This window comes from Megalobrama amblycephala, linkage group LG17 (genome assembly GCF_018812025.1).
Source record: "Megalobrama amblycephala isolate DHTTF-2021 linkage group LG17, ASM1881202v1, whole genome shotgun sequence".
Taxonomy (NCBI): Eukaryota; Metazoa; Chordata; class Actinopteri; order Cypriniformes; family Xenocyprididae; genus Megalobrama; species Megalobrama amblycephala.
Genome location: NC_063060.1, coordinates 20465708 through 20537796, shown reverse-complemented (window position 1 = coordinate 20537796; position 72089 = coordinate 20465708). Strand labels below are relative to the sequence as shown.

The 72089-nt window shown below is 37.9% G+C and overlaps 1 protein-coding gene across 1 annotated transcript; it reads left to right on the top strand.

Moving 5' to 3' along the window:
* The first annotated feature begins 26484 nt into the window (after nucleotides 1-26484).
* On the top strand, nucleotides 26485-28214 carry nanos1 (nanos homolog 1). The gene has a single exon (XM_048164259.1). It carries the CDS (start codon nucleotides 26664-26666, stop codon nucleotides 27363-27365), a length of 702 nt encoding a protein of 233 aa, XP_048020216.1. The 5' UTR covers nucleotides 26485-26663; the 3' UTR covers nucleotides 27366-28214.
* The last annotated feature ends 43875 nt before the right edge of the window (nucleotides 28215-72089 follow it).

Sequence of the window (72089 nt, the reverse complement as noted above, 5' to 3'; positions counted from 1 at the left end):
TCTGCGTCCAGGTTGAGTTGTTCTTTCATTTCCTTGTAATTTCCTTTGTATGCAGTGAAACAGCCATATTTTGATGTTTATTTTGCAATCTTATTAATTTTCTTTGTGTTGGCCTTCTTGTACACTGGCACATTGAGATATAAATAACTACTAATAAATCTTGACTAGCACTGCATCTGCCAGAGAGAATCCAGAATACCAGTCAGTCACTCATCTCAGAATTCATCTGCGATGCCATAAGAAGACAGATCTGGATTTAACTCAACACTTTTGCAGGCAGAACCAGAGCAGGACATTAACCAGCCTAAGGCTGAGACAACAGTTAAGATTAGCAAACCACCTGGTCCTGGAGAACCCCCAGCACTGCAGATTTTAGATGTCTCGCTAATCAAACACACCTGATTCAACTCATCAGCTCATTGGTAGAGACTCCAAGATCTCAAATAAATGTGTCAGATAAGAGAGACATCAAAAATGTGCAGTGTGGGTCTCCAGGACTGGGAAACACTGGGTTAGGGTTAGGGTTAGTAGAATAATTTGACATGTACTTGAAAAGTTACTTATAGTCAGTAGAATGTCTGTTGGGGGACCACCAAAATATATAGAAATACTGTAGATAAAAACAGCAGATATTAAGCAGACAGTCCACTAATACTCTAATGAATGGTAGTTGGCATGTAGTTAATGTTCGGGGCTCAGACTCGCTCACCCAGTTTAAATCTTGATTAAAGACGCATCTCTTTAGCCAAGCATTCACATAATGTATCTCATATCAGATCAATTGCACACAACTATCTTTGCTTAATGTTATGAACAGCAGCTACGCTAATTATTCTCCATTTGCTTTTCTGCTTTACCTCGGGACGCCCGGTGACTAGAGAGGACATCAGCTTCAGTTTGGATCCAGCCTCTTAAGAAGACCTCAGATGACCAACACCTTTGAAGAGATGGCGCCAACTCCTGCGAGGACTTCAGATGATGCAATATCTGGATCAATATGCACATTCCCAAATTTCAATATATCCTAATTATTGTTAATATGTAATTCATTATTTCCAGGAGCTCATTGCTTCTACCTTCAATTAAACTGCTAACAGTGATTGTAAATTAAATTGCCTAAATTATTACATTATTAGCTAACTGCATTCTCTAAATTGTAGTGTTGACATGCATTCTCTGTAAAGCTAATTTGAAATATGTATCATGAAAACCGCTATACAAATAAATGAATTGAATAGTTGCAAAGTAACAAATTCAGCTCACCCTGTTATTGTAAAGTGGTATCAAAAAATTATGAATTATGTCATAAATCCTCCTTTTAGAACCTTTATTTCAGAGGGGCTATTCACACAATGGCCCCCTTTTTGTGGTTGCAGAAAAAAATGCAAGACAGGTCAGTGGAATGACCTGAGATGTGTTTTTTAAAAGTTAAACTTATTTTAACATGAGCGCTGTGTTTTTATAACTTGCGTCATGCGCGAGATGCTGCAAAAGACACAAGACACACGAAGCAAGCACAAATTGCCAAATGTGTTCGTCTAGCGTATTGGTCTCAAACTCAGTTCCTGGAGGGCCACAGCTCTCCACAGTTTTGCTCCAACCCTAATCAAGCACACCTGATCCAGCTAATCAACGTCTTCAGGATTACTAGAAACTTCCAAGCAGGTGTGAGTTAGAGCTAAACTGTGCAGAGCTGTGGCCCTCCAGGAATTGAGTTTGAGACCACTGGTCTAGTGCATGTTTACATAGAAAAACTATGGAAAAGTAGCGCAGTGGAATGGAAAAACGTGTTCTGAGAGTGTTTGAAAAAGAACGCTTACAGATGTAGTTGTGATGACTTGATTTCCCACAGCTACAGTACTTGTATTTGCTCATTAAACTCCAGTAACTAGCTGGGTTTCCATCCAAACATTAAGCGAATCTTTTCAAAGTTCGCAAAAAAAAAAAAAAAAAAAAAGAAAAAAAAAAATGCGAATTAGGTGTGTTTCCATCAAGTTGTTTGAGCGGATGACAGTGGTATTGGTAACCTAGTAACCAACAGTAAATAAAGCACCATCAGCGGAAATAGCCGATTAGTTACATGGGTTTAAAGGTGCCCTAGAATTAAAAATTGAATTTACCGTGGCATAGTTAAATAACAAGAGTTCAGTACATGGAAAAGACATACAGTGAGTCTCAAACTCCATTGTTTCCTCCTTCTTATATAAATCTAATTTCTTTAAAAGACCTCCGAAAAACAGGCGAATCTCAACATAACACCGACTGTTACGTAACAGTCGGAATCATTAATATGTATGACCCCAATATTTGCATATGCCAGCTCATGTTCAAAGGCATTACACAAGGGCAGCCAGTATTAACGTCTGGATCTGTGCACAGCTGAATCATCAGACTAGGTAAGCAAGCAAGAACAATAGCGAAAAATGGCAGATGGAGCAATAATAACTGACATGATCTATGATAACATGATACTTTTAGTGATATTTGTATACTGTCTTTCTAAATGTTTCGTTAGCATGTTGCTAATGTACTGTTAAATGTGGTTAAAGTTACCATCGTTTATTACTGTATTCACGGAGACAAGAGAGCCGTCGTTATTTTCATTATTAAACACTTGCAGTCTGTATAATTCATAAACACAACTTCATTCTTTATAAATCTCTCCAACAGTGTAGCATTAGCCGTTAGCCACGGAGCACTATCAAACTCATTCAGAATCAAATGTAAACATCCAAATAAATACAATACTCAGATAATCCAATGTATGCATGCAGCATGCATGACGAATACTTTGTAAAGATCCATTTTGAGGGTTATATTAGCTGTGTGAACTTTGTTTATGCAATGATAGAGTCGAGAGCTCGGGAGGAGGGCGGAGAGCGCGAGCAATTAAAGGGGCCGCAGCCTGAATCGGCGCATTTCTAATTATGCCCCAAAATAGGCAGTTAAAAAAATTTATTAAAAAAATCTATGGGGTATTTTGAGCGGAAACTTCACAGACACATTCAAGGGACACCTTAGACTTATACTACATCTTGTAAAAAAAATGTTCGATGGCACCTTTAATGTTTGCTAACTCCAAATTTATTCAGCAAATGCATTTCCATCTCCCATTATTCTCATTAACTTTTTCGCACAAGTCAAAAACCACCTCAAGCGAGCGTAAAAACTTTTTTGCAAACTGTTTTTTTGTTTTGTTTTGGGTTTTTTTTTTTTTTTTAAATTTAGCATTTCCATCACTCATTTCTGATGCAATACTTCAAAATGCACATAAAAACAGGGTGATGGAAACATAGCTACCGTCACTACAATGGGCAGAGACATCAGAACAGTATTTTTAGAACTATACAGCTGCTTAAAATGGTCTCAAAACAAACTGCTAAATATGTGGATTTCCTAACCTTTGACATTTGACCAATACAATCTCTATTACAGGGCCATTACGGTGGCATTGATTGAAATTTTCTTAACAAGTTTGTCCACACTGCTCGCTTTAATGTGGCTTATGCTAAGGTGATTGGACGTGACACGAACACTGCGGTGGACTTTCAGGTTGACAGCTTTGGTTGCGGAGCGGACAGGTGGCTCCAGCCTCCCAGCGGGAGCAGAGCGCTTTGAAAAACCTTCATCTGGAAACAGCTGCTGTTTCCCACGACAACAACAACCTGTCCTTGAGAATCTCCGGTGGCCGAACGGATCGAGTTCTCCTCACAACAGCAACGGACCAAACCCGATACCCAGCGCTTTGTCCGCAGCCGTTCCGAGCTTTTAGCGCATGAGGTCGAAGGGTAAATTAGCTTTAGTCAAATGCTAAACTGAGGGGAGCTTTCTTTCACTCCCTGGGAACAACAACTTGTACGAAGGTGCGCAAGGAGTCAAATGTTACCTCGCCACTTAGGTGGTTACGCCGTCAGCCAACTGTGGCAAAAAAAAAACAGCAGCAAATAAAGCTATTCAGCCCAGCTGAAGCGAGGAGAAAGGGAGGATGTTTATGGAAACGTCAGCCGATTGAAATGGAGCGGAACAGGTGATGGACAGCAGTGGGATTCAGGTGGTGGGGGATGGACACCAAAACAGAGGAGACAGAGAAAGAGAACAGACAGAAAGACGCATCCTGCAAAAATTTTCACCACACTCTCTAATAAGACTGTAATCAATTACCATACAACAACGGAAGTCTTAGACTAAACCACTTCACCATGAAGATTTCACATATTGGATGTTGGATATTTATATTCACACTTACTGAGTGTAAAGGATGATTTTTCACTGAAATAAAATAATTTTACTGTGAAATATTCATGTTGTTCAAACAGTAAAGCATGACACTAGCAATGCCAAGGTCATGGGTTTGCACGATCTAAAAATGCATAGCTTGAATAAAAAGTTGCTTTGGATAAAAGCATCTGTCAAATGCATACATGTAAATATTTAAGATAGACCACCATCCTACCAAGATTAAAAATTCACCCTGTGAGAAAGCAACGTTTTTTTTTCTGGCCCACATGAGTCAAGAAACTCATAGAAAAAGGGAAATGTACTGTTGCAAACAAAGAAACAGACAAAATGGGACTGAGGCTGCTGAAATTGGTCCTGCGTTTGCCATGAAAAATGTTGGTACTAAAATGTGATGTCAATGAGATTACAGGCTAGGGAATAAAAAATTATTCCATCCATCCATCCATCCAAATGGATTCAACTTTACAGCAAGTTCAAAATATGCCTTGACAAACTTTGCTGTATTAGTTAATGCAAAGATTATGTATAATTATATGTATTGGTTTGTATTTCAGTTTATTTTAATTCTACTTCCTTACATTCAAATTTGAATTGCAAATCTGCATCCTGTTTGCTATTTCAATTGAACTGGACTTTAAAAGACACTGTCAATTTGGTTCTGAATGTTATGAGTATGTGCAAATTTGTAAGTATAGGCCATACATGTGCATATACTCATGTTTTGAAAAGTGGGTCTTGCTGTAAGGAATTGAAGAGGAAGATTGAAGGAATCGGGCAGTTGTGTGATTAAACTGGCAGAGCCCTGGAGAGGTTTCAGTCGGCCTCGATTGGCAGGGCGAGAGGTAGAATGGGTTATGACAGGAACAGCAGCGGTAGCAGGGCTTTCATCTGGAAAAGGTCCTCATTAGAGAGGGAGACGAGTATGAGAGCGCAGCTGTGGTCTACCTCCACACACACACACACAAACTATACTCAACTCCACTGCACACACTCAAACTCAATAAAACCCTTTCCAAAAGATGCAGATTCCAAAAGAAACTGGCATAGAGGACTTCATCACTCCTTAAACACACACACACACACAGGTAAATAGATTTCCTCTGGGGATAGAAATGGGGTGGTCAGAACACTAATGATGGTGAGATGGTGAAAGGTGAGCGGTCAGGTTTCTCTCCGCTAGATTAGACAAGTCATTAGGAAAACATTCAGTCACACACAACAACAACAATCGTGTGTGTGTGTGTGTGTACCTACTTAACCATATTTCGGGGACAAAATTTCACCAGAAGTGAGCTAAACCTGACAAAACCTACCAAAACTATTTTTTTTTTTTTTTTGCGGATGTTCTCATTGGAAAAAATTGGCATAACAAAAAAGTAAATACAGTTCTGTCATGACAACTCTCGGGTATGACAATGTTGTATGTTTGGTGCAGAGTAAGTATGGTACTTGCTACTGCCAATACATACACAACACACTGCTGTGAGCAAGTAAGACATGCTGCTGCAGTACAATATGGCATACATGAATTACTAGTAGCAGATCTATACAGGTGGAGCTGGGGAAGGTGGAGGGTTTCTGAATGTGTGCTGCACTGCTGAGGCAAATGCTGCATATAAAAACAAGTTTATGCAATGTCCCTATTTAGATAGCTAAGTAAAGACACGTGTTTGTTTGTGTGTGTGTCCCCATGAGGAAGCAGCTTATAAATCACAATAAATTATGTTTTGTTTTTTGTGAAAATGTAAAAATGCAGAACGTTTTCTGTGAGGGTTGTGTGTAGGGGACAGAATGTACAGATTTCTTCCATTCATTTTCGAACATTATTGCTCTGTTATTGTTACAAAACCTAGTGAATCTTCACAGGTAAGGTATCCTGCATGCTAGGAAATGTAAAGAAACCCACAGTGGCAAGATACAAGCAGACCAAATGAGAATGTGGCTGTGAAAATTTGTGCTGTATTCAGGGTGAATAGTTTTGGTGATGTAGTGAGTCTTTCTAGGCAATATTTTAAGGCAGCATATGCATGATTCTGACATGAAGGCAAACCAAAAGCCAACATGATTATGATGCTTAATAAAATTCCTTATTATCAACGTTGAAAACAGTTGCTTATAATATTTTTGTGGAAACTGTGAAAAAATTTTTTTTCAGGATTCTTCTATGAATATAAAGTATAAAGGGCATTTGTTTGAAACAGAAATCTTGTGTTATAAACATAAATGTTTTAACTGCCACCTTTTTTAGTGCATTGAGTGTACTTGTATGCTTGTTCAAATATCACATCATCAGCTTTGCAAAATGCAATAATAATCAGTTGTGAGTAAACTCTCCTGTGCATTTTATGTGAATAGTGCTAGTTGTACAACGCAGGATTTGGCATTCCAGATCAATCACTTTTGAGGTTCCATTTCAGTTAGGATGCTGCCTATAGAGCAGCAGTTCAGCTCATTAGGTTTTTGAACACAGCTTACGTCATTGTCCCAGAGAATGGCTGCATGTTAACATTTTATAATTCGCTTCATGACATTTTAGAATGATAAAATTTTAACAAGCCGACATTCCCTGAGACATCCATTTTAAAAGTGTTCGTGATCCAGTTGTGTGCTGCCTGGACTGAGTTATCTTTCCCCCTCTCTGAAGAAAGACTCATTGGATCGCCAGGCTCTGAGCTCAGGTGGTTCTGGGAGGGAGATGAAAGGATTGAGGGGGAAAGGTTAGCTGCCTTCCCTGTCTAATGCAAGGTAACAAAAGCACCATTGTGAGGGTGTCAGGTGCATTGTGGCAGCCCTGCGAGGCTTTAAGTGAAGCAAATTCAAACAATGCATTAAAGGACAGGAGAGCGAGAAGAAGGCAAGAGGGGAAAAAAACAGCAGGGGCCATTTTAAACAGGCTCAACAACAGAGCATTAGATGGGGAAAATGCAGCAAGCTTCGAAGGATGTTAGATTACCTGGAGGAATGCCATCACTGGAATTAAACGACTTCCAGGATTTACATGCATATGAAATTTTCCATTGAACCTCTTGGTGTATGTGCAATTTCATGAACTGACAGCAATGCACATGCACATATATATGAATGCATCTGCACATATAATTCGATTTCTCTGAAGAAAATATGAGCGGTGCTTGCCTGTGCAAAAGTGCTGGTGATTATCAGGGACTGAGTGCTGTCAGGCACATCCGAAAGTGAGTTTTGATTGAGTAACTTGTAGATCTGTGCTGACTCGAGCCACAAACTGTTTCAGACGGTTCAGTCTGTTTTGGTGAACTGGTTCATCCAGTTCACTAAAAAGAACCGGTTCAAAAGAATGATTTGTTTGCAAACTGGACATCACTAGTTAACTGCAAGAAATGTCAGTTAAAGTTTAATTTTAAGTATTTCAGATTTTGGATTTATAGGTAATTTAGAGGGTTAGTTCATCCAAAAATGAAAATTCTGTCATGAATTACTCATCCTAAATGTCGTTCCAAACCCATAAGACTTTCGTTCATCTTCGAAACACAAATGAAGATCTTTTTAATGAAATTTGAGAGCTTTCTCTTCCTCACAACTACCACTACTTTCAAGCACCAGAAAGGTAGTAAAGACATCATTAAAGTAATCCATGTGACTCCAGTGGTTTAACTTCATTTTTATGAAGAGGTGTGAGTGCTATGTTTGCGCAAAAAAACAAACAAACATAATTTACCACTTTATTTACAAAATATTAATCTCCAAACTGCGTTCACGAGAGCACCATGACGAATGCGTGTTGTGTTGAAGCAAGAGCATGATGTTATTGCGTGAACATGCATCGGAGATTAAAGGGTAAGTTCACCCAAAAATGAAAATTATGTCATTTATTACTCACCCTCATGTCGTTCCACACCCGTAAGACCTTCTTTAATCTTCAGAACACAAATTAAGATATTTTGATAAAATCCGATGGCTCAGTGAGGCCTCCATTGACAGCATAGATAATTAACACTTTCAATGCCCAGAAAGCTACTGAAGACATATTAAAACAGTTCATGTGACTACAGTGGTTCAACCTTAATGCTATGAAGCAACGAGAATACTTTTTGTGCACCAAAAAAACAAACAAACAAAAAAATAACGACTTTTCAACAATATCTAGTGATGGCCGATTTCAAAACACTGCTTCATGAAGCTTTACGAATCTTTTGTTTCGAATCAGTGGTTCGGATCTTGTATCAAACTGTATCGAACACGTGAACTATTGAAATTTCGAAACACTTATGACGTAACGAAGCCTCATTTACTGAAATCATGTGACTTTGGTGCTCCGAACCACTGATTCGAAACAATGTTCGAAACAAAAGATTCGTAAAGCTTTGAAGCAGTGTTTTGAATCACCCATCACTAGATATTGTTGAAAAGGTTTTTTTTTTTTTTTTTTTTGGCACACAAAAAGTATTCTCGTCACTTTATAATATTAAGGTTGATCCACTGTAGTCATATGAACTGTACTAAATTTGTCTTTAGTAGCTTTCTGGGCATCTAAAAGTATTAATTATCTTGCTGGCAACAGAGGACTCACTGAGAGATTTCATAAATAAAATATCTTAATTTGTGTTCTGAAGATGAACGAAGTTCTTACGGGTGTAGAACGACATGAGGGTGAGTAATAAGTGACAGAATTTTCATTTTTGGGTGAACTAACCCTTTAATATTATGTTACAGAGCCCTGCACATGCAGGAAAAAATAGTAGGCTAAATCATGCGCACGATTTACTAATTCGTTCCCTCAATTTGCTAAATCATGCGCACGATTTATAAATCTAGGGAACAAAATAGTAAATCATGCGCACGATTTATAAATCGAGGGAACGAAAAAAAGTAAAGCATGATCACGATTTATAAATCGTAGGAACAAAATAGTACATCATGCGCACAATGATTTTTTTCCTGCATGTCATGTGCAGGGCTCCGTATTAAGTTGCTTCATAAAATTGAGGTTAAACCACTGGAGTCACATGGATTACTTTAATGATGTCTTTACTACCTTTCTGGAGCTTGAAAGTGGTAGTAGTGTAGGATGTCAATGGAGGGACAGAAAGTTCTCAGATTTCATTAAAAAGATCTTCATTTTGGTTCCGAAGATGAATGAATATCTTATGGATTTGGAATAACATGAGGGCGAGCAATTAATGACAGAATTTTCATTTTTGGGTGAACTAACCATTTAATTTTAAAGGTGCCCTAGAATTAAAAATTGAATAATAACAAGACAAGAGTTCAGTACATGGAAATGACATACAGTGAGTCTCAAACACCATTGTTTCCTCCTTCTTATATAAATCTCATTTGTTTAAAAGACCTCCAAAGAACAGGCGAATCTCAACATAACACCAACATACGGGATCATTAATTATGTACGCCCCCAATATTTGCATATACCAGCTCATGTTCAAGGCATTACACAAGGGCAAAATGTCTGGATGTGCACAGCTGAATCATCAGACTAGGTAAGCAAGCAAGGACAATAGCAAAAAATGGCAGATGGAGCAATAATAACTGACATGATCCATGATATCATGATATTTTTAGTGATATTTGTGAATTGTCTTTCTAAATGTTTCGTTAGCATGTTGCTAATGTACTGTTAAATGTGGTTAAAGTTACCATCGTTTATTACTATAGAGGGTATGCATCGACGTCACTTTCCCGCCGAAAGCGCGCTCCCTCAGCTGGACTGAGTGGCAAAAGAAGCTGCTGCGTGACTGGATTTAATAGGGAAACTGCGAAAACGCGAGTAAAACTGACGAATTACACTAAAGGTTGGAATTGAATGTGTTCCTTACAACTTGTCAAATAAACCTAATCCATGGATATTGCATGCAGCCAGGAATCGTGTTTCCTGACATTTATATGTGCCTGATTTCGACGGCGGGGAGACACATAAAGCAAATCTGCCTGTGAATATTTTATATAACTACAATATAGGTAGGTTTAAATCCACGTAATCACTTATGTCAATTTTATATCGTCATATTGTCCAGCCTTAAAACATTTATAGGTTTATAGTATAGTTTTTGTCAGTGTTGTTTTTTTAAAAACACCCAATTATGCAGAATATAAGATGGAAAATATTTAATTGATGAGTTGTCAACATAATATATAACAATACAATATATACGGTATGATTTTACCTCAAAATCCAACAATTTGACACAAAATGATTACTGCAAAATCCATGTTTATCTGCTGAAGTCAAGTTGTTTCTGTGAATTACAGTGATCCATTTGCTTCTTTTTTCTGTAGCTTTCGGCGGTCTTTAAATATATACCTCAGGGTTTGTGTCAAAGCTATTTGTACAGTCAGTCACAAAGCTCTTTCCCGTTTTGGATGTGTTTTGTGTGTTTTTCGGGACATTCACGCTGAAAACCAATGCTGCCGCTCAGTCTTTTGCCACTCAGTGGACGTGACCGCAGTCGTAACGGTCGACGGTGACGTCACGTGCATACCCTCTATATTCACGGAGACAAGAGCTGTCGTTATTTTAATTTTTTAAACACTTGCAGTCTGTATAATTCATAAACACAACTTCATTCTTTATAAATCTCTCCAACAGTGTGTAATGTTAGCTTTAGCCACGGAGCACTATCAAACACATTCAGAATCAATTGTAAACATCCAAATAAATACCATACTTACGCGATTAGACATGCTGCATGACGAACACTTTGTAAAGATCCATTTTGAGGGTTATATTAGCTGTGTGAACTTTGTTTATGCTGGTTAAGGCAAGCGCGAGCTCCGGGGGCGGTGGAACACGAGATTTAAAGGGGCCGTGCAGCCTGAATCGGCGCATATTTAATGATGCCCCAAAATAGGCAATTAAAAAAATTAATTAAAAAAATCTATGGGGTATTTTGAGCTGAATCTTCACAGACACATTCAGGGGACACCTTAGACTTATATTACATCTTTTAAAAAGACGTTCTACGGCACCTTTAAGAAATATTCTCTTTTTGTGAGACACAAATCATTTTAATTTTAAAAATCAATATTTATAAGTACTGTGAAACAAATGGTTTGGGTTTTACAGAGTGGCATGGGCAAACAATTATAAGTCTCTCCACTTACTCAACATGCTGCATGATTTGATGCATCATTCATGTCTGTAGCACAAACAGTCCAGGATGAGTTACACAATGAAGTTCAACAGGTTAAATATTTGCTCAAATAACCGAAATACAAGTATGAGCTATAATAGTGATCCTTTCCTTATTAAGCACTGCATAAAACCAGCTCACTTCACAGAGACACAACTGGGCCAATTAGGAGTTATTTTCAGGTGAAGTGTGCAAACAGGTCTGAGCACAGCAGGAAGGATTATGCTTCATTTTCCCTCACCGCTCAAAGAGGAACTTAAGTGACTTGTGCTTTCTGACATGTGAGGAATTCTTTGTGCTGGCTTTGAGGTGCTAAAGAAATTCATCACGCTCGCTTGTGTAATTGCATATATGTGCCAGACAACACACACACACAAGCACTCACAGGCATAACGGAGCAAAAATGAGGATGAATGAACACGCCGCTGTTATTCTGCACTTCTCTTCCCTCCACTGATCCCGGGTCTGTGATACCAAACGCCCTGCCATATTGGAATATTAATAGCCTTCATTACATGAAATCTGATTTAATTGTGGTGCTGCAAAAGCTCGTAACATTTTAATTAACTTATCGAACATATGGCCTGGCTCTCTGAGATGCAGCATTGCAGGTATTACAGACTCTCTGCTGCTCCTTTAAGAGACAAATAAACCGATTCAAAGGGTGAATATCAACAGAGCCCATGTTCAAGATGTGAGAGTTTTTTTATAGTACATCTGCAGCATAAACACGTCTACAACAGCAGGCATGAGAGTCGTTAGGAATTTATACATGAGTGGAGGAGAACTAAACCAAAATGCCCTGTGCATCTCTGAAAAAAAAAAAAAAGCTCTGCATTTAAAACAATCACACACATCATCATCAGGTTTGAATTAGAAACAAACACAGCAGAATAAATCAACTCATTCATGCGGGAACGGCAGCTCATTTTCTCCGTTTTGTGAAATAATGCAGCCGATCTGTGCAGTTCAGTGCAGCGTGCGATAATGAAAGGGTGTGTGTTTATGTGTGTGTGTTATCGACCCACTTGCTTTATTGGCTTCATTCAACACACACCCGGACAGTTATGATCATTCAGTCAGGACCTTGGATATGCACCAAACGAATGCATGCTATTATAAAGGGCTATCTGTGAGCTAATATGCTATTTATGTGGCAAATTATTTTGGATATGAGCACAAGGAACATCAGGGTTCTGCCATTACATATCCTTTATTTATTTTCATTGTATTCAGAACAAAATCTACGGAAACAGATTCTCTGCATGTAACTAGCTTACTGGCAATGTAAAGGAGAAATGAATTCAAATGTAAAAATGCTTTTTCGAATATTACCTTTCATGTTGTGTGTAATACAGCTGTTTGTGAATGTAAATGGTCTGCAAAGTTTCAAAGATCAAAGTGCTTGATAAATAGAGTTATTGTTTCGCAAAAGAAAGAACTGATTCTGAACTGCCTGAAACGAGTTGTTAGTAATTCCAGTCTTACTTCCCGCACAAACCTACATAGGTTTGTAACAAATTTGCATAATGCCAGCCTATTTTCTTCAATGGCTGCCCATGAACAACGTCTACTTTGCCCCTCAAACACTGTAGTTGTAGCTGAGGCCTGGAAGAGTTTGGTTCATGTTGTCGACACTTTTGGAGCTGTGAAAGCAAATCCAATTTGCTACACTTCCAAAGGATGAGGGCGCGCACAAGAATTGATACAATAAAACCGTAAAAACCGACACTGTTCGTATCACTTTGCATCAAGCGCTGAGGAAGAGTTTAGTTTCCGACACACGCTGTAAGCAGCTGACCAATCAAAACACACTGGGCCATCTGACCAATCAGAGCAGAGCAGGCTCTCGGATTGGAGTGGTTTAAAGAGACCGAATCCTTAATCGAACTGTTTCAGACACTGTGAGAAAAGAGGTGATGCTGCAATGTATATTTTATATTAAAATTAAAGTGTTTTTTGACCATGCATGGATGTAAACCTATTGAAGGAAACCTCCAGAACCAAATTAGGAACCTTTAAACTAGTATAATAAGGGCAATTTAAGGCATTATTCAAAGCAAAAATCTATGTTCTCATGAACAAACATCTTTAAAAATCTAATCTGCCACCATATTTGATTTCAGGAAGCTTTTCAGTGAATAACAAATAATATTAATGTTTTTTACACAGAAAAAAAAATGACAGCAAATGGGTTTGGAAAGATATGAGGTAAAGTAAATAATGATTGCATTTTCATTTTCTTTAAACTGCTGCCTTAGGAAAATTGAATTATGGATTTGCAAACACGCAGCCCTTTGTTTTCTTTTGTGTACTCTAAGAGCCACCTTTTGTATGCTCTAAATTCTTTCTTCTGGTGTGGTTTGGGTTATTGTTTAGTGTTTACTTTGAGATGATAGCGAGACTCAGCAGGAACGCGCTGAAGCACACAAAAGAGATGCTGAGATGTGCCTGCTGAAACGGTTCTTTGGTTTCCAGGAACCAGACTGGAGATTGTCTGTGAGATGCATGCTAAATAACACATGTAGTTTGATAAATTAACCACCCCATGAATATCACACTTCGGAAAATGTTTGAGCAAAGGTGGTCTCAAATGGTGGTCTGTTACTAAAGCAAGATGGTTCAGCTTATTGTTGCAAATGAACAAGTTTAGCAATGTAGCTTAGCTATTGTTATTCACCAAGGACATGCTTTGTTTGCTAAATAAATAACATTTTTATGTTTGTTTGTTTTCCCCACAAAGGATGCAAATGTCAGTGTGAAAATGCCATTATGGAGCCACTCACATAAATGTCACAGGATAGTCTTGGCCGGAGTCTTTAGCATCTTGTATGTGCTGATTTCCACAGACATTCCTGCATGTCTGAAAAAAAATGAAGCTGGCAGAGCCTGAACGGTTTGTCCTAAGCTCAATATGTTACAGAGAAGCCACAGGACGACATTATGGAGAACGAGTTTAGCTTCCTGATTAGATTAGCACATATGCCACAGTGTTGGAAGTGAAGGCTATTTGTGTCATCAACACAGTGGTGAACTGGACAGATAGTGGAGGAGACGGCCCAAAGACATAGTAAGTGGTGAAAAATGACTTTTTCCCCCTCAAATTGAGCCCATAATCATCCTTATGTTGGTAATCGATAATGTAACCAGCAGGGATTAGACTTAATCTGTACCGTCACACAGATCAATACAAGAACAAGAAGCTTGTCTTGAGAGCGCTAGGAGAAAGAGAAAGGATAGGAAAAAAGTAATGGAGAGAGGAAGAAACGAGGGATAGAAATGCTACAGCCACTTAAATGTAGGGTAGGTATTTTTATATATATATATATATATATATATATATATATATATATATATATATATATATATATATAAACACTTTTTGTTATACTGGCTAAAACTCTCTTTACATCCTGATAGCAATCAATAATAGAAGTGGTCTAAATATTGAAGAATGTACATATATCTTCTGTGGAAGTCTCAGGGCCAAAAAATATTATCGTTAAATATTAAAAAAAATTTAACAACAGTGTAAATAAAGGTGTAAACAAGGGTACAGAATCTTTTGTGATCCAATCAAACCACATGAGACCACACTGCATTTGTAATGTAAATGCTAATCTGTCCTTGATGTGTCTTGGACAGCAGTGAAGCACCGCCTACTTATCTGTCAATTAAGCACTGTGCTAAAACATGGGTTTTCAAAAATAACCATCTGCTCTAAAACGTTTGAAAAACCTCACAAAAACTATATCTCACAAAACTTCTCCAGCTTGCCTGACATCAACATGCAGTGAAACATATCACGTGAAACGTGAAGTTCAGCAAATATAGGCAAGACTAAAATAACAATGAGCATTCTGCTTGAAATGGCATGTTTGCAGTGAGATTTAAATATGGAAGTGTGTTTGGAAGCAACAGTATGTCAGCCATTGTGAAATTAGACACTGTGTGCTTTGTCAGTATGCAGTAACCAGTGTTGTTATTGTAAAATTAAACTATTAAAGGGTTAGTTCACCTAAAAATGAAATTTCTGTCATTAAGTACTGACGGTATCATGTCGTTTCAAACCCGTAAGACCTTCGTTCATCTTCGGAACACAAATTAAGGGTTTTTGAAACACAATAATAAGAATGAGTCGGCGTTCTGACATAGAACCCGGAAGCACAGCACTGTGTTTAAAACATAAACAAATAATAATAATAATAATAATAAAAAAATAATGTCATTATTTTTGTTGTTGTTGTTTTTTTAAGCACAAAAAGTATTATCACCGCTTCATAACATTAAGGTTGAACCATTGTAGTTCCATGGACTATTTTAACGATGTCTTTACTATCTGTCTGTGCCTTGAAAGGTGCAATGACATTGCTGCCTATTCAGAAACCCTCGGATTTCATCAAAAATGTCTTAATTTGTTTTCCGAAGATGAACGAAGTTCTTATTGATGGAATGACATGAGGGTGAGTAAATAATGACTGAAATTTCATTTTTGGGTGAACTAACCCTTTAAAATCTGTTCCCTTCCGAAGTGGAACTCTGCATCATCAGTCGATGCTATGGGAACGCTCCTCGTGAGCTTAATTTTTAGCTTAAATAACTTTTTTAGAACTTATCTTTTTAAAGTGTAACTTTTTTAGCTTAACTGTCATGAAATGGAACGCACAGGATTGTGGGATGTCAAAGGCAACAAAGGATACATCTATGCTGCCTTCAAAAATCGATTAGATGAAGGTTTCTCAGGAGACAGGAAGTCAAGCTAACATTGGTTTCGGACATGCCTTGATGCCTCCCTACCTTACAATGCATCCTCAGAAGGCAGCATTTTTAAGATTTCGGACACAGACATTGCCTGAAGGAAGACGTGCTGGCATGCCCGAAGTATGGCAAAGTGACGCAGTGTCTCGTTCCCCTTCTCAGGGAACCAGGGTTACATACGTAACATAGACATTTTGTTAATTGAAATAAAGCTAGAATAAACTAAAATTAATATTAGACAAAAAAAACTTAAATTAAAAATACTGCCTTATCAACTAACTAAAATAACATAAGGTTAATTTGAAGTTAAAAGCTAAAACTGAATCAAAAATAAAGCTATATAGAAATATAAAAAAAACCCTGAAATAATAAAAATGACAAGAGCACAACATAGCAAAAAAAAATTGCATTGAAAACTGAAAATATTAAATAAAAGCCAAATTTAAATATTAATAAATAAATACTAGGGCTGGGACAATACATTGATTCTCGATCAATACAATGAATCTGGAACGTTCTGGATATTTTCTCTCTCTAATCGATTCTGAGCTTAGTTTTAACATCAGATGGCTCTCTACGCTAGTTTGTAACCACACACTCTCAAACGGGCACGAAGAAGACTGCTGGACAGCGCTCGTGAGTTCGGCTGAGTCATGTAAGTGGTTAAATATACTTGCACCTCAGCTCGGAATGCTTTTATGATGCGAGATTTGTAATTCGCTTCAAACTTTTCGAACTTTACAAATGATTATTTTATGTTTAAGTGCTGTTTAAAAACTAAGCTAAGAATCGATTCGAAAGAGAATCGCGATACATCGGAAAATTTCAGAATCGCTCCAGATTCTTCATATCGTGAATCGAGATTCAATGTATTATCCCAGACCTAATAAATACTATAATAGTACATAAATAATTCTAAAACAACACTGGCAGTAACACACGGTTCACAATAAGTGATGCAGCTAGAGACTTCCATTAAACGTCACCACCGGCAATCTGTCTCTCCTGACCACTTGTGATCGGATCTCACACGACGGATGGTGCCAAGTGTAAACAGGGCCTACATGGCACTCTTAAGCACAGCGCATAAGCGTTACCTCAGTAAACCCTGTTCAATATACAAGCTAAATGTGATGATTAAACTCACATAAAGATAGCACCAATTGCAAATGCACAAAACTAGTATTTATAAAGTGCTTTAAATCCCATTTGTCAGCTTCTGTTGACTGGGCTGCAATTAGAACCAGACCTGCATATGGAAGTCAGGTTATGCATCAAGCTAATGCGAGCATTACACTCCGAGTGATGGGCGCAACAATATATCTCATTAAAAGTAAATGTTTCCCTTGGTCAGCAACTGCTTGTGCACTCATCGGTTTGTCAGCTCAAACCACTAAATCAGTTTGCAGCAACAGACGCCATACCGGTGCCATAGATCATTCACAGCCTAATGTGATTCCCTGTTTGGCGCGAGCAGGCTTTCTCCAGACAGGGGCTGAATTAGCGCCGTTTAATGGATGGATATTAATTCCTTTGAGTCACAACAAAATTAAGTAATAATGTGACCATTAATATTTCAGTCAGAGAAAAAGAAGCTCCCCCAAGATCTTCAATCATTTGTAATATTAGACATACTGTAGCTGGAGGGGAAGGAGAGAGATGCTAGGAACATATTACCCAACTCTGCAACACTTTAAACGATTCTGTCAACTCAAGGGTAACAGCGTAAAGGCAGAAACTCTGACGGAGCAGAAACCATCCCGATAGAGAGTCTTCCCGCTCTGTCCTGCTATGTACTGCATCATTTGGTGCTATAGAGAGCAGTGCCCCGTGGAGACTCCCGGTTGGATATACCGCTGCATAATTGATGATGCCGATAAATCAGACAGTCATAGCGAGGGAGAAACTGAGCCTGTTCTAATTTCTCATCCTGTCTTATGATGTAATGTTGCAGCATTATGAATGTAGCGCGGTAATGACGCTGGTTCATTTCTGATGCATGGATAAGCTCCTAAGAATCACTCCACAGAGGACATTTCTGACTTCAATATCTGCTGCTAATTTGTAAAATGACCTTCTGATACACTTGCAGTATAGGATCCAAATTGAGATATTTTTTAGTGATTGCGTAGCCAGACCTTCAGACTGACAGCAGAAGGTCTGTACTCCATAGCAGCTTTCATTGGCCATGTGACTGACATGTAAAGCAAACAATCACAGTTAGTTTTGTTCCACGTCATGTTTAGGGCCGTGAAAATGTTACGTCGATGTCCTTACAATAACAGACAGGTGTGTAAAACTCTTGGACGCATTTTAAATGGCCTATGCCGCGAACTTTACATACTTCACATAGTTTTGAAAATCCAGCATTTAGTTGATCCTGAGTAGGTTTGGCGACATGGAATCTCTGTTTTCAGGCGGACCGTTAAAGAATGCGACACACATTCTTTAGAATGTATAATTAAACTAATCAGATGACGATCAACCTATCAAAATCCTGAAGTGTTTCCAGTTAAGTGTGCCATATGCATCAGACGTTCAGCCAGCTGTCTGTGGGCATGAGACGAGGCTGAAACTATTGATTGTGAGGAAAACTACTTCTGACTTTTAATTAGCAGTGCTTATTAAGGCAAAATCACTTTTGCTCACAGCAAACCATTAATGCTGCTTAAGTAAGGAATAATTGACGATGAGACGTTGTTGAATTATTCGAAAATAATGCACACCCGAGGTGGTAATGTGGTACACTTCAGGTGTGCATTATTTTCTTTTAAGTTTCTGCCTTCTTATTGGGTTTATCCATATTCGACCCAAACATAGGCTGAAACGACCCAGCATTTTTTAGAGTGTATGCTTTCCACACCTCAAGATATTGTTCATATGTTATATTTCAAGACATTTGTCAGGTTTTTGCCCTTAAAACACTCTTGAGTGTAGGACTCAATATCCAATGCCTTCGTGTTATTTTAGGCCGTGTTTTTTTACCACATTTAACGTATTTTTCCAATTGTTTTCAATGGGAGCGTCTCATTTTTAAAACACCAGGAGCGTAACGAGGCGCCAAGTGTCTATTTCATGCTTTTTTACCGGTTGCCGAGAGCTGAGGAATGTTCAACCTTGGGTAAAACACAGCGCTCATCACCATCACTTTGTGCCCAGCCATCCAATCACAGTGGAGGAGGGGCGGGACAAATACAACATCGACCATCTCCCCACATTCTGCTTGTATAATGTCAACAGATAACATCAAAGCAAATACTTTATATTGTATCGACATTTTTCTATAGAATCAGCACAGAAACAAACTATCTGTGAAATTAGATAGTAACACTTCCGCAGATATTCCCTATAATAGCAAGCGAAGCATCTCAACTGAAAAAAAAAAAAAAAAAAAAAAAAAAAACGTTGCGCTGACAAAGTGCTCTCAAGAGCCTACAGCTAGCCGTTTTCAACTGGCTAAAATGCTTTGGGTGGACACACAGCCTTAGAGCTGGTAACGGAGGCTTGAGTCATTAAAAGACTAATGCAGTTAATAATGCAGATATTAGAGAGAGAGAGAGAGAGAGAGAGAGAGAGAGTATGAATTACCTGAATCTGCGCGTCTCTCAACAGTGTTCGGCAGCAGTGTCTCTACTAATAGCGAAAATGTAAGTTTATCTGCTTCAAGAACAGCACCGTTATTACCCCGCTAGTAAGAAATGTCATGTAGCTTCTAAGTTGCTAAACTATTTTACTGATAAATTCGTCAGAACAGCGCTAACAACACGTTTCTGAGCGCGTGCTGTATGAGTGTGCGTTTAAGTGGGAGAGAGAGTGGGATAAAGAGAATATGAGCTTTGCGTACATAATAAAAAGTAATTCTGTGGCAGAAAACATTGAAATTATTAGTCATTTTTATCCTGTTGTTTAATATGTTTATTTGCTTGTTCAGTGTCATTGTGGATTTTGGTTGTTTTGCTGTTGTAGGCTGTAAGGGCCTTTGAAATAAATTAAGTCATTTGGCGAAGTGATATGGACATGTAATGCGGTCAAGACCTGCCTGGAACTACTTTAGCCGTGGTTTCCCTAAAAATAATTGCACACTTTAGAACGTTCTTCAACCAAACAGATTCAAGCATTCAACAGCACTGTAGTATAATAAACTTTCAACTTCATCAAACTTCATACTTTTCTAAGCAATCAGACTTACAATTTTACAGTCATACAATAAAACATGTGGGGAAAAATCCCTAGAAAGTGAAACCATCTAGCAATGTCATATGAGGACATTCTTAAAAAAAAAAAAAAAAAAAAAATGAGTTGACTTTATTTTTATCTCATACTCATAAATGTATACTTTCTACTTTCTGCATAATAATAACAAAAAGCAAACAAAGCATCACAGATTATATAACGCCTCTCAGAGTGTTTGTTTTAACTGGCGCTGAGATCTCTTCACATATCTGAAGTCAGCAAGTTTGTCATCAGTGTGCAAACACCTAAAGGGTCTTTTTGAAACAAACGTCCGCACCTGTTGCCCTCTACATGCGACACAGCCCAAAATCTCAACCAGTACCAAAGGGGTCAAAAGTCCAGACAATGCAGTGCTCAATAAGAAAGAAAAGCCACTAAGCCGAGTGCAAATTTACACAAAGCACATCTTCTTCACCACTTTCCGCTCGGATAAGCAGCAAGGTACGGCATTCTATTGAATTCCCTCTTTAAATAGACTTAATCCTCCGCGCTGGCAGAGGTTCACAGAGCTCTCCTCCACTTTTAATTAGACGTACAGTGGCTGGTGATGGTAGCTGTGCTGGAGGAGCCCAGTGTCCACATTCCTGAAGGAATATAATTAATCAGAATAGAGGAAGGCCTTTTGTACTACATCATGGTTGAGTGTGGCCTCTGCCCACGCTGTGGCAGGAAACATCGCTATCGATAGAAATCTTACTCTTATGCTCCTCCCCGCAGGGAATACTAATGGTCTTTGTCATTACATAGATTCTTACTTCATTACTTAGAGTTTTTATTTATTTCTTTATTTCTATAATGTTTATTCTCTAAAAACTTCAATTTTATGAGTCATCAAACAAATACTACAGCAACCTAAAATGCAGTTAGGTGGGTGATGAGTCACCGCAGAAAATGAGTGTTGTCATTTAACAATCATGGTTAAGAGTGGTAATTATGCTTTTAAATCATAAATGGGTCATTTCTGTTATGCAGTACTATTTGAACTCTTTTAACCTTTAAATAATGCTTGCGTAATTTAAAGGGGATTTATGTAAGAATTTGTATGTATTATTTGCTTTTTTAATTGCTAATGTGTGAACAGCTTGTAACAAAACTTAAAAAAACGAGACCTTCCTTGACTTCCTAGGTTGTCTATGAAAGCGGGACGTTTTTGCCAGGAAAATCAAAAGGATGTGACGTTTACCCGCACTCCCGAGAGCCTCTCTTAAGTTCAAAGACACATGAAATGAATAGAGGGTATGCACGTGACGTCACCGTCGATCGTTATGACTGCGGTTACGCCCAATGAGTGGCACAAACACTGAGCGGCAGCATTGGTTTTCAGCGAAAAACACACAAAACACTTCCAAAACGCAAAAGAGCTTTGTGATTGACTCTACAGATAGCTTTGACACAAAACCTGAAGTGTGTATTTAAAGACTGCTGAAAAAATAAGCAAATGGATTGCTGAAATTCACAGAAACAACTCGACTCCAGGCAGAGAAACATGGATTTGCAGTTATCATTTTGTGTCAAATTGTTGGATTTTGAGGTAAAATCATACCGTATATATTGTATTGTTATATATTATGTTGACAAATCATCAATTAAATATTTTCCATCTTATATTCTGCATAATTGTGTGTTTTAAAATAAACACTGACAAAAACTATACTTTAAAACTATACAAGTTTTAGGGCTGGACAATATGACGATATAACATTGATATAAGTGATTACGCGGATTTAAACCTACCTATATTGTAGTTATATAAAATATTCACAGGCAGATTTGCTTTTTGTATTTCCCCGGCGTCGAAATCAGGCACATATAAATGTCAGGAAACACGACTCCTGGCTGCATGTCAATATCCATGGATTAGGTTTATTTGACAAGTTGCAAGAAACACTTTCGAGCCCAACATTTAGTGTAATTCGTTAGTTTTACTCGCATTTTCCCTATTAAATCCAGTCACGCAGCAGGTCCTTTTGCCACTCAGTCCAGCTGAGGGAGCGCGCTTTCGGCGGGAAAGTGACGTCGATGCATACCCTCTATACAGTGTTCAGGATGATGCAGAAAGAGCCATTTTGTCAATATAATGTCAAATAAAGTCAATATGTGAAGCATATTAATTAAAAATATATATTAATTTAAACTAGTCTCACATTGTAAGATTTAGTCTCAAATATACTTTATAATCAAACTATCATAACAGTGTAGTTTTAATTACCTCATCAGTCCACATGATTTCCGTTGAAGTGCAGAGCTTGATCAGATGCTTTCTCTGTTTTGTCAACATTTACAGTGTATCGCTGCAAAAGTATTTTCAATTTCTTTTTACTTCTAAGCGAAGAACAAAAAGGAAAGAACTTCGACGTGTGTGGGGCCTTGAATCACGTTTAGTGGGTCTCTTCTACGTTACGTGTGCACGACTGCGAGCACGAGCAATGGGTTGCTTGCTGTAGTTCACATAACGGCCACCGGTGTCGCTAATAACAAGGGTTTCTTAAATAAACTCAGGCATAAAATATTCCAAACATGATTAAATATTTATATGTGAGACTAACCAATTAATACCATAAACATCACAAAATGTATCAAATTTATTTATTATACTTATATTGATCTTTGTGCTGTTTACTAAGCAAAAAGGAGAATGACGTAATGAACTGGCTTTGCTTTTAAATTAATGTTACACAAGGGGTGAAAATCGATATTGAGGGCACAAGTAAAACATAATTTTAAAAAATAAATAATTAAATAAACAAAAATCCCACAATCAGTTTATTGATGAAAGAATGAAAGGAAGACATTTCTTAAATGCACTGCCAGTTTTTCATGATAGAAGCTGCCACACATGGGGACTATAAAATAGCTTTCTTCCTAGTTGCCTAATAAACCTGGCGTTGTATGTTATGAATATTGTTGATTCTTTAAAGAATTGCTAATTCATCTCGGATAAAAGTGTCTGCTAAATGCATAAATGTAGGCCTAATGTAAATGTAAAAGTAGTACACTAATAACAAAGATGAGGACGTGCATGAAAACATACTGCATTGAAGGAATGACCTGGATATTGTCCTCAATGAATATTGTAATACACAGCTGTGCCCTGTGCTCTATTTCTGGCAGGGCCACAGCGAGTGGAAGACTGTTTACTGTATTGTTCTTAGATCTTGTTATACAAGCTGCTGCACCCCAGAATACTCAATGACGTCATGCCAATTAGCCGCTCCTCTGAGCTCACACAGACCCCCGGTGGTCGAACTGAGGTACTGCATGTTTCAGGTGTCTTGCCTTAAAATAAGTTTATACCTAATTGCACGAGCACGTGAGTGATGAACATAATTTCCCGTCTCTTGCAGGCAAGCTCTGAATCAATCATTTAATATAACCACAGTTAATTTATTACAGCGATGTTCTGTGACAGACACACTAGGCTATTATTTATGTGTGGGGTGCAAAATCAGCTGCTGTGCACCTGTGTCCCCAAATCATGGGGTGTTGAGCAAAACACAAAAATGCAAATTAGCCTTTTGTTTACCCAAAGATGAGTTAATTTGGCGAGACGCTCATTACATGTCTTTCTGGCCAGTGTGGGCTTTGGAGCGAGCCGGATCCAGGACAGCTCGGTGCGTCTGCCTCCGAGCCAAGAGCCTGTCGAATAATGACCCTCAACCATTGCAGCTTTTCACACAGAGTCAAGGCCACAGCAGGAGGAGCATAAAAGATCTGCAGGCTCCGAGCAAATTTACTGACATCTGAGCTGGAGCCTTTTAGTTCACACAAGATACACAATCCTGAGTCTCATTCTAGTTGCATTGGATGTACTGCAGGTCTTTATATCTAAACCACTGGTGCAGTTTTTGTCTCCAAATCAGCCTACTTATTTTGTTTTACATCATAATATTCATGACCCAGCACAATCAGAGGGGAATGCACCATATTTTCTACTTCTACTAACCCCTGTCCCTTAAAAAAAACATACTTAACAGTAAAGTATCAGGTTAATAATTCATGCTCAAATCTTATCAAAGAAGTTCAATTAATAACATTAAAGCGGACATATTATGCCCCGTTTCACAAGATGTATTATAAGTCTCTGGTGTCCCCAGAATGTGTCTGTGAAGTTTCAGCTCAAAATACCCCACAGATCATTTATTATAGCTTGTGAAATTTGCCCCTATTTGGGTGTGAGCAAAAACACATCGTTTTTGTGTGTGTCCCTTTAAATGCAAATGAGCTGCTGCTCCCGGCCCCCTTTCCAGTAGAGGGCGGAGCTTTAACAGCTCGTGCTTCGGTTGCTCAACAACAACAAAGCTGGAGAATCTCACGCAGCCAAAATGAGGATTGTCAGTAACAGTGTTCAGCCTTACATGGTTCAAACCGGAGTCGACACTGATGGAGAGACTCAGGAAGAAGTTACAACTTTTAGAATGAAACTGGAAGTTTCTGAATGGTTAGTGGATAAATTTATGTAGTTGCTGTAAGTTGATTCAACTCATCGACTAGCATGTGCCGTCATGTTAATCTTTTGTCCAAATCCAGCGTTGAATTGATCCTCGTTTGTGAAGCAGTCCGGCGTAAAATGACGGCATGGTAACAACACTCTACTACAACAACTCTTCCTCTTCTCTAAAGCAGCCCAACATGGCCTCACCACCTTTGTTGTGTGTTCTCGGGAGTGGGGTTTATGTAAATTTTAGGATTAGTGATGTCACCAACCCGGGAAGAGTGTCGTAACTTTGCAGATGTTGTTTATTCTCAAACAGCAACATTACAAACTAACTAAAGATAAAAAAGTAAAATCATAATCAATGACCCCTTTAACTAAAAAAGATTCAATAGTGTTTATTTTTATATAATAACCGGCAATAATAAATACTGCAACAAATGCATTGCTCATTGTGCAATAACTAACATTAATTGTAAACCTCAGTTACTAGTATTCCTTAAAGTCAATCTTAATATCATTGAAAATGAAAAAAGAACATGCCAATCAAAAGTAAAATCGACTCCTCAGTCTCTCTGGCCCGCAGGTGCGCGCACGGCATGCTCTCAAAGAACAAAGAGCCCATGTGCACCCACGACCCTCTGTTTCTAATGACACACGTGTAATCTGATCACGTCACGTAATCCTGAACGCATACAAACTGCAGCTCTCCTCGCTGCACTGTAAAGCCTCGGCAGTGCACACAAAGCCCGGTATCTCACACTAAAGAAAGAAGCTACTGTGACTGTGAGATGTCACTGAGGCGAGAGAGGAAATCCCATGGAATAATGTATCATCTGTGAATAGACTGCAGTGGTCATTTTCCCTTCATATTTTGCCAGAGGAGCATTTGATATAGTTGAACCAGAGCTGAATCTAACGAGACCTTAAATTATGCAACTATGCATCATTTTTTAGATCGTATTCTGTTAAGGAGCCTAATTCAAAAAACATAGAAAGACAGATTATATTCTTTACATATCTTTTTTTAATTTCCAAATTAAAACTCCTTTTGGATGGTGTAACTGCCTGAAGACTAAAAAGTCGATTTTTTTTTTTTTTTTTTTTTTTTTGTATACTCTATTATAATTTATTTCAAAACTTAGCAGTGAAGTGAGTTTCTTTTTAAATATTATTAATATTTTAAAATATTATGTGTGCCAAATCAAAGTCAGTGTGGCATAATCAGTATACAGGAAGCCATTTTGTTGTCATGTGACAAGAAAACCATAAAACAGAGAGGACCCCTTTAGACCCCGGCCCCACCACTCTGTCAATAAGAATTTTATTGCAATGAAAGTATTTAGTACTTTTTTTTTACACATTTTTATAGCCATTAAATCAAAATGTATGAAACCAGCATGAATACAAAGATGACTTTTCTTTGTAAACAAATGTGTTTTGAGCTTAAAAAAAAATGTTTTGTTTTTTTTAATCATCTTTAACACGAGTAGCCTATGTGCCGCTGACCCTTAAATTAAGAAGGAAAGAAAAAACGCGTGACATAAATAGAGTTTTATCTCTCTAACAAGCCCTTCTTGGGCTATTTTGCCATCACAAAGCAGAGCCTGGTGTCATTCCACTGCAGTGAACATTCACTGGTCATGCAGGAAGAAAACACGCTGTGGATCTGCTGCTCAGAAACTTGGTTTGAAAAAGAGCCCCGCCCTCCTCCTGCCTCTCTTGGAGCTTTATAACCAGATGCCTGTTCCTCAGACGCACATACCCAAGAAACGCACTGGACTTGAGCACACTTACGATCCCACGAAACGTGACGGAATATACGCTTATCGCATTTGTTTTACTCCGAGAGAAGCATCTTGGCTGAGCGAAGAAACATGGATTTTTTGAACCACAACTACTTGAGCGCGCGCACGCCCTACGATTATACCTTCAATTTTTGGAATGACTATCTCGGCCTCTCCACGCTGGTCACCAAGAACAACAAGCACAGCGTCCCCCAGAGTCCCAACTCCATCACGGAGTCCCTGAAAGCCACTCTGGGCTTGGACGACAGCCCTCCGTGCCCGTGCGTAATCGCGGCCGGCGGCGAAGGCGACAGCGGTGGACACCTGGACTCCTGCTGCTGCCCCCCGCCCGCCTCCATCTCCATCCTGGACCTGAAAGAGCGCTTCTCCATCCTGAGCCCCTTCCAGAACCAGAACCAGGGCACGGGGGGGCTGCTGTCCTCCTCCCAGGAGCGGGAGATGGGCATCGGAGGGGGCTTCGCGGGATTTGATCTGTTCGGCGTGGAGAGGAAGATGAGGAAACCGGCTGCGCGCAATAAGCAGGAGCCCAAGATCTGCGTCTTCTGTCGGAATAACGGCGCGCCGGAGGAGGTGTACGGCTCGCACGTCCTGAAAACCCCGGACGGGAGGGTGGTGTGCCCGATCCTGCGGGCGTACACATGCCCCCTATGCAGTGCCAACGGGGACAACGCGCATACAATAAAATACTGCCCCCTCTCCAAAGACCAGCCTGCCCAGAGAGTGCTGAAGGGAGGCAGAGCTGTGGGTGGTAAGCGAGTGAAAATCTTCTAAAAAGACCCCTATAGACTTACATGTATTGCACTGAACATTTTCTTTCAGATGACTGTTCTGATTGACTGGCTTTCCGAGTCTTAACTACTAGGCAAACAAATAAGATGATATCAATGTTTTTGTTAAACGAAAAAAAAAAAAAATCTCTTATATTTTTATAGATACTTTATTTCCATAGTTTATTGCATACTTTATTCATAAAAAGCTATTTTTTCCTTTTCACGCATAGGTTTTAGATGTTTATTCACGATTCATAGTCACATTTTGTGTGAAATAAGATGTTATTTTTGTTTAAAATGGGAAACGAGAATGTTGGCACCAGAGGAGTTGCTCTTCTGTTCAACTCAAGTATTTTCTTTACTGTAAGCTAAGCTTGCACCTCGTTTTTGTCTTTAAACCAAAGTTTAGTTTGCCATTAAGCGATTTTAAAGAATGTTCCACATGTCTTCATTTATGAACTTTAGTCCCATTCCGCTCTCTCCTGAAAGTCCACTTCACAATTTCCTGACATTTGCGAGCACGGACGCGCAGAGCGACACAATAGAGGCTCTGTTGCGCGTTCATGTTCTCGGCATAACTTCATAATCGGCCAAATTATTTCCAACCCCACTGACAGAGGCGGGCATTTTACATTGCAGAGTCCATGTTACACGTGTTACCATATTAATAACTTGAAGTGAATTTCCTGCAGCTTCAGAAAGCACTGTTGCTCACATTAGTAAACATGAACGCTGTAATGTAAAGTGTGACTGCAGGCTATTCTTCTGTATGAGGTGCCCTTTCAATGTTTACACCCCGAGGAAGGGGAACACACACTGGAGGAAAATTAAAAAAAAAAAAAAAAAAAAATCCTATGGGTGCCTCTCTTCAGCTCGATACAAAGTACACCTTTCTCCAAAACATCCTGGGAGAGCAAAGGGGAAAGGGAGAGGTTTATGAAAAACAAACCAACAATGCATCAGTTCTCCAAGGTCCACGGTGGAATAAAGCACGTATGAATGTTCTTAATAAAAAGCTTTTTTGTAAAAACAATGTATTTGCCCCTTTTTGCATTATATGTACAAGAATAAACCCCCAAAATACAAGACCGAAAAAAAAGGATGCAAACATGAATGTACAATTTGACACTTGCAGGACTGCACATTTCTGACAGTTATGTTTACCAAAGGAATTCAATTTTAATGAAGTAAGGAACATAGATTTGCTGTATTGTAAATAACTACCGAAAAATGGAAAAGAATTAAGTGATGTCTATTCAGTATTTTACCTTTTAAAAGTGACTTCAGAGGGAACTACCTCACCAAGGTTTTGTACTTACATGTAAAATGTCAACAGCAGTTTATTAATATAGTGTACCATTTATAACAAGGGTTTATAATAGTATTTTTGATCTTTGTATAACATAATTGTATTTTTTTTCAGTGCATTCTACGGACGAAAGTGAAATCCCAATAAGCTCTAAGCATTGTTTGCTAATAGGTGACAGCTGTACATAATATTAATAATCATGATGATGACATCATGCATTTTAAGTTGTTGTTCAATGTGACGTTCTTGGTTCGTGAGAGAGAGAGAGACTGAGAATCAAATGTTGAAGACATCGACCAATTTGCCACTTTTAACTGAGGTTTGTAATTAAATTAAAAGAGTAAAAAAAAGAAACACTGTTGAATTTTCTTATTTATATTTTGTCACAATTTCCCTGTATGCTGCTGTGCAGAAATTAAAGAGATGAATTCACTAGATAAATAAACAGCTTATGAAACGGTTTAACTGGTGCTTTCATGTTGTCATCCCTGCGGATTGTGTTTAGCAGGCCCGTGTGAGCCTGTCATTGTCACAATGAGGGTCTTTGTGAATCCCACCTCATTCCCATCAGCGCTCAAGGCCTCTCTTCACCTACACGGGCCTTTCCACTCTTCGTGAATGTTGCGAAACAGAAACAAAGGGAAGCTTCTCTGATCATTTAAAAGAAACATGAAATGAGAACTGAAGCATCTAGTATACTCCTGAAGACTTTTAAAAACTGAAGAGATTTTAAAACACTAGGTATCATACACTTGCTGACTTGGTTGCATCGTACACTTACAGGATTTCAAGTCATTACAAACACAACAAACTCAGATATGTGCCTTGTGGCTAGGAGAGGCATTACAAATGAAAACAATGTGTTCTAAATTTGACTCTCAAGTTGCGTCCCAAATGACGCACTGCATACTTATGCACTGTGTACTCATCCATGTAGTGTATGAATGTTACAGTCATTTTGTCATTCAACATCAAAGTCCAATAGCCCCTCCCCTTCCGCTACGTAATTAAAGCTACTACAGTTGAGCGCATAAAGTGTCCAACATTCCACACTTAGTTTTTTCCCTTAATTTAGTGCATCATCTGGGCATTTAAAGTGCACTTTTTCTTTTTGGAATTATCTGTGTGAACTCACTACTCGCACTTATACTTAAAAACGTCATAGAATAGTGCATAAGTACGCGGATACGTGTCTGATATCCTCTGGCTGGATGGAATCATAGTTTGAATCTAAAAAAATCTAGGCATAAAACTAATATACAATTTACAGTTTTTATCTTCCACCAAAACAGACCAAACATGTTGATGACTCATGTTGCACTACACAGATTTTTGTCCAAACAGATGCTCTCTTGAATGACAATGTCCCTCCCACTAATTCCACCTGCAACTGACTAACAATATAAAGACAAAAAAATCAACTCGTGATTTTTTTAAAAGAATTTTCAATATTCCTCAACCTAACTTCCTGTTTCAAAAGGAAATACATCCACACAGGACAGAAAAGCAGATGCAAATGCTGATGGTGACGTCTCTAATGGTAAAATCACAAAAGCACCCCAGTCACATCACCCGGGAGAGTGATGTCTTCACGCAACCTCCGGTCCTGTCAGAGAGGGGCATCCGTGAGAAGACAGAGGGCATCTCTCTTCTGTCAACAGGCCTGTCCTCATCTTTCCTTCCATCCTCTCTTTTTTTCCCTTTCTCATCTCATTCAGACACACACAGCTGAGACACTTCATTAAAAATGGATAAATACAAAGTGCAATAGGGATTTATATTACTGCAGACAGTTGCAGAGAAGCCCGGTGGGTATCACACACACACACACACACACACACACACACACACACACACACACACACACATACACGTCTGGATAACAGCTTTTATTCCCCTGTTACTGCAGCCCATTTTCAATGCAGCAGGAGGATTTTCATAATTAAGTTAGTTCCACCATTTATACTGAGAGTCTCATATGATTTTAGCCAGAACAATGGAGAAGGAAAGATGGTTTTTATTACAACAGAGTTTTGAACTCGTTCCCCTCTGATTTCTCTTCAAGACATTTATGGATTAATGGAAGGTTTTGCACTCATGTAATATTATTAATCTGCTCTGTGTGTGTTTTCGAGACTTAAGACCACATAGCGATCATCTCGAGATGACAAGTCAAAGTGGCATTTCAACAGCATTGAAATTATTCACTGAGTCACTGATATTTTTTTTAAAGTTCTCTAATCTAGCTGCACATTTAATTCATTCATTCTATATGTGTATATATATATATATATATACAGTTTTGGGAGTAACACATTACAAGTAACTCAAGTTACGTAATCAGATTACTTTTTTCAAGTAACTAGTGAAGTAACTAGTAATGTAATGTATTACTTTTAAAAACAGCCCAGATGAGAAAAAGTAACACAAAAACTTTCTGTAAAAAGTAACTAAGTAATGCAATTAGTTACTTTTTTAGGGAGTAAAGCAATATTGTAATGCATTACTTTTAAAAGTAAATTTATATCTTTACTCTTTTAGCATCTCAAAACATGCATGTGGCCCCAAACATTATTTGGACACCTTTACTGTAACTTATGCTTAAAAAGTATGAATTTCATTGCATTAAATAACAAAATATCAGTTTGTCATTTATAAACATAGTACAAGCAATATATTTAAAGTCACAATAAAATGGAATTTGAGGATTTGGTTCTATTCATGGGTTGATGATTGGATGAACACGGATCTAAATGCGAGCTTGCAGGCGACTGAAAGAAAAGGGTTTAAGAAGACTAAATGATTGGAGAGGTACTTCATACCTCACGAGAGAGAAGTCTGTCATTTCACTGGAAGGTATTTTGACTAAAAATGACGAGGTAAAAAAACAATCACTAAAAATGAAATATGCATAGATGAATCATTCACAATAGATTTCAAAAAATAGATTTCATACCAATTTTAACAAAAAAAAAAAAGACATACTTTTCAAAAACTGTTTAAAGTAAGTCAAGGGAACTGGTTTGTTTCATACACTAAAAAGAAAAAATCCCATTGACACCAGTTGGTTAACTGTAATAGCAAACATGGCTAAAGCCTTGGAATCATGTTGCTTTTGGAGCCATTGTAACGCAGATTCTGTATTTCAGAATGCAAAGTAGCCTAACAGATGGGACGATATCTATCACAGACAGGACCCTCAACCCTCAGTAGAGTAAAAAGGAAGTGAGGTGACTCTATTCACAAGGAACAACTTCGAAAAAGTGAGGTGTATTTCATACAAAACTCGCTTTGATTTGGACCTCCTAACCCGGTGAAAGTGCAAACGATTGAACATGGTAATCAGGGGTGCGACCTCCGTGCTAACGGGTCTGTCTGCATGGTATCCGGCCCTGTTTGAGTGTTCCAGGCGCTCTTAGATTTGGCTGCGTGCCAGCCAGATGCACTCTGCCCCCGTACTGCACCGCTGTCTCCCATCAGATGGAAACTTCCAGGGCTTTTTAACAGAATGGAAACATATGCTGTGATCACATGATCGTGCATGCTTCTGAAGCCTACGGTGGCTGTGTATATGCGGCCGAATGTTTTGGATCAGATTCGCGATCTCGCTCCAAGAATTTGTTGGGTGGTTGTGCTTGGTTTTAAAGCTCGGTTTGAGGGCACAGGGGTTAACTAGACTTCCTCTGCATTTCTCCGAGATGAAAGCACATAGCTGTCATAACCTATTCCAGCAGCCACTGAGTCGACGTGTTTAGCTATACGGTATAACACAATAACAGGAATTCTTCTTTAGGAGGAAAGGTCTCTGCGGTCTTTAAGTCAGAATGCTTTAACTCGAACTCTTAAGTAACTAAAATGAGTTTTCCTCTCAGTGGCCACCAAATGATTTCCCATGAGTCTAAGTTTCACTCTGCGGTCGCAAATACACAACAAATGAGCTGACCCGTGATCCGTGGAGCCAAAGCATAGAGTATCTGTTGTGAGCAACATTTCTTCTGCAACTTCCAAAATCATTCCATGTTGTGTTGTAGTTTTTCTAAAAAGTTGGCAATGCACAGCAAAGATGTGATTACTTCTAGAAGGTAATCTAACTAACTAGTCAAGCAGATTAAGGGTACGTTTACACGGTAACATTGGAAAAGTTTTTCCTTTGCGTTTTTTTTACATACAGACGATAACGTTGTCAAAATGATCCCCCTTCACACGGATCTGCATCTTCACACTGTATTCTGCTGCCAGGCCAGTAGTTGGCGATGTCACTTTGTAAAGAAACACTACACGCCTATAGACTGAACACGTAACGCGCATGACATCACCACTTTCACAAAATCATGTTTTTGTAGTTTACATGGACATCGATAATGGTATCGTTTTCAAAAACTTGCACTTTGAAACCAGTTTTAAAATGTTTGTGTTTTCAGGTTCCCAAAACACTGTTGTTGTGTAAATGAACGACCAAAAGGCATAAAAAGTTCAGTTTTTAGTTGAAAACAGTGTTGTGTAAACATACTGGTGATTTACATTCACTGTTTCTCAGTGTTGGGGTAACATATTACAAGTAACGCAAGTTACGTAATCAGATTACTTTTTTCAAGTAACTAGTAAAGTATCGCTTTTCTTTTAAATTTAGAAGAAAATAACGCAAGCTACTTTGTTTTCCCATTTATTGACTGACAGCTCCCCTGTCTCCATGTTGAGAGAAACCGGGAGTACATAAGTGCAGAGGCGTGTACGCAGTGTATACATGATGGCTATTGTAGTTCTAGACTAAATGTGAACATACACTTGCACAAAAACAGATTCAGTATTCCTCAAAATCAATAAAAACAGTGAAATGCAAACTCTGAATATTACGCAAACCCACAATAATTAAATGTTAAATAACACATACTTTATGCATTTAATCTCACTTTATTAAGCAATGTCTTTACTGCTGCTGACCTTCTATGATCCAGTTAAATCATTCTAATAAGCAAAAATGGCTCTCGATAAAAATAACATTTGTGTTTTATTTTTTTGTTTATATTACTGAAGTAAGAGTGTTGAACTTTCTTCTCCTGCATCCTATTGTTCTGCAATCCAGAATAGCATCACAGCTGAAAGGTTTGTTTTGAGATGCGCCCTCTACTGTACAGGTGTGAATTTGTATTCCCTTCAGTCTGAGGATTATTGAAAGGGCCTTAACATTCCCAGGTGAAAAAAGTACACTTCTATAATGTACTTAAAGTGCTCTATTTTCACGCACTAATTTTGTACTTAATATACTAAAAATTCTTCTTTAGTACTTCTTAAGATAATCTTAAGAACATCTAAGTGTACTCAACTGTGCTATCTCTGTATTAAAAAAAAAAATAGATACCACTTGTAGTACACTCTGGGTTCAACTGTACTATAAGTGTTATCTAAATACATTTTTTAATACAGAGAATGCATACTAAAATCACATTTTAGTTCATGGTGTCTCAAAATAGCACAGTTTACATAATCCAGTGGACCCAAACTGTTTTTGGACACAAAAGTCACACTTACAAATATGAATGTAATTGCATTATATATAAGCCAGATGGCACTGACTAAAGTAGAAAGTAGAAGTATATAGCAAAAAGATGTCTGAATGTGCTGTACCAGCACTGAAAGTCATAACAGTCATTAAAATACAAGTCTTTTAAGATTGGAAAGAATAGTCTTTCATGTTAGAACAAACATAAGATCTTTGCTCTGGGTTTGAATAGTTCAGTTCATAAATGATTCACACAAACTTGCAAAGTTACTAGAACAGACAAAACAAAGTTGTGTTTCTTTTCAGATTTCTATTGCTCCTGTAGCTCAAACAGCAAGTGCTAGCAACAGCAGGGTCATGGGTTTGATTCCCAGGGAATGCATGAATCGACAGAGCATACATCTTGAATGCAATGCAAGTTATTTTGGATAAAAATGTCTGCAAAATGTATTTTAACATTTATACTACTTATGCTACTGTTCAAAAAGTTTGGGATCGGTTAGATTTTTTAAATGTTTTTGATGTTTTTTTCTGCTCAATTGCATTTATTTGATCAAACATACAGTTAAAACAGTAACACTGAAATATTATTACAATTTAAAATAACTTTTCTATTTTAATATATATTTTAAAATGTAATTTATTCCAGATGGCAAAGCTGAATTTTCAGTCTTTACTGACATATCTTTACTGTCATTTTTGATCAGTTTACATAACATAAATCTAACCCCAAATTGTTAAACAGTTCCTGTAAGTCAAACAGTAGAGCATGGTGCTAGCAATCCCAGTGTCATAGGTTCGATTCCCAGGGATTACATAAACTGATCAAATGTATACATTCAATGCAATGTAAGTCGCTTAGCATTGAATGTATATATTTTTTCGATAAAAGCATTTGCCAAATGCATAAATGTAAATGAAAGGTAGTGTATAGTATAAACAAATATTCAAGTAATTTTCTATACTATATTTGAAAACATTCTGAATAATAAAAGATGAATAAGTCACTGGTAACTAACTGATTTACAGTACCTAGTCTAATCTGGCAGTAAGACTGTAAGCTGTTGTACTCTACTGGTCCTGCAGGGGGCTACCTGCGGCTATTTGAATATTAGCAGGTTGGCAAGTAAAAATCCTTTTGGAATTGTAGGAAAAAGTACAAATATGTAGTTGATTTATAATTTCAGTTTTAGGCAGTCAATAAAGGGAAATCAAGGGAATAGATGGGATGGATTTGGAGACCAGAAGCTTGTGCCTGTGAGTGTGTACTGTAGTAAACTCTTCCCCCTTCATGTAGGCCTAGCTTTGCTTTTGATTCCAATCAGCTGTGGCCTGCCATTGCCATGAGATCAGAGGAATCAGTGGTAAATACATATTTCTGCTTTGATGTTTGGCTACAAAAAGGCCCGAATCAAACACGTTGTTCCAGCGTTGTTCAGATGCTTTCCAGGTTCATTATCAAACAGAAAGACTAAATATCACACTACCGCCCGTCAGACACACTAATGACGCTTGGCAGAGCTGGAATGACTGTGTCTCTATGATTGTCTGGTTTCTATAGACTTTATGGTTTGGGTCCCTTCTGCAAATGGTAGATTTATTATCCAGCAGGCAAAAATCATAAGTCTGACCACTAGAAAAAGTAATAACAGTTCTTCTAAAAAAGCCACAGGATTTGAGTTCATGTCTATAGCACAACAGACAAGTTGTTACGATCCTGTAGTACTCATGGTTAGGAGATTACCCTAAGTATTGTATGTACAGCAGTAGTGCTTAGAAATATTACATTAGAAAGTGCAACCATATACAATATATAACTGAATTAAAGGCACACTATGTAATTTTTCACCACTAGAGGTCGCTTATTCAAAACAAAGGCGTAGTTTGATGGCACCTTGATTTCGTGGAATCATGATGGGAGGTGTTGTCTTCATGTCTACAGCCGGTGGAAAAGAATTCAATTCAATTAAATTCAATTCAAATTTATTTGTATAGCGCTTTTCACGATACATATCGTTTCAAAGCAGCTTTACAGAGAATGCATGTCAACATTACAATTTAAAGAATGCAGTTAGCAAATAATGTAATAATTTAGGCAATTAACTTAATTTACAATCACTGTTAGCAGTTTAACTGAAGGTAGAAGCAATGAGCTCCTGGAAAAATGAATTACATATTAACAATGATTAGGATATATAGAAATCTGGGAATGTGCATGTTGATCCAGATGATTGCGTTGATCCAGAATTGGGATGGGACTCAGGCAGAAATCATATTCATGGATGAGATTTTTAACGTTACTATGGTATGAAGCAGAGCAGGGCCCAGTGCTGTGCGAGCAGGACTTGATTAGGAAAGCCACACACCTGTCTATATAAGACCTTACAGCTCACAGTGCATGTCAGAGCAAACGAGAATCATGAGGTCAAAGGAACTGCCTGAAGAGCTCAGAGACAGAATTGTGGCAAGGCACAGATCTGGCCAAGGTTACAAAAAAATTTCTGCTGCACTTAAGGTTCCTAAGAGCACAGTGGCTTCCATAATCCTTAAATGGAAGACCTTTGGGACGACCAGAACCCTTCCTAGAGCTGGCCGTCCGGCCAAACTGAGCTATCGGGGGAGAAGAGCCTTGGTGAGAGAGGTAAAGAAGAACCCAAAGATCACTGTGGCTGAGCTCCAGAGATGCAGTCGGGAGATGGGAGAAAGTTGTAGAAAGTCAACCATCACTGCAGCCCTATACCAGTCGGGACTTTATGGCAGAGTGGCCCGACAGAAGCCTCTCCTCAGTGCAAGACACATGAAAGCCCGCATGGAGTTTGCCAAGATGGTGAGAAATAAGATTCTCTGGTCTGATGAGACCAAGATAGAACTTTTTGGCCTTAATTCTAAGCGGTATGTGTGGAGAAAACCAGGCACTGCTCATCACCTGTCCAATACAGTCCCAACAGTGAAGCATGGTGGTGGCAGCATCATGCTGTGGGGGTGTTTTTCAGCTGCAGGGACAGGACGACTTGTTGCAATCAAGGGAAAGATGAATGCGGCCAAGTACAGGGATATCCTGGATGAAAACCTTCTCCAGAGTGCTCAGGACCTCAGACTGCGCCGAAGGTTTACCTTCCAACAAGACAATGACCCTAAGCACACAGCTAAAATAACGAAGGAGCGGCTTCACGACAACTCCGTGACTGTTCTTGAATGGTCCAGCCAGAGCCCTGACTTAAACCCAATTGAGCATCTCTGGAGAGACCTAAAAATGGCTGTCCACCAACGTTTACCATCCAACCTGACAGAACTGGAGAGGATCTGCAAGGAGGAATGGCAGAGGATCCCCAAATCCAGGTGTGAAAAACTTGTTGCATCTTTCCCAAAAAGACTCATGGCTGTATTCGATCAGAAGGGTGCTTCTACTAAATACTGAGCAAAGGGTCTGAATACTTAGGACCATGTGATATTTCAGTTTTTCTTTTTTAATAAATCTGCAAAAATGTCAACAATTCTGTGTTTTTCTGTCAATATGGGGTGCTGTGTGTACATTAATGAGGGGAAAAAAAAATAACTTAAATTATTTTAGCAAATGGCTGCAATATAACAAAGAATGAAAAATTTAAGGGGGTCTGAATACTTTCCATACCCACTGTAAACATTCTTGGAAACATTTGGGATAATGTAAGTAAACAAGCCAACAAAATATATAATATAGTTAAAGTGGTTTTTGGATATTTTAATCCAAAAATCTTACATATTGTGCCTTAAGGTCTGGTGTCTCTTTCAAGTCATATAACTTGTGCTAATGTAGAGCTCAACTCAGTGTTTTGGTTCTGTCTTACTGTGTTGCTGCTGCTGCTTAGAGCAACATTTTGGGTTCAATTAAGCTTAATGAGGCACTTAAAATAGAAGTGAATGGATGTTAAACTGTTAAAATGAAAAGTCACTTACTAACCTTTTCTGTGTAAAATTACAACTTTACAGATGAATGGAATTAATGTAATTGCTTTTATAAAAACTTCACATTTCTGCTTTTGGGCCCCAACTGAATCCCGCAGCAAAAACATTATTATTACCATATTTTTTTAAGAAAACGAGGGCCAAGGCGAAATTATTTCGTGTGGTGATCAAACTGAACCTTGTAACTTGTACTTATTAAAATTGTAGTGAATCCAGGATATTCCTTTAAATAGAATTTGAGGTTATTTTGCTAGACTATGTTTTATTTTGGTCATTGGGTTGTTGGAATGTTCCCAGTGAGCGAACGAGAGCTATGATCCCATGTGGTTGTGGTTTGGGCTCTGGGTTGATCGCTGAGCGTTGGAGATGCAGGATGGAGGAAATTACAGCAGCTTCCTGCAATATGGTGCCACCAGGTACACTGAACACACACGCACACACACACACACACAGTAATAAATAGAGTTTGTGTGTAAGTTAAATGAAGTCTCTTAGAGTACAGCACACAAACCACACACAGACATCCAGCATAACTGTACAGAACTGACTCGAACACACACTTCACAGTGCGGAAACACAGACTTCCCACATAATTGTACCTTGTGCTTGCTGCATGAGGACAACACAGGCCCTGATACTAACTAATACTTACCACAAAAAAAAAAAAATAATAATAATAATAAATGTATCTCTTACTGTGCCTTCAGTGAAACTAACACACACTTTTCTAGTATGTGTAAAGGTATGGTAATTGGTTGTATAGGCTATTGCTCTACTTTGGTACTATACTGTGAGTCTGGGTTAAAAAAAAAATAAAAATAATGCATGAATACATTTGCACTAATGTTCTTAGCGGACACTTTCTTACCAAAGCCGATTACAATAAAAAGCACAAATCTATTAACTGCCTAGTACCACAACAGAAAGCTGAGAATACACAAAGAAAGCTTAATTAGACAACCCTTAAATGACCTTGAGGAGTCTATTACAATCCTACATTCCTTACGTCAAACTATTAACCGTAAAGTATCACAAAATAAATATGCAGCCAGAATGCTGTTGTTTATTGAGAACTGCGTCTGAATTCACTGGATTTAAAGATAGAGCTCTACTGCCCTCTAGTGTTATTTATGGGATAGACCTACATATAGTGAAGACCACTGATAATCTGTAATTTAAAATCCCATATAAACATGGAAGTAAAAACTTTCGTGATTTCGGGAAATACAAAATAAAGAAAAGGCATTGCGTGAAATTCAGCACTAGGTCGCAAAACAAATTTATTACATTCATCATCATCATCATCATCATCATATTATTATTATTATTATTATTATTATTACTATTTGCAGAGTCAGACGTTCTTGCGTCCACTGAAACACAATATGCTATTTGAAACATTTACAAATTATACTAGACAACACGGATTTTGTACACAAACTTCATGCCAGCTCTAGTGCTATCATTATCGCACCAAATAGGCTACACATAAATAACTCATACAAATAAATAAGACATTCTAAAATGTTCAAACATAACTCAATTAAACTTCACTCAAATTGTTACACTGACAATAAAATTTATAATTCATTTATTTGTGTGGGTGTGTGTGTGTGTGTGTGTGTGGGTGTGTTGCAAATAAGTCTTTTATAGGATTATAGTGAACTGTACAGCAACACAAGTAACAGTAGATGTCGCTGTTGCGCAAGTCATAGTAAAGGGTCTGAGGGGTCATAGTAAGACTGAAACACTTCTCCGTTGGATTAACAGTCCTACATTAATTAATTTGGGATAACTTAAGTCCATCGAAATGCTACAACTAAAAACATAACGGACAGCGTCTTCAGCGTCATGCACCTGTTGAGACACGCAGGTAAGCGAAGTAACCTACAGTCAACCTCATCTGATTATATTCATTCTAGAGGCGTGGTCAGTCTAACTCAAGTGAAAATCATGGGTACCAATAATACTTACCCCCCAATATACAGTTAAAACATTTTAAGAGCACTCTTATGCTGATGGTTTTACTAGTGTTTCGCTATCCATGGCATCATCAAAGCGCCGAATTAACGTATCGTTCCTCTCGCGATAACTTGACGTCAGACACCTGCGCTTAAGGTGCGTTTACGCGGCCTCGTAATTCCTGTAGTTACGAGATTCTAGCTTGTAAAAAGCGTTCACGTCCTCGTAGAGCTCGTAATTACAGCTTGTAAGCTGGGAGTTTTCTGAAAGCTTCCACACGTACCACGTGGCCGCTGTACCACCTGACCGCTGTAGATTCATTTATTAGGCGTTGATAGTGGTGCCATGGAAACGCATAATTCCCAGTCCAAGGACCAAAAGGACGTGACCAGCTCCGAATATAACGTCACGTGTTGTCATTTCAAGATTCCGGTAAATACGAGGTGACGTGAATGCAGCTTTATTCTGAGAATGTGAAAAGTGATGTTGAGTTAATTTAACTACAGACGAGACCTAAAAATCGAGTAGGCTAGGCTATATTCACAAGTCATCGAGTGAATCGTAAAAATTGGGTTAACTAAGTGAAAGACGTGAATTCTGAGGCGAAGATGACGTCATTAACCAAGCAAACGCTGAAAACACTGTGATAACAATCTACTGTAACTTTCATAGAGTAACTTACTATCATCCACCACTCTAACAAAAGGTATAGTCTTATTTATTACTGAAATGTTTCTAATTATTTTCATATAACCTACACACTACTGGATGATTCTCAGAACGTTCAAAACTTTTTTTTTTCTTGGTTATGAGAAGAGAAAACATTATGGGATGTTCAATTTTATCATTTTGCAAACATTAAGCCTATAGAAACGTTACTTTTAAATGTTATATGTTTAGTGTGTATCTGCAGACACAGTGATCTCTAGCTCTTTATTCACTCTCAGGAGAATGTTGTTGTTGTTGAATGTCTAATTATTATTACAAGTACAGTATATTGTATTTGGCATATGGAGACGTCACACTTTTATATATGTTTATTGTTTTATCATTTCCAGGGTGCAAATATTGCTCACTGACACAGTCTGATAGATAGCACTTGCATTTAATTTAAAGTAACTGCACTGTGAAACCTAATATTTTGGTCTAAATTAAGTGCATTTTACTTAAGTAAAAAGATCTGCCAGTGTGGTAACAAAAATAATCTTAATGCAAATGGAAAAAAAAGATTATTCTGAGTATCTTTTACTAAGTGCATTTTACAGTAGCTCCTCCCACCATTCAACCAAGGTTAAAAACGAGGAACGTAATTAATGGCTTCAATGGTGTAGAGTAGAGGATGCAGAGAACTATCATGTGACGCGATTGTCCAGGTTTGAATCCACCTTTTTCTGAGCTAGCTCTTCTCCATTTCCCATCACATATCACATCAGAAAGGTTTTTGTTTTTTGTTTTTAATAAAAATGAAGAAAATGTTATAAAAGTGGAAGTAAAATGCCTAATGAGTGTTTAATAATGCTAAAAGTATTTATAATTTTAATAAATATAATCATTTACACTCTGTTATTATTGCATCCTGTTAATGTACAACAGTACTGAGGTGCGAATAGTATGTATCTGCCAATATAAAGTATAAATAGCATCTAATTACTATTTATACTTATTGCAAAGAACTGTTACTTTTACATGGTAAATAGAACATAATTTTGCAAAATAAAAAATGCACTTAAATTAATTTATTTTATTATTATTTATTTAGTAGAATACCATGAAAATGAATATTAGTTCAATAACTTACGGTTCTGCCAGTTTTCACCTCTGATATTATAACAGTGATAAGAAATAAACTTGTATTGAATCGGAAGTACGCGGACATCTTTTTAGTGGGTGCTGTTGCCATGGTGAATTCTAATATCGGAGCTCCACTGATCATGGCTTTTCATAGTCGTGGTGTATGCGCTTAACTCAGAGTTAACTTACTCAGAGTTGATTGAACTAACTCAATTCAGCTGTTCTGAAACAAAAAACCCATCTCAACGTTAAAAATCTCATCCATGAATATGATTTCCCATCTCAGAGTAAGTCAACTCAGAGTTCAAGTTTTAACTCAGAGTTGGTTGAACCTCCTTACTGAAATGGGCTCCTGATCTTAATGGTGTGTAGGTAACACTTTACAATTAAGTTTCATTAGTAAACATTAGTTAAATACTTTAGTTAACATGAACTAAGAATGAGCAATACTTCTACAGCATTTATTAATCTTAGTTCATGTTAATTTCAACATTTATCACTACATTATTAAAATCAAAAGTTGTATTTGTTAACATTAGTTAATGCTTTTTGAGCTAACATGAACAAACAATGACCAATTGTATTTGTATTAACTAACATTAACAAAGATTAATAGATATAGTAACAAATGTATATCTCATTGTTAATTCATGTTAATAATACATCATCTACTGTTAACAAATGAGATCTTATTGTAAAGTGTTACCAGAATTGGAGAAATGGCAAAATATTGGATATTTCAGGGATCTTGTGGATGCTTTCAGTTGCTCTTGGAAAAAAAAATATTATTTATTCTTCATTCATCAGTGTGCTGTAAATTTAATTTATATTTAGTTTATTTATTGTATACTATATATATATATATATATATATATATATATATATATATATATATATAGTAATATAAAATGATAATTCTGCAAAATGATATGCAAAAAGAATAATGCAAAATGATAATTCTGAAGCCCAACATCAGTACTTGACCCAATAAAACCTTTTTCTCCTGGAATTCTCCCTTTCCACAGAGGAATCCCATAAGAGCAGCCGTGCTTTTGTAGAGGGACCCCCATGAATGTAAACGCAATATGGTCACAGCCTGGCGCGAGGTGGGGTGGGTTTGTTTTCACATACTTAATTCAGTTTGTCGCCTTCATTCAGGGGGCTTTGAGTGCCCTAATTTGTGTTAATGAGGGGTAATAAAGTCATAGTCCCTTATATTAGTGCCAGGGGGGCAGGAGAGAGACAGAAAGGCAGGCCGACTGCTCGCCTTTCTCTTTTTCTCCCCACCTATCCATCGCTCCTTCCTTCCGTCAAAGCCAGAAAGCCTTGATCCGCTGTTCCGTCCTCCCGTGCGGCTCGCCTCCATTGTTCCTCTAATTAGATCTCTTTTGTTGGGTTAGTGCCGACGCCATCTGCTCTGCTGTCAGGAGCACGGTGGGTCTGGGGCAGGGGCATTGTGAGGGTGCAGCCCATCTCCCCACTCCCCACAACGAGCTACAAAAGAGCTGGCGTGTCCCCGATGCACTCGCATAAGGGCCCTTTCACACTTGATGGAATTAGGAAGAGATTGATGTCCCTGTGCTCAGGGAAGACCATAAGATATTTGTAGAGCTGCAAGCAGGCTGAGGAGAGAGAGAGAGAGAGAGAGGGAGGGAGAGAGCATGTGAGGGGTTAAAGAAAGTTATTGTAAGCACTTAGCTGGTAATGTTAAAGAAAACAAGAGTTAGACCTTACATAGCACGTGTCAGCTGTTGCACCGGATAAACTCTCGTCAGGAAGTCTTTTGAGCTGCCTAAACATTGTTGTCAGAGCTGTCAAAACTCGCCTGTGTAAACGTGAGGCCAGAAATCTCGTTTGAACATACAGCCTACCGTATGAAAAGCCCAGAGCCGCATTTGCCCCTTCTTCTTAGTATGGCATTAAATTATAACGAAGATTGTAAGTTTACTAAGTTGCAAATATTTCATCTGAACTTCAATTTCATTTCAGACTTGCGGGCATAGTTTAGGCACACAATCACTGAGAGTGTTGTGGGGATGTTTTTCTGTAGGTCTGTAGGTGGCAGTGTGGTTTCGCCCACATCCGTTTCCAGCGTGCAGCTCATGCAACAGGAATTGACCACAGGTACTGAAGGACAGTGCAGTCCAAACATCTATCTATCTGGTGCATGAGAGATATGCCTGAGAATTCAGTAGAGAGAGAAACGGAAAACCAGAGAGATGGAATAAACTGCTGTGAACCTGCAGGGTAGAGATGAAATAGCAGCGTCAGGTTTGATGTGTTTGCTAATGCATAAGGGCATTGCAGCTTCTCTGTATTTCTAGTCTGAGATGCATGAAATCGTATTGAGAATATATGCTTTGTGATCGTAACCCTTAAACTACTGTGTCTGAAGCAGTTTTTATTTTCAAAGAGGACATACATAGTGTTTGTTTTCTGTGGTTTTACAATAGACACCAAGGGGTAATCCAACATAGTAGTATTTTATTTTTTTTTACAGTAAAATAGTAAAAAAAATAGTCTTTTTCTACATTAGTTTAAAAAAATGTATGTAAATGTAAATGACAATGTACATTTATTAATATTACTATAAACTGCACTCTAAAAAATTCTGGGTTAAAAACAACTCAACTTGGGTTGAAAATTTTAACCCAGCGGTTGGCTTAAATGTTTGCCTAACCTGCTGGGTAGTTTTATTTAACTCAAATATTGTTAAAAAATTACTTTATTTCTTGCTTAAAATTAACCCAAAATATGTTGGAGATGAACATTTATTCATTTGTTTAATAAATTAACATTTATTAGCATGTTTAATGAATAATAATTAAACAATAAACATTTATTAAAATGCTTATTAATAAATGTTCACCTTTTCTTTATTATTGTTGCCTCTAGTAATTATGTCTGATGTTTAATTTCCAACCTATTTTGGGTTCATTTTAAGCAAGCCATACAGTCATTTTTAAACAATAGTTGGGTTAAATAAAACTGCTCAACACATTGGGCAAACATTTAACTCAACTGCTGGGTTAAAACAACCCAATCGCTGGGTTTGTCCATTTTCAGCCCAACTTGGGTTGTTTTTAACCCAGCATTTTTTAGACCCAACAATATGCAATAGAATATTAATGTTAACAACTTTGTGAGTGAACCTGTATTTAATGTAATTGTACTTCTACAATATTGTAGCCTGTTTTTGTGTTTTGTTTTGTTTTGTTTTGTTGTTGTTTTTTTTTTTGATGAGAGACAGCATGTCCATGTTGGCAGCTGTTGAATTTGTCTAGCTTTTACTTTACTAAAGATATGTGAAGCAAATTTAATTCAGCTTATGTAAATCATTCCTGCATTTAGATGAGCTCTGTTTAGTTTTTGCAAACATATATTTCTAAATAATTTTAAGATTAATGTTTAAATATATTCCATTTTGACTTTAAATGGAGAACATTCTATAAATGTAACCAACAGAAATGATGTCATTGTTATGTTTGCATACTGAATTCTGATTGGTCTTGCTGAAATGACTTTTCTTTCTTGCATCTGTTTAACCATTTATAGCCGCCTTTACATTGTAAAACAGTGTGTTGATTCTCACGTATCTGACAGAAAACAAGACATGCTCTAATAGCATGATAGTGTCAAAGTTGCTCAAAAATAGCGTTTTGCTTGCACAGAACTAGCTAAAATCTGATCTTACTTTTTTTTTTTTTTTTTTAATTTAACATTCTGTTTTTGTTGCACAGGTATCTCCAGTTTGCAAACATATTATTTTGTCATTTTAAAAGTCATCAGACCTTTAGGAGATAAAATTCAGCATTCTGTCTCTCTTTTTCACTTTCCCTCACGTTCTCTATTGTCAATCAGTGTAAGTTATTTTACTCACATTCTTCTTCCTCTCAGGCGTTCAACACACTCCACGTCTGCATTCATTCCAGCCCGTGCTCCCTCCTCCATTTTCCCACCCCAAAAAAATCCACAGAATGCTCCTCCGACCCTGTCTAACAACAAACACACGTGAAATGTGTTACTTTAGCTGCAAACATTTGGCCTGGCATTAGTGATGGTGCTCCAGGCTCATGTTGAAGTTCTTATTATCGAGGAGTCAAATCTGATTAGGCCGAGAGGCTGATCCGGGGCCTCAAACACCAGTCGGCATGTTTGCATGTTCACATTTTATCACCACAGAACCGATTCTGAAAATTACAGAATACGAGCAGCACCAAAACAACAACAACAAAATGTCATATTGTTAGACTAAAATTATTCAGATTATAATACAGTTTTGTTATCATGTGGTATACAGCATTTTTGAACTACCAATTTTACTTTTTGTTTACAATTTATATATAAAAAACATTTAAATTAAGTTGTGACTGAAAATATTCATTTATTTTCAATAGTTATTATAGTAAGATTTTGTTGTTAGACAAAATGCTAAACATTATTGGGTTTCAAAAGACTTCTGCAGTGACCAAATGAATACATTTTAGATCTTTAAAAAGACAGACACTGAACAGATTTTGAAACAGCCATTGGTTTGAAGATTTTTTTCATTTATTTAATCAGGGGCAATGCACATTAATAATACATAACAATAGTACGTAACTTGATTTAGCCAACACTAGTAAGTCAGCTAATTGAATCAAATGTTCCCAGCTTAAAATGGAAAACTTAGTTAAAATACTACAATGATGAAAGAACCTAGAGAGTTTGTTTATATATGATTTCAACCGGTTTAAGAAAAGACTTAAATGTTTGTGTCCAGGTAGTCTTACAGTACGTAATATGTGGAATAATCATTGAGTTCATAAATAAAACTGCTGCTTCTTTAGTCTATTTCTAATAAATCTAAAATAAGTAAAGTTCACTGTGTTTCCCACTCTCTTCATATGTTTTTTTTTAAAAAAGAGAGCTGAGAATCCATTATTATTCCTAGATATTTAAATTCATGTACTACTTCAAGTTTCTGTCCCTGGACGAATACTTTCACAACTGCTTTCACATCAAACAGTATTCTTGACATTAAGATGTAAACATGATTTGATGAGCGATTGTGAAACCTGATTCATGGTATCAGTTCATTTCTGTGCTCCCTGTTGTTGACTTTTTGTGTGTAAATACAGGAAATATCATCATTTGACAAATAACATCTGGAAAACAGACATTTGGTAAATCATTTACATACTAAACAACAATGGACCTAAGATAGATCCTTGTGGAACTCCAATATTATGTTCTGATGTTGCATTTATAACCCTTACACGTTGTTTTCTATTTTCTAAATAAGATTTAAACCACATAATGGCCTCATTTGAAAAATTAAAAATTGATAACCTAGAGAGCAAAATGTGATTTACAGTTTCAAAAGCTTTCTTAAAATCCAAGAATACAGAAAAAAAAGATTGGAAGTTGTTTTAAGTGCATTCACACTTGCATCCATAGAATACATAAAAGGCAGACGGACTTAACTCTATCCATTCTGTACGGTGATCAGAAAGGAAAGAGGGGAGAAAAAAAGCTCTCATCCCTGCAAACACAAGGAATCTTTTACAGATTTCACCCTTGGTTGACCATCACTCTCTTTTTTCTCTTTCCCTCTAACCCCTCCTCCTCCTCTTTCCAGGCCTTGGCGGTCCGCTGCTCGCAGGGTTAAAATAAACGCTAGCAGTGAACCATATTGCGTTCCCTCCTCTAATCTCTCCTTATTCACAGGCGCGTAATTGGTAGTCAATTTGCACTCCCCCTTCACCCATTGTGCTGTATTTCCCTCTGACAGAGTGCGGAAGATAAATGACCGAACCGTGCCAGAGGGACCGCAGCTCGCCGAACACAGGCACCCTAAATTCATTACACCAATTTCCTCTTGTCCTGCTCTCCAAAAGAGAATGAGAGAGAGAATAAAGGAATGAAGATGAAGAAAAACAGTCAGATGGTCTTTGTAAATGAAGGGGAAAAGGGAAAAAGAAAGAACAGACGCGAGAAGGAGCATTTGGACTTGAGCGCATTCGAAAAAGAAAAGCCATTTTAACCATTTAGCTGGAATGAATACAGCTAAATGGTTTAACCATTGTTATTTTTGATTTATGTAAACTAATGTATTGAAAAAAAAAGTTATATTTATCATATGTGCTGCAATTGAGCAGTTAATTTTCGGTTAATTTATGTAAAAATAAGCTAGCAATAATAAACAAAAAGTGAAAACATGGTAAAGAGAACATGAAATCAAAATCGATGCTGTATTCATGGTCTCATAATACATTATTAATCAATGCCGGTGAATCTAAAGAACAAAAAGGATTCTGTAATTTTTTTGAATCAAAATGTAATGATTTTCTCCACCACTGAAATGACTTTAAATTATGAATAACATAGTTTAAGATTTATGATCCAATCGAATCCTGCTTTACAGTGTTTCTCTCTGAAAATGCTGCTTTATTTGGAAATGTGTCACATAGAAACGGGTCTTTAGCATCAACCCTTAGCACTAACATTCTGAAATAATAACACAGGCAGGATATTAGGTTAGAATAACTTCAGTCCACTGACTCTGTGTTCACACTAGTCTCTTTGTTCTGGTTTGGACCCGCTCAGCAGTGGGAGCTTCTTCCAGTGACCTGCCCTCGTTCCTGAAGCTGCTCTATGAGTGAAATGATTTATCCTGCACTGTCACTGGCTCCTTTGCCTTAGATCTCAGAGCTTCCTGTCTTTCTCTGAGATCTGTATCATTCTCTTTGCAGTTCTACCTATTGTTCTGTCTAATATGTAATATATACTCTACTTTCCATTTAATCATTTAGCAGATGCCTCTATCCAAACTGACTTACAAATGAAAAATACAACAAGCAATTCATCTGTAGGATATTGTTTGTTTTCTTTAACTTGTTCTTTCCTTCATTCTTTCTAATTATCATTTGTTCTGTCATTTTTTCTGTTATTCTGTTAAACTATCAAACTATCATTTGGTTGTTGTTTTTTTTGTCTATCGTTCTGTCTTGTTTTGTAGAGCGATTGTTCATTCTATAGTTTATTTAATAGCTTTCATTGGTTCAATCATTTTTTTTTTTTTTCTCTGTCATTTATTGTAAAGTATCGTTTTGTGTTGTACATGTACAGAAGAGGATTAGGGCCAAGCAATAATACAAAAAATAAAACCATCTCGAGTATAAAGTTGTTAAATTTCGAGAAAAAACTTGTTAAATTTCAAGAAAAAAGTCGAGATAAAATGTTGAGAATAAACTCGTTAAATTACGATAAACTCGTTAAATTTCGAGAAAAAAGTCGAGATAAAATGTTGAGAATAAAGTCATTAAATTACGATAACATTTTATCTCGACTTTTTTCTCAAAATTTAACGACATTTTTCTCATAATTTAACGAATTTGTTCTCGTAATTTAACAAGTTTTTTTTCTCGAAATTTAACGAGTTTATTCTCAAAATTTAACAACTTTAATCTCGAGATGGTTTTATTTTTTTTATTATTGCTTGGCCCTAATCCTCTTCCGTAGATATCAGCTTTACATTTTATATATATATATATATATATATATATATATATATATATATATATAATATATATATAAACTCAGCTCTTGAGTCCTGGATAAAATTCCCAAAGAAATAAAATAATGTATTATTAGTTTTAACAGATTAAAACTTCAATCTAATTTCAGGATGTGATATCTACCATATTTTGAACTTATGTTGCTCTAAATATAAAAGTAAGTGCTTTTTTCTCGTAATTAATGACTTTATTCTCAACATTTTATCTCGACTTTTTTCTCGAAATTTAACAAGTTTTTTCTTGTAATTTAATGAGTTTATTCTCAACATTTTATTTCGACTTTTTTCTTGAATTTAACAAGTTTTTTCTCGTAATTTAACGAGTTTATTCTCAACATTTTATCTCGACTTTTTTCTTGAATTTAACGAGTTTTTTCTCGTAATTTAATGACTTTATTCACATAATTTAATGAGTTTATTCTCAACATTTTATCTCCACTTTTTTCTCGAAATTTAATGACATTTTTCTCATAATTTAACGAATTTGTTCTCGTAATTTAACGACTTTTTTCTCGTAATTTAATGACTTTATTCTCATAATTTAATGAGTTTATTCTCAACATTTTATCTCGACTTTTTTCTCAAAATTTAACATTTTTCTCATAATTTAACGAATTTGTTCTCATAATTCAATGACTTTTTTCTCGTAATTAATGACTTTATTCTCAACATTTTATCTCGACTTTTTTCTTGAATTTAATGAGTTTTTTCTCGTAATTTAATGAGTTTATTCTCAACATTTTATTTCGACTTTTTTCTCGAAATTTAACAAGTTTTTTTTTTCCGAAATTTAACAACTTTAATCTCGAGGTTTTATTTTTTTATTATTGCTTGGCCCTAATCCTCTTCCGTACTTCTGTTTATCATTTGTTCTATTATTTGCTATTGTTTGTTTGCTCCATTTGATTTTTTTCTGTCGTTCATTCAATGTTCTATTAATTGTTAGTTTTATTTTTCTATCATAGAATTTTATCTGTTGTTTGTTCTATAATTCTGTCTGTCAATATTTATAATTTATTCTATAGTTCTATTTTTTCCATCTGTTCTATTGTTCTGTTTATATATACTGTCTTATGTTCTTTCATTCATTCTATAAATCTACAGTACTCTCCAAATTGGAAAAACCCACGGTTTTCCAAATGAAGTTTTGAAGAAAATCATAATTTCTTATTGGCCTAAATGCATTAAAGTAACTCACGCGTGACCTTTCCAACGTGATTACATAATGCGTGGTGCGTCGCAGAGCTAGTGCAAGACGAGGAATTGTGGTTAAAAATTATATCATTTTTATTTAATTTTTTTTATAAAAATAACCAATCGTTTCGCTAGATAAGACCCTTATTCCTTGGCTGGGATTGCGTAGAGCCCTTTGAAGCTGCATTTAAACTGCAATTCGGACCTTCAGCCTATTGGTAGCCGTTGAAGTCCACTATATGGAGAAAAATCCTGAAATGTTTTCCTCAAAAACCTTCTTTTCTTTTCAACTAAAGACAGAAAGATATAAACGTCTTGGATGACATGGGGGTGAGTAAATTATCAGGAAATTTTAATTCTGAAATGAACTAATTCTTTAGCAATGCAGAGTCATCACAAAAATATAATTTCCAAGGGCGTGTCCAAACGTTTGGATGCCACTGTATCTATTGTTCATTTTCTGTATTTTCACTGTATCTATTTGATCATTGTTGTACCTACCTATCTATCCATCTTTCTCTCATTCTGTCATTTGAATAGCTTTCCCATGGTTGAGTACTTAGTGATACCATCAAAGTTGTGTGTCTTGTTGTAAACCATGGATTTTTATTATATTTTTGTTTTCTTTTTATCGTAAAATCCAAAAGGGTTTCAGATTATGTTTTTATGTGTGTGTTGTGTTGTATGCAGCACTTAGTAGTGTATGCATGTTTTTCCCCCCTCTGTCTTCACAGGCTGTGCTGTTCATAACTCTTGTTTCAGCCTTCAAAGCCTTTGGCAGATTAACAGAGCCACAGAAGGGTGTGATTGAGCCGCTGTGGTAATTTATGTATCTTCCCTGGCTCTGCGATTCAGCTTCGCACCTGTTGAGCTCCCACAATCAGCTCCGTCTCCCAGCCAGGGCCGCCGCGGGTCAAACGGCAATGGCCGCTGATGCTCTTTGTACCTTATCTGAACAGCGGGATAAACGGCGTTCTTGAGTGAAACAATAAAACTTGAAGATCAGCGTGAGATAGATATTCGTTGGTCTTGGTTGCTAATGCAGACAAGCTGACACGCAGCTTCGTCGGCAAGCTACTTAGCAACATGGCCGCAGATGGCACGATTCGGAAGACGCCGCAAATGTTTTGCATTAAAGCCTCACAATGAGAGCGAGACAACAGAAATATGACAGAGGTGTAAGGATGGATGCTTTGAGTGTTAATAAAGATGTCATGTGAAAACATCAAGAGACACAAAGTCTCATTTTCAGCCAAGGTGCTGCCCTCCAGATGTGCGCGAGTCGAGGAGGAGATTGGGCCGTAACCGGGCCTGTCTGCCACGCTACTTTCAGCTAACAGGCACAACCTTAGCGCACGTTTGAAGTGAGGGCCAAGAAGTGTCCAGGCCCTTAACGACCAGCAATTTATTACAACATCGTCCTGCTGAGAGCAAAGGGTCAGAGGTCACCTGGTGAACCCCATAAAACCCCACTCTCTTGTTCTTTTTTCTTTTCTCTTACCCCAACTAGTTTTCCCTTCAAGCCAGCCTGTCTTTCTTTTGCCTTTAGCACCTGTTTAGCACCTTGGATCCTTTATGGGGTTTGTCAGGTTGCTCTTAAGTGTGTCATGGTTGCGGTTCAGGGGGCAAATAAGGGTTGGATGTGGTGCCAAAGGTAAAACATGTTGTTTGGTACGTTCCAGTCCATCTGAACTATCAAGGCATCTTATTGGATCAAATCCATATCCAATGCAAAAAAAACAAAAAAACAATCCATCTCCAATGCGAATCATTCCACCTTTCAACTTCCTAGGGTGCTTGTTGGAAGCTCCTGTGTGATATTTTCCTTTTGGAATATGACCAGTTTAGCATTTCCCCTCTATGTGAATAGACTTGTTCTCTAAAGCATTAAAAGCATTAATCTGCAATGTTCAGTGATTACAATGTGGCAAGTTTTCAGAAATGTGAGATGGTAAAAATGTTTTTTTCAGAGGCTGAGATGATTTTCCTGAATCCTCTGACACAGCTGGCTCTGGCTTCAGCATGTGGTAATGTGAGAGATTCTGGTTAAAGGCCAGCGAATAATTTCAGCACAGCATGGACGGTAAAATTTGGCCCACACAGACTCCAAAATGAAGAACGCTGGGGGGGGAGGTAGTGGGGTTCCCTTCCGACTAGCACTACTAATGTTACTGGCTTCGCTTAGACTGAGGTAAAACTGCCCAAAATCCCCAGCTTTGTCGTGAAAATGTTCATGTGCTGTACAGGTTCATTCAGCCTGGAAACGGGAGAGGGGAGGGCAAAGAAATCAAAGAACGTGTCCGCCAGCGAGATTTACTACATGGCTGAAAAACAATGTTTTCGCTTGTCTTATAACCAGAAGCTGAGGGAAATGAGAGAGAAAGAAACGATCCAGTAGAAGGAGAGAGAGAGAGAGTTCAAAGACTAGCTGTTCTTGTTATCTGGCTGAAGTACAGCAATAAAATTCCAACTTCATATTTCTCAAAATTTCCTGGTTGCGGCATCTCCGTAGATGGACCTGTAAGTTTGGAGAGTCCAACTGCATGTTTGACCTTGTTATGCTTCCATTTACCAAGTCCAGATCCTTGTGAATTTTTGCTTACATGAATAAATAATTGGCTGTCAGTGTTTTTATCGTTCATCAGCTGAATAAAATTGTTCCGAAAGTGATTCCAGCGATATTGTTCCGTTGTGCCGGTATTGTTATAGCTGTGGTGTGAGCTCTGCTATTCTTTAATATTGAGAACGATTTTTAGAACTATATCTTTATAGTTAACGTGTTTGGTGTGAATGGGCTGTAAAGGGTTAGTTCATCCAAAAGTGAAATTTCTGTCATTAAGAACTCACTCTCATGTCTTCGTTCAACTTTGGAACACAAATTAAGATGTTTTTGATGAAATCAGAGAGCTTTCTGACCTCCCTATAGATGGAAACATCATAACCAATTTCAAGGCCCAGAAAGGTTGTAAAGACATTGTTAAATTAGTCCATGTGACTACAGTGGTTCAACCTTAATGTTATGATGCGACGAGAATACTTTTTGTTCGCAAAAACAAAACAAACATTTTCTTCTATTCCCAGTCAATCTTCTAGGCTGTTCACGTTGTAAACACAGTGCAGTGCTTCCGGGTTCTACGTCAGAGCGGCAGCTCATTATTGGCCGAGGTTGTTCACGTGAGCAGCACGACACATGCGTGTGATGCTTACGCTGTAGTCGGCCAATAATGAGCTGGCGTTCTGACATAAACCCTGGAATGTAAACAGCGTAGGTGACTTTGTCTTTACTACCTTTCTGGGCCTTGAAATTGGTTATGATGTAGCTGTCTATAGGGAGGTCAGATAGCTCTTGGATTTCATCCAAAATATCTTAAAGGTGACATCGAACGTTTTTTTACAAGATGTAATATAAGTCTAAGGTGTAACCTGAATGTGTCTGAAGTTGCAGCTCAAAATACCCCATAGATTAACTGCCTATTTTGAGACATAATTAGAAAAGCACTGATTCAGGCTGCGGCCCCTTTAATTGCTCGCGCTCTCCGCCCGAGCTCTCAACTCTATCATGGCTTAAACAAAGTTCACACAGCTAATATAACCCTCAAAATGGATCTTTACAAAGTGTTCGTCATGCATTGATCGGATCATGTGAGTATTGTATTTATTTGGATGTTTACATTTGATTCTGAATGAGTTTGATAGTGCTCCGTGGCTAAAGCTAACATTACATGAACTTGTGTTTATGAATTATACAGACTGCAAGTGTTTAATAATGAAAATAGCGACGGCTCTTGTCTCCGTGAATACAGTAAGAAACGATGGTAACTTTAACCACATTTAACAGTACATTAGCAACATGCTAACAAAACATTTAGAAAGACAATTCACAAATATCACTAAAAATATCATGTAATCATGGATCATGTCAGTTATTATTGCTCCATCTGCCATTTTTTGCTGTTGTCCTTGCTTGCTTACCTAATCTGATGATTCAGGTGTGCACAGATCCAGACGTTAAAACTGGCTGCCCTTGTCTAATGCTTGAACATAGGCTGGCATATGCAAATATTGGGGGCGTGCATATTAATGATCCCGACTGTTACGTAACAGTCGGTGTTATGTTGAGATTCGCCTGTTCTTCGGAGGTCTTTTAAATAAATGAGATTTATATAAGAAGGAGGAAACAATGGTGTTTGAGACTCACTGTATGTCATTTCCATGTACTGAACTCTTGTTATTTAACTATGCCGAGGTAAATTCAATTTTCAATTCAATGGCACCTTTAATTTGTGTTCCAAAGATGAACAAAGGTCTTACGGGATTGGAATGACACGAGGGTAAGTAATTACTAATTAATGACAGGAATTTCATTTTTGGGTGAACTAACCATTTAAGTCAGAATCAAGAGGTGAAGTATTGGTTAGTTATCATGACCTTGTTAGCCCCGGCTGGTAGATATTGTAACTACACTATCTGGTTTTAAACAGCATTTTTCTCCAAAGAATACCATTATTGTTAATACAAATTATTTTAACATTATTATTAGTTAGATCATAAAGTGTGGATTGTATTGATGTTTTCCTAGAGGAAATTATTGCTGTGGCATTTATTACTCCGGTGAAAGCATTAGTATAAAAATGGAGCAAGAATAAAAGTAATAACTGACAACAACGGACAATGAAGACAATGAAATATAGAAGTATATGGCATTCAGATCAAAGGAAAAGTCATTATTAGAACTCAAACTATTCAAATGCCACATAGAGTCTGTCAGAGGTCTATATTTGTCCAGAGAAGTTGGCTCTTCCTCTCAGGAAATGCCAGTGAAATTCACCTGTTGCCTGTTACAAACTGGCTTCATAACAATTCCAGACAATTAGACACACTGTGTGCATTGTTTGTAAGTACTACATAGTACATACAGAATAATATACGTAATTTGACATGTCAGTGTAAGATGGTGGTGATCCTCCTATGCGTTGTGTGTTTTTATTAGACTGGTCCTTAGTTATTTAATGTTAGACAACAAGTTTGGCAGTACTGACTGTTGACTAAAGCTGATATGGACTATAACGTACACCACAACCTGTCAACAGATACACAAACACGCAGCATTGCTGTCCACCTGCTGCATCCACGTCACAGAAGTGCTTGTAATATTCGCGAGCAGATAGTTGTGTAATGAGAGTGGGGTGGATGTCAACCTCTAGTGTTTCTGAGTGATAATAACCATCATTTTCTTAGAAGGAGAGTGAATCTGACTGTGACCTCTGACTCTTAGAGAGTGATTACTCTCATACCATTCATCACAGGATGTTGATGAATGAGCTTTTTTTTTTTTTTTTTTTTTTTTCAATTATGGGCATGATTTCAGAAATGTAGTGTTTTTCATGTTGTGAAAAATAAAATAGCACTTACTTTTATATTTACAGCAACATATGTTCAAAATATGGTAGATGTCACATCCTGAAATTAGATTGAAGTTTTAATCTGTTAAAACTAATAATACATTATTTTATTTCTTTGGGAATTTTATCCAGGACTCTATATATATATATATATATATATATATATATATATATATATATATATATATATATATATATATATATATATATATATATATATATATATATATATATATAAATATATATAAATATAAAAAATGTAAAGCTGATATCTACGGAAGAGGATTAGGGCCAAGCAATAATAAAAAAAATAAAACCATCTCGAGATTAAAGTTGTTAAATTTTGAGAATAAACTCGTTAAATTTCGAGAAAAAAACTTGTTAAATTACAAGAACAAATTCGTTAAATTATGAGAAAAATGTCACTTAATTTCGAGAAAAAAGTCGAGATAAAATGTTGAGAATAAACTCATTCAATTATGAGAAAAAAGTCGTTAAATTACAAGAACAAATTTGTTAAATTACGAATTTGTTCTCATAATTTAACGACTTCTTTCTTGTAATTTAATGACTTTATTCTCATAATTTAATGACTTTATTCTCAACATTTTATCTCAATTTATTTCTCGAAATTTAACGACATTTTTCTCATAATTTAACGAATTTGTTCTCGTAATTTAATGACTTTATTCTCAACATTTTATCTCAACTTTTTTCTTGAAATTTAACGATTTTTTTCTCGTAATTTAACGAGTTTATTCTCAACATTTTATCTCGACTTTTTTCTCGATATTTAACCACTTTAATCTCGAGATGGTTTTATTTTTTTATTATTGCTTGGCCCTAATCCTCTTCCATAGATACATCTTTGTTATTGAAAGAAAACCTAAAATATGGCTTGACTAAGTGATCCAACTCTGTCATGTCCTAAATCTATTGTACAGTTATGTATATTAATGTAACTTTTTAAAGTTACTTTCATCTGTTGTACTCTGGCCACTATTTAATGTTTAGGCACGTGTTGCAAAAAAACATTAATTTGAGCCGAACAACAGCCCTTAACCCTAGTAAAATGATTGTAACGTACAGATTCTTGTGGCCTGCCGTTTCAAAATAGCGTTCAGTTTTACTCTACAATCATGTTGGCAATATTTTTAGAGTTGTTGTGGCTTTACAGAGAGTTTCTCTAGCAGGCAGTGGAGACAGAAGCAGGAACCTCCGTCACACCGCATCAGAACTCTAACCCAGACAACATTGTCAGCATCTTACTCGGTGTCTCCTCCGCTGGGTCGCCATGAATCATAGAAATTGATTATGCTGTCACATCCCAAATCCTGCTGCCCAGGGCTTGACCGCACTTGTGTGTGACTATCCACGGTCAAGCCTGCTTAGGCGCTCCGCAGCCAGTGACCGTGGCGAGGGGCCAGCCCTTGAGGACGAACCTCCAGGGTCAGCAGGCCCGAGAGCGTGGAGAATGGAAGAAGATCTTTCACGTCGACTGCAGGGAATGAAGACGTGCTGCTTCACATACCAGAGCCAAATGCTTCTCTTGTTTCCTCTCTCTCTATCTCCACTTGGCCTCTCCGTTCCTCGTCGCTCGGTGACATCCATCTTAATCAGGTGCTGACGACATCATCTTTGAGAATGGATTCCGAGACTCCACGGAGACCAGACCATCATTTTTTTTTTTTTTTCTCAGCAGCATTCTCGCGGTCAGTTGATGACCACATATTTCAGTTATTCTGAAATATCTGCAAAAGATAGAAAAAGAACATGAGGTAATGTTTGTCTTAACTTATTTATGAGCGATAAAGAGATTTAATGAATGCTGGTTATTAGAGATGTTAAAACTCTACAATTAGCTGTCCTGTCTGCTAGCTTAGCACTCTTCCCCTGCTCCCTCGCTAATGACTTCTGCAGATTGTTGTTCTTTTTTATTGTAAATATAAATCTCCTGTAACAAGCTGAAAACACCCGTAAATCTCGTGCCGGTTTCACATCGCAGGAGTTTTTAAGGGTCAGTGTTTCCATGGAGACGTGTGCGTCAGCCCTTCTCTCAACTCAAGCGGGTCGCTTAAACACAACGATGTTTGTGGCACTAGAACAAACGCAACGTTGTTTTACCTTAAAGACACCAGCGATAATCAATTGGACTTTATGTAAGATTCTAAATCGTGCAAAGCATCTGCTTTTGATACCAAGATTGAGTTTCCACAGTGTTTCAATGTTAACCCAATAAAGAGCCGAGAGAGCGTAAAGGGTCTTGTTAAAAGCACCTGGTCCTCTCTGTCTTCCGTGTCCAACGCTAGCGACAAACTGTGAAGGAACCAGATGCAACCGACTCGAGGGGAAACGAGATCTGCGGCCTACGTTGAAAAATGGTTTACAGAAATGGAAGAATAGCTCGAAGTCTAATTAGTCTCAAAAATGAGCACCGCACATCTGTCAAAGCATTCCTCGTCGAGTGTGTTGGCAAACATCACGGCATGAGGAAAATTTGTTCGTTTCAGAATTTTATCCAGGACTCCAGAGCTGACAAAATCTTATCTTTAGGTTTTTTTTGTTTTTTTTCCTGTGCGTGTGAGAAATGATAAATTCATATTATGCACGTCAAGAACTTCTGGGAGTTCTGCCGTTGTTGGCTGTGGCGGAAACATTTTTGTCATTTTTTTTTCCTTTCGTAATTTCTCTTCTCTGAAATAAAACCGGTACTCTCAGTTGTAGCAATGGGTCCTATAGATGTCAGGTCGTCGAGAGCAGACTCGTACTTTACTCTGGCCTGTGGTGGTCACTCTCCATAAGACTGTCATTAAAATGTCTTTGGTGATTAAAGGGACACTTCAGTCCAGGCTTTTTTGTCGTTAAGTCGTCTTACTTAGGTTACCTCAGCACAAAGAAAGCAAGATAATGTCCACAAAGAAAGCGCGCCATGTGTCTGTAATTTGACCTGTGAACTTTTCAGGTTATGATATCAAGTGTTGTCTGAAGAACAGTATGGTCCTTTTCTACAACTACATGAAAGCACATACTTGGCTTTGAATTTATTTTTTTAGTATTTAAAGGGACAATGGAATTTTTCTTTAAAGGAATAGTCCACCCAAAAAGAAAATCATTTAATAATTCATTTTATAATCTTACTTTTAATTTCCATCTTTTGTTATACATTCTATGTATATTAATTTTATCTTCTTTTATCATGATATTATTATAAAGTGGTTCTCATCTTTATCTGTTTATGCAAAATACAAAGTATGCTTGTAATACTTTTCAATGTAAAGCACTTTAAGCTGCATTTCTTGGTTGAAAAGTGCTATACAAATAAAGTTTATTTGCATTATCATATTTATCACCCTCAAAACGTTTTTTTTTTTTTTTTTCATCTTCTTTCTTCGAACGACATTGGACCCCTTTGTCTTTCTTTGTATGCACAAATAAAGACTTTTTTTGAGATGTCTCAAAGGAAGAAAGTCATACAATAAATGTTGGGAATTACCTGAGGGTGAGCAAATGATGACAGAGTTTTCATTTTTGGGTAAACTACCTCTTTAAGATTAAGCATGATGGCTAAAAATATGTTTTATTACAGGAAATGAACCTGCAATGAATTAGCTTGACCCCAACGCAAGGATATTTCAAATTATTCAATAGGCTTTCAAAATGTTATTCATATCTCAGCATGTGAGTGTTTTTTTTTTGGGGGGGGGGGGGGGTTCTTTTCTCCCACAATTTTATAGCATTATAAATTTTGGCCCAGTCTCAAATTTACCAGCCATCAAAACTTTTCCTCAACCAAACTCGCAGACACAGTCCAATCTCCACTTTTCTTTTTTTCACGTAAGTGTAGAGCGTAATGTTGAGTAAGAAGAAAGAAAGAGTGGGCGAAGGGGGAAAATCTCAACACTTGTATAAATTTGTCAGTCAAAGTTTTTGGGGCGGATCCAGCTGACAATTTGGACCGGAGTGTGTTCTTGATAAAGGCAGCGGTGCCTGATGGGAACCATATGCCGGCTCTCTGAATCAATGAACCGTAAAGTTTAATGGAGAACCTCCAGGGTGACCCTGGCCATATCCAGGTGAAGTTCTCTGTATAATGATGTATAGGGAGGGTCCGGTAGTGTGTCTCCTTTTCTAAGTGATCCATCTCTCCCACTGCCATTAGCGATAGGAGCTTAAAGTGGCCCATTGGAAAGGAAAATAGATGCTGTCCGTTGTTTGATGTGTGGAAGTGTCACTTAAAAATGTTGGTCTGTTATCTCTGAAGTCATTTTGTAATGTCGATTCAGAGGTCACGCCATGTTCAAGTGCTCCGATGTGCTGATGTGTATTTGACAGGAGGTGCTTTTGGACGTTTATCGCTGAAATGGATCTGGTGTTGTTCATGAAAAAGTCTTTTACTGTGTAAAAGAGGATTCGTCTACTGGCTCGGTTTGACTTCTTGGAGAAGTGTGTCAAGGAAACGAGCCCTGAACATGTGGTCTTTGTGCCATCTTGGAATTCCCTCACAAGTAAGCGATGAATGCTGAAACGTTAACTTGTACGCTGCAGATGAAAGTTGCTCCGCAAACACTCCGAGGAGCAATCAGAACGATTGAGCAATGATTCTGCTCTCGGAGTGGCCAACTTTCGGCCTGTTTGTGATGCGATTGATCCGAAGCCAAAAGTGAAGAGCGTGATTGTGTAGCTCTGGATGTACGGAAGAACAACTGGCAGTGATTAGCATGTGTTTGAGAGGATCTCCTCTTAGGACGAGCAGCCGGTCACCGGCGAGAATATTGGACTCGCGGTGCCCAGATCTGAAGACGACCCTCTTTCAGCACCTGATCTGTTTTGCTGCAGGGGCTCCTTGTTGGGAGTGCAGGATATATGGATGCTGTTTTCTAGCCCTCTGCAGGCTCGAGAAACACTAAACAGAATCAGGACCGGGGCTGAATTAGTTCTTTGATCTCCTCGTCTTTCTTCACTGAGAGGGATGCTGGTTTTTAGTTATTATAAAGGGAAATTTGACACTTCATGGAGTTGGCGTGATGCAAGTGAACAAATGGTCTTGTGGTTTGAAGGACTGCGGGATACAAACATTCCAACACATTTCGTTTTCAAGGGCAGTGTTTTCCCTACACTATTTTTGTCTAGATATACACTCATCCAGTGTCTGAATCGGTATCCGCACTGATTTTAACTTATTTAATTGGTTGGGTTATCAGTTAGATGTGACCGGTCCCAAATTTGATGTTGCACGTTATTGATAAAAGTACCATAGCACTTTTTTTTTTCTTCCTATAAATGGTTTGCACTTAAATTATTGATTGAAGATTTTCTCTGGAATTACTGAAAATGTTGCCACTATATTGTCATGTAGCTTTTCTATTTTATGTTTTTTATTTTTTTGAGACTATACACTTTTTTTTTTTTAATATGATAAGTATATTTTGATTAATATCAGACTATTCTTGTGCACTGAAACAGAGTCACTGAGATATGTCTGTGCCTTGCAGAAAAAATGGGACATTGGTAGTAGACACATCCTCTGCTTTCTAAAGAGGTACAGAACTTAAAAGGTTAGTTCACCCAAAAATTAAAATTATCCCTTTCTTCTTTCAGCCAAACACAATCGGAGTTATATTTAAAAAAAAATATCCTGGCTCTTCCAGGCTTTATAATGGGAGTGAATAGGGCTTGAGATTTTGAAGCCCAAAAAAGCGCATTCATCCATCACAAAAGTAATCCATACAGCCCAAGAGGGTTAATAAAAGTCTTCTGAAGTGAAGTGATGTGTTTTTGTTGGAAAAATATACATATTTATAACTTTATAAACTATAATCACTTGCTTCTGACAATGGCTCTATGCGAGTCTATTTTCGACGGAAGAGTGATCTCTGAACATGATGTATTGACAAACGCGGAAGCACAGAGGATAGAGCAAAACCAAACGCCGGTCATGAATTTGACATCTAAAACGAGAATTTTTAAAGAGAAATGTCAGAGGATTTCGATATGAGAAAAGAGGAGTTTGTTGCCCAGCCCTATTTGTTTGAACCGTGAGAGGCGTCTACTCTCACCTAAGCTAAAATCTTGCGTCATACAGTACGTCGGGTCAGAAGTCAACTCAGCTTGCGTGCAGCCATTACCAGAAGCCAGTTATTATAGTTTATAAAGTTTTAAAGGTTTTTTAAAAGTTCACCCAAAAATCAAAATGTTTATCTGCTTACCCCCATCCAAGATGTAGGTGACTTTGTTTCTTCAGTAGAACACAAATGATGATTTTTAACTCCAACCGTTGTGGTCTGTCAGTCATATAATGCATGTCAATGGGAACTCCATCTATAAGAGTAAAAAAAAAAAACATGCACAGACAAATCCAAATTAAACCCTGCGGCTCGTGACGACACATTGATGTTCTAACGAATGGTTTGTGCGAGAAACCGAACAGTATTTATATAATTTTTTACCTCTGATACACCACTATGTCCAACTACCTTGAGCATCCGGTGTGTGAGGTCTGAAAACACGCTCTGATGCCGGAAGTGATCCCTCTCGCGTATGTCAATGAGTGCGAGAGATCACTTACGACGTCAGAGTGCATTCAGACCTCACCAACCAGATGTTCAAGGCAGTTAGACATAGTGGTCTATTAGAGGTAAAAAAATGATATACTGTTCTGTTTCTCGCAAAAACCGATAGTTTCATGTCTTAGGACATCAAAGTCATCTCGAGCCACAGGGTTTAATTTGGATTTAATTTAATTTGGATGTAGATTTTTCCATGTTTTTTTTTTTTTTATGTTATAGATGGAGTTCCCGTTGACATGCATTATACAACTGACAGACCGCAATGGTTGGAGTTAAAAATCATCATTTGCGTTCTACTGAAGAAACAAAGTCACCTACATCTTGGATGCCCTGGGGGTAAGCAGATAAACATCAAATTTTCATTTTTGGGTGATCTGTCCCTTTAAATATGGATATTTTTATCACAAAAACCCATCAATTCGCTTCAGAAGGCCGTTATTAATCCTCTGGAGCCGTATGGATTACTTTTATGATGGATGAATGACTTTTTTGGGCTTCAAAATCTCAGGTACCATTCACTCCCTTTATAAAGCTTGGAAGAGCCAGGATATTTTTAATATAACTCTGATTGTGTTTGGCTGAAAGAAGAAAGACATTGTTTCCCTTGTGCATTTCCCTTCATTCTGAGGTCCAGTGCGGCTACAATTCTGTCCCGCCTGAGACCCACTAAATATCAGTCTTAACTGCTCTACAAATCCTGTTTCAGCATCTCAAGGCTGCTGACAGCCATGCCAAACATACATTTCTTTGGAGGAGGAGGGAAGGAAGGAAAAAGAGCTGTGGTTTTCAGGCTTTTGACCAAGAGCATCTGCTGCTGATCTGCTTTTATTTTCCTCATTAAACTTGCTGCTTGTGCACAGAAATGGCTGCCGCTGTGCATTAGCTATTCCTGCCCGAGAGGCAGTGCCCACAAATCAGTCCGTGAGAGGATTCCGAGCCAGAGCTGGTTATCACCTCCATTAAACTTTCAGCAGCCATTTAAGAGCTTTTGGAAAAACTGTATATCAAAAAAAAGACACATGCTGGTGATGATCGTCGTGCCCTCTAGCTTTGGTGTGACTGTTTTCCGCACGCTCTGATTTTCCATGCAGACTAGCAAATTGTAGATAACTCACATAGCCATTGTGTATGAAGAGCATTCTGGGAAAAAGAAGTACATACTCAATAACACTCTTCCTTCACGCACAGGGCCTTCCAAGCACCCAGCTGAGCCGAAGTCTTTAAGATTCTGCCCGAGTCTCACACTTCTTAATACATCTGTCAGGTCTTGTCAGGCTGTCTATGACAAGGTGGATCTTTCAGGCAGTAAAGTGCAATAATGTTCTGTAATTTCCCACATCCTCCTCTAATCTTAGCTAATGAAATTGTCATCCGACACCGTGTTTGAAGAGGACTCGGGAAAGCGGCGCTCTGTAATTGACTGGATGCAGCAGTCATCCCCAGACTCACATCTATCATCTAATCTAGTTATTGCGCTCACAGAAAAAAGACAATATTTCGCTGTTTCATTGCTTTTTTTCTCTGAAAGCGTTTCAGTAAATAAATTAGCCAAGCCAATATTGCAGCATTTATCTGTTCTGTGTGACGGATTTATGTGCATTACAGAATAATGTTTTTACTGCCGATAAGAACGATACGGAATTCTGCTGAAAGCTACAATGTTGTGCTTTCTGTGATACGTAAACAAAACTTTCTTAATATCATATACTGAGATAATAGTATTTTCCAAATCTTAAATAAATGATACTGAGCAGAAGCCTGTCTTGCATCAAGCCATAACATGAAGTCAGTGTTTCACTTTTCAACTCATATAAGATAAAATAAAATGTTAATGGATGTGATTAATTATGTTTAGCACTGTTGATTTTTTTTTTTTTCTTCAAATTGCCAAAGCTAATAGTTATACAAGATTATTTCATTTTAATTATTTAGTTTTCTTTCCATAAAAACAAATGGAATGTGTTAATTTTACATAAAAGTATGCAATTAAATATTTGAATCAATTGGCCGCCCTAGTAGAAATAAATTACTGACTCAAAATAGCCTTATGAAACCAACTTGAGGCTTGTTTTGAGTGACTGTGGGTTAAAAGGTCAGTCAATGTAAAGTTATTACTCAACCGTTTGGGGGGAGTGGTTGAGATCGCTCTTTATTGAGAAAGTATGTTCTCGGCGGACAGACTCCGAGAAAGACGGCGATTTATGCTATAAAGAGAGAGAAAGCGCAGGCGTGCAGCTCTACACATGTGCGCTACGCCGCCTGCTCATGGCTGTTGTTAAGGCATTTTGAACTGATTTTTGGGGATATCGTAAAGCAAAAGATAAATCTGTACTCCTGTCAGGAGGTGCTCTGCTCTGACTGCCACCTCGTGGGATCGAGCAGGAATGCTATATATCCACAGCCGTTTGTAGCAAGAACGCCGTACGCCGCAAGCCCCATGACATCATTAGGGTGCCACAGGAAATCACTCTTCTGTACGCTCACCTGTTCCCCTGACATCTCGCCGCACTATTTAGAGTCAGAAAGATCTATGTGGAGTGAAGGAAATTGAGCATGCGTCTTTTCAATGTACAACATGCTTTTAAATTTGTTAGTGTTCATGCGGCTCACTTATCTTTGTGCTTAGAGATTGAACAGGCTCCAGAAAGATCTTGGCATGCGCATATAGCAGAACTGCCACGCTGTATTGCTCGCCTACAATGGATGTCTCTAACACATGGGTCTCATGCATATCTCTGAACATCATGTTCGATTCAGATACGTATTTATTAGGGGTATAACGGTACATGTATTCATCCAGAACCATCACGGTTCGGTGCATACCGTCGGACGACGAATACAGTCAGTCACAGGTGGTCCACACTCCAATCCAGAAGGGGCGCTGCGCGGTAATGCAACGCTGTTTGCTAACCGCCTCAACAGGAAAAAGAGCAGAAGAAGAGACGATCTATGCACCACCCCAAAACAAGAGTTCGGATGGCATGCAAGAGCTTGCTAGTATCCTATACGCTGAGTTTCGATTAATTTTTGTGACGCGTTCCACTAACTTCACGAAAAGGAAACCAGGACAGCAGAGAGCGGAATTCTGTTTTTCTTTATTTTACAAAAGCACAATGTTTTGTTTTTATTGTGAGTGTACACAAATAAAAATAGACAGTTTTGAATGATGTCTGAATGATGCCTTTACAGTTTTGAATGATGTCTTACTCTTATCTGTATGACCATAAATGACAGAGTATTTTAAGTTGTTTCCGCTACTACAATCCAGTGATAAAATATGCATACAGTCAGATGACGAATACAGTCAGTTACAGGCGATCCACACTCCAATCTAGAAGGGGACGCACGCGGTAATGCAATGCTGTTTGCTAACTGCCACAGCAGGAAGAGAGCAGCAAGAGCAGAAGAAGAAGAGATGATCTATGTACCAACCCAAAACAAGAGTTCAGGCACGCAAGAGCTTGCTAGTAGCTTATGCACTAAGTTTCGATTAATTTGTATGACGAGTTCCACTAACTTCACGGAAAGGAAACTCTCATGTGCAAAGAAAACTAATTTAAGTTTTTCATTATTCTATATATTTTGTACTTTTATAACACAAGAGATGCTTTTCAGTTTTGCAGTTGATTGTGACCTAAAATCTTTTGTTTTTTCATCAGCCCCACAAAAAATATGACCTATGCAAGAGTGCATTCTGTTGACTGCTTAGTGCTTAATACATTTGTTTTGTTGATTGTACGGTTTACTGCTGGCTGTGTAGCAAATTGCCACTTGGGGATAATAAAGTTGACCTTACCTTACCTTACCTGTAATTTGAACTACTGTCTGTTCAAAATAAATGAAAACAAACCTAGCATTGGGGATTTGGCGTTTTTCCTGTTGTACCGAACACGTATCAAACCGTGACCCCAAAACCGAAATACGTACCGAACCGCGACTTCTGTGTAACTTTACACCCCTAGTATTAACCATTTAACTCTTTTAATGTTGGAACAGGTCAACGCCGCTGAAAATAATGCTGGTTGCCGTCCGGCCAATCAGCAATTGCATGTGCCGCAGAAGTGTGAAGCATGTGTTCCCACTGTAAATAGATCAATAAACTGTTTGCATTCCTCCGGGGGTGCAAATGTTGAGAAGGCCGGATTCTATTATGCTTTGAGAGATTAGCCAAAGCGAGCCTCGCCATGAAATTTCATGGCGTGAGAACGGGCTCTTTTGAGCGTCGGGAGGTTGAAGGTGGTTCTGTGTGGGATGGGGTCCTGTTGTTTGGCCCTAGGCAATAAAAATGAGATTTCTACTGTACCTGCCAGCTGAGCTTCTTATGATATCTGAGGCGCACACAGAGCGTAACATTCCGGAGGAAGCACTATCAAAGGCTCGGGCCCTCTGTAATGACATCAGAGCCCTCTGATGTAAACAGGCGTGACGGCTCTCTGGACGCAAGTGCGGTTTCACAGAGTGTAAGTAAATCGTGCACAATTACAGTAACAACAGCCAGTCGGGCGGCCTGCGTGTGATCGCTCACAATGCCTGCTACTGCGGCCTTCCCCTTGAAATCTAACAGTTTGTACTCGCTCACACACAATCACACATGCTTTGTCTTGGTGATACTAGGAGCTGTAACTCTGACAGCAGAGATGGTTGTAAATGTTGTGTGGCATGTGGTATCAAATATTTATGGCTGAGTGCTGTAAATGTTGCAGGCATTAGGTGGAAATATCTGAATAAAATGTTTCTTAGTTTAATAAATGCTCTGAAATATGATGCCACAGGACTGTTTAAGATCTAAATAAGATTTTGTTGTACTAAATTGTTTCCAGCTCTTATTATTAATCGTCTGTTTGCCTTTTAAGACATGCATGTATGGCAAAACATACTTGAATGAATGGTGATAATCTGTCATTTTAAAAGACATTGGCAAGCTTATGTAAAGTTGATATCAATTGATAGCATCTGTTGCATGCTTTTGATTAGAGTTTACAGAGTGCTTGACTCTTGCATTGCCAATACAAGATCTTGACCAAAAATGATGGACCTCTTGATGGAAATAAATGTTGTGATGTTGTGTTGACAATGCAAGAGTCAAGCACTCTGTAAAGTCTACTCCAGCACACCCTAAAGACTTTCAATGAATTTAAGGTCTGGACTCAGAGGTGCCAATTCATGTGTGAAGATGATTCTTCATGCTCCCTCCCAACCATTCTTTCACAATTTGAACCTGATGAATACCTGGAATATGGCCATGATGTTTCTTCCTACATGGTTGTTTAAGAAATGAAAAGTATGGGGTGATTATGATTCAGGCTGCATAACAAGTCAGAAATCTGATTGTGGATCGGTAGCATTCAAATATTTCATCCAGTTCCTTTTGTTTGAAGATCAGATTTATCACGCCAGTATGGAGACGAAGCTGGTTAGCCTAGTTAGTCTGTTTTCACCATTCAGGGGTGCGTTTTTGAAAAGCATCATTATGATCGCAAGAACCGTTGAATTGTGTTGGTAATGACCATAGATGGCTGTGGGAAATGCACCCCAGGTTCATTTGCAGACGTGTTTTCAGCATGAAACAGTAGGTGGTCATTATTATCTTAGTGACAGAGTAATCAACCGATCATAGTGCTATGGAGGCATTGCCTGTTCTCACATGACTTTTCTGACTTCGTTTTTCGCTGTTAACCCTTCGCAGTTGTGCCATACATAACTCCATCTGAATCTTGATGTTGCTTTCGGACATAATTACATATCACCATTTGATCTCAATTTCATAATATTTGTCTTTATTATTTGTTCTGCTTTCATATCCAATTGATTTTGGGAGGCACTGTCTCACTTGCACCTGTAACCTGCAGAGATCATAAATTCATCAAAATCTAAATCTTTGTAATCATCTTCCTCTACAAAGATGGATATCACTTCAGCAGCCTGAAGATCGCTTTGCAATCCTCTTCCAAGGTTTTCTGTATGAAACCGAACCCTGGGAGCATTTCGACCTGTGCTTCAGAGAGCAGAGAGACTGATGTGCTTTTGAAGATGATGACAGATACAGAGCCTTGATTTCACTTGATTAAATGAAGCAAAGAAACTCTGTGATGCATCAGAGAAAGAGACCATCTTTCTCTCCTGAACTCTCTCAGGCTTGAGGTCATTACGTTAATCACACACTTAGACCTTCTGAGTCACGGGTTAAAACATGTCACAGCAAATACCTTTCTCCAATTTTGGGTTTGTTTCTGGGAGAAGCAGCTTTCTTTGAAAAAAAAAAAAAAAAATGATTTATTTTCTGTGATATCAAAAGAACACATTGTTTCTAATGAACACAATCTGTTGTCTTTTTGTTGACTTTTTTCTTTTAAGAACAAGGAAGAGACACTTTCCTGGCTTTTTGTATTCACTATGACATTTCAAACTTTTACAGACATATTTTTATTACATATATTTTTAAGAAAAAATGCCATAACTTTGCTCTAATTTTGTTGGATCATACATGTGTAGTACGGTGGCCCAGTAGTGCACAACACAATGAAATTAAAAAAGCAAACATAAGTTCACAACACAACGAAATCAAGCCACAACACAACAGAATAAAGCCACAACACAACGGAATAAAGCCACAACACAACGGAATAAAGCCACAACACAACAAATTCGAGCCACAACACAACGGAATAAAGCCACAACACAACGAAATAAAGCCACAACACAACGAAATCGAACCACAACACAACAGAATAAAGCCACAACACAACGAAATAAAGCCACAACACAACGAAATAAAGCCACAACACAACGAAATCGAACCACAACACAACAGAATAAAGCCACAACACAACGGAATAAAGCCACAACACAACGAAATAAAGCCACAACACAACGAAATCGAACCACAACACAACAGAATAAAGCCACAACACAACGGAATAAAGCCACAACACAACGAAATCGAGCCACAACACAACAGAATAAAGCCACAACACAACGGAATAAAGCCACAACACAACGAAATCGAGCCACAACACAACGGAATAAAGCCACAACACAACGGAATAAAGCCACAACACAACGAAATAAAGCCACAACACAACGGAAACAAGCCACAACACAACGGAATAAAGCCACAACACAACGGAATAAAGCCACAACACAACGGAATAAAGCCACAACACAACGAAATAAAGCCACAACACAACGGAATAAAGCCACAACACAACGAAATAAAGCCACAACACAACGGAAATGCTCCCGACCACTAGGGGGCTCTCAGAGCTCGGTATTGTTAGTATTCCTTGCCAATGTTTTATAGAGTCGGCAGTGATATGAATACCACGATTAGTTTCAACAGTATATAACCACTGTATATCGACATGAAATATTAATTCAAAATCACTTGAGTGCACAATAGCTTCATATTTATACCTGTGTATGATTTGACGCGCTACTACGGCGAATGATGAAGGGAACGTCTGACAATTCCAAGTGGTTAAAACGTATAATTTGTATTCATTCAAATTACTTTTAACATTTAAAAACAGACATGTTCAAATTACAAAGCTTGTCAGTCTTACCAACAGAAAGTAACAAGCTTTGGAATTTGAACATGTCTGTTTTTAAATGTTAAACAAAGTCATTGTAATGAATACAAATTATAAGTTTTAACCACTTGGTGGAATTGTCAGACGTTCCCTTCATCCCTGGTAGCACGTCAAATCATTCACAGGTATAAATATGAAACTATTGTGCACTCAAGTGATTTTGAATTAATATTTCATGTCGATATACGTTTACATACTTAAAACTAATCATGGTATTGATATCTATGTAAGACTGTTGACTTTATAGAACATTGGCAAGGAATACTAATATTAACGATATTTCTGTTGTGTTGTGGCTTGATTCTGTTGTGTTGTGGCTTGATTTCGTTGTGTTGTGGCTTTATTCCGTTGTGTTGTGGCTTGATTTCGTTGTGTTGTGGCTTTATTCCGTTGTGTTGTGGCTTGATTTCGTTGTGTTGTGGCTTTATTCCGTTGTGTTGTGGCTTGTTTCCGTTGTGTTGTGGCTTTATTCCGTTGTGTTGTGGCTTGTTTCCGTTGTGTTGTGGCTTGTTTCCGTTGTGTTGTGGCTTGTTTCCGTTGTGTTGTGGCTTTATTTCGTTGTGTTGTGGCTTTATTCCGTTGTGTTGTGGTTTTATTCCGTTGTGTTGTGGCTTGTTTCCGTTGTGTTGTGGCTTTATTTCGTTGTGTTGTGGCTTTATTCCGTTGTGTTGTGGATTTATTTCGTTGTGTTGTGGTTTTATTCTGTTGTGTTGTGGCTTGTTTCGGTTGTGTTGTGGCTTTATTTCGTTGTGTTGTGGTTTTATTCCGTTGTGTTGTGGCTTGTTTCCGTTGTGTTGTGGCTTTATTCCGTTGTGTTGTGGCTTGATTTCGTTGTGTTGTGGCTTTATTCCGTTGTGTTGTGGCTTGATTTCGTTGTGTTGTGGCTTTATTCCGTTGTGTTGTGGCTTGTTTCCGTTGTGTTGTGGCTTTATTCCGTTGTGTTGTGGCTTGTTTCCGTTGTGTTGTGGCTTTATTTCGTTGTGTTGTGGCTTTATTCCGTTGTGTTGTGGTTTTATTCCGTTGTGTTGTGGCTTGTTTCCGTTGTGTTGTGGATTTATTTCGTTGTGTTGTGGTTTTATTCCGTTGTGTTGTGGCTTGTTTCCGTTGTGTTGTGGCTTTATTTCGTTGTGTTGTGGTTTTATTCCGTTGTGTTGTGGCTTGTTTCCGTTGTGTTGTGGCTTGTTTCCGTTGTGTTGTGGTTTTATTCCGTTGTGTTGTGGCTTGTTTCCGTTGTGTTGTGGCTTTATTTCGTTGTGTTGTGGCTTGTTTCCGTTGTGTTGTGGCTTTATTTCGTTGTGTTGTGGCTTTATTCCGTTGTGTTGTGGATTTATTTCGTTGTGTTGTGGTTTTATTCCGTTGTGTTGTGGTTTTATTCCGTTGTGTTGTGGCTTGTTTCCGTTGTGTTGTGGCTTTATTTCGTTGTGTTGTGGTTTTATTCCGTTGTGTTGTGGCTTGTTTCCGTTGTGTTGTGGCTTTATTTCGTTGTGTTGTGGTTTTATTCCGTTGTGTTGTGGCTTGTTTCCGTTGTGTTGTGGTTTTATTCCGTTGTGTTGTGGCTTGTTTCCGTTGTGTTGTGGCTTTATTCCGTTGTGTTGTGGCTTGATTTCGTTGTGTTGTGGTTTTATTCCGTTGTGTTGTGGCTTGTTTTCGTTGTGTTGTGGCTTTATTCCGTTGTGTTGTGGCTTGTTTCCGTTGTGTTGTGGCTTTATTCCGTTGTGTTGTGGCTTGTTTCCGTTGTGTTGTGGCTTGTTTCCGTTGTGTTGTGGCTTGTTTCCGTTGTGTTGTGGCTTGTTTCCGTTGTGTTGTGGCTTGTTTCCGTTGTGTTGTGGCTTTATTTCGTTGTGTTGTGGCTTTATTCCGTTGTGTTGTGGTTTTTATCCCGTTGTGTTGTGGCTTGTTTCCGTTGTGT

What these genes read in the sequence shown, in the direction of transcription:
- nanos1 (XM_048164259.1), top strand. Translation starts at nt 26,664, where the DNA reads ATGGATTTTTTGAACCACAACTACTTGAGCGCGCGCACGCCCTACGAT.